At 38.9% G+C, this 72,089-nt stretch overlaps 1 protein-coding gene, 1 non-coding gene and 1 pseudogene across 2 annotated transcripts; 1 reads left to right on the plus strand and 2 right to left on the minus strand.

Annotated features, from left to right (window-relative positions):
- Positions 1–6,546: 6,546 nt before the first annotated feature.
- LOC147003821 (vomeronasal type-2 receptor 26-like) lies at positions 6,547–48,162 on the minus strand. Its single transcript, XM_085839954.1, has 6 exons — positions 47,871–48,162; positions 46,437–46,734; positions 40,631–41,440; positions 31,528–31,752; positions 28,987–29,110; positions 6,547–9,412 (listed from the first exon to the last, which is right to left on the minus strand). The coding sequence occupies exons 1-6, from the start codon at positions 48,083–48,085 to the stop codon at positions 8,520–8,522; spliced, it is 2,565 nt and encodes an 854-aa protein (XP_085696080.1). The 5' UTR covers positions 48,086–48,162; the 3' UTR covers positions 6,547–8,519.
- Positions 26,489–26,620, plus strand: LOC147003822 (small nucleolar RNA SNORA17). Its single transcript, XR_015047716.1, has one exon. It is a non-coding gene; the product is annotated as a small nucleolar RNA SNORA17 (small nucleolar RNA).
- A 6,172-nt stretch (positions 48,163–54,334) lies between the features above and the next one.
- Positions 54,335–55,180, minus strand: LOC147003823 (peroxisomal membrane protein PMP34 pseudogene; annotated as a pseudogene).
- Positions 55,181–72,089: the final 16,909 nt, after the last annotated feature.

Here is a 72,089-nt window from a genome sequence, read left to right on the forward strand (position 1 = left end):
GAACTCACTCCTAGTCACTGCCCATTCTCGGGGCGTAGTATTGGGGTGATGGGCGAGCAACGAATCAGGAACTGTCATGCCACATCAGGTGCTGAAACGTCACACTGCGGGCTATATAAGCAGTGCCATTTTCCGGGTTTGGGGTCTTCCTGAGAAGTAAGCAATAAAGCTTTTGCTGCAGAAGATTCCGGTTGTTCCGAGTGTGTTTCTGCCGGCGGGGACAAAAGCTCGGGATACATGGCGCAGAAGACCCGGGGACTTTATACCATCACACCACCACAAGGGAGATCCCCCGTTCGTGGGGCAGAACCAGAACTGTGGGACATTACAGCTCTGCAAGGTACGTACAGTCTTGAAATTTCTCCAGAGTTAGACGCCCTTTTGATTGTTTGCACGGCGATTGCACTTTCCCTTTCGGTTTCGTTTTGCTTCCACCTCTGGAACTGTTGACTGGTTCCCAGTCGCGGTCAGGCCTGGACAGCGCCTGGACAGTGACCAGTTTCAGTCGTGGTCAGGACTGGACAGCGGCAATATGGGAATTTCTCACTTTGTAGTAGTGGCGTTAAGGTCGGTCCTGAAGCAGTGTGGCCTAAAAATCGCCACTAAGACTATAGAGGGATTTGTCAGGGAGGTAGACCGTGTGGCACCATGGTATGCTTGCTCAGGGTCATTAACTGTTGCCTCTTGGGACAAACTGAAAGGAGATCTAGTTAGGGAACAGCAGAACAGCAAACTTAAAGCAGGGATCATGCCGTTGTGGAAATTGGTGAGATCATGCTTAACAGAAGAGGATTGTCAGCAAATGGTAGAAGCAGGGCAGAAGATTTTGGATGAAATTCAAGACAGTCTACCAGAGACAGAGAGGGGAGAGAGAGTAAAAGTTGGGAGGAAATAAGGTGCACTGAAGTATATAGGCCTTTCCACGGGCCTTGAGCCCGAGGAAAAGAGATATAAAGGAAAGAATGCCTTGGGAGAGATTAGAAAAAGGGATGGAATGGGAGAGAAGAAGAGAGAAAGAGCTGGAGAGGCACATAAGGAAAGGAGCCTCTACCCGCCATTAGATGAGTTAAAGGTACTAGCTGTCAGTAGCTGATCAACTACATACCTTGAATGATTTCCAAAAATTGCTAGGAGATATTAATTGGCTAAGACCATTTTTGAAAATTCCATCAGCAGAATTAACGCCCTTATTTGACATATTAGAGGGAGATACACATATCTCCTCCCACAGAGCACTTACCCCAGCTGCAGGTCAAGCTTTACAAGTGATAGAAAAAGCCTTACAAGATGCTCAATTACAACACATTGATGAGTCAGAGTCATTTGAATTGTGCGTATTAAAAACTGCACAGTTACCAACAGCAGTCTTATGGCAAAATGGACCCTTATTGTGGGTCCATCCTAATGCTTCCCCTGCAAAAATCATTGAGTGGTATCCTAATGCAGTTGCTCAACTTGCACTTAGGAAGATAAAAGCAGCCATTACTCATTTTGGGAGAGAACCTCATATGCTAATTGTGCCTTATACTTCTGCTCAAGTTCAAACCCTGGCAGCAACAACTAACGATTGGGCAGTCTTGGTTGCCTCTTATTCAGGACAAATTGATAATCATTATCCAAAACATCCAATTTTACAGTTCGCCTTAAGCCAAGCCATAGTGTTTCCAGTAATAACAGCCAAACACCCACTTCCAGATGGGGTAGTAGTGTATACAGATGGATCCAAATCTGGCATAGGTGCATATGTAGTAAATGGCCAAGTAACATCTAAACAATATAACAAGACATCACCCTAGGTTGTAGAGTGTTTGGTAGTTCTAGAGGTCCTTGAAACTTTTCCAGGACCACTCAATATTGTATCTGATTCCTTACATGTGGTCAATGCAGTTAATATGCTTGAAGTTGCTGGCTTAATTAAACCCTCTAGCAAGCTTGCTCACATTTTTCAGCAAATTCAGTCAGCCCTGTTACATAGAAGACATCTTGTGTATATTACTCATGTCAGGGCTCATTCTGGCCTTCCTGGCCCCATGTCTCATGGAAATTACTTGGTAAGCAAAGCCACTAGAATCGTGGCTGCTGCTCTGTCCTCGCAGGCAGAGGCTGCAAGGGAGTTTCACAAATGCTTCCATGTGACGGCTGAACCATTACACCGCCATTTCACTTTAACCAGGAAAGAAGCTCGTGACATTGTCACCCAATGTCAAAACTGTTGTCAATTTCTGCCTATTCCTCATGTAGGGGTAAACCCCCGAGGCATCAGGCCATTATAGGTCTGGCAAATGGATGTCACTCATATTTCCTCCTTTGGAAGAAATCAATATTTACATGTTTCCATTGACACCTGCTCTGGTGTTATGTTTGCTACACCTTTAACAGGTGAGAAAGCCTCTCATGTTATACAGCACTGTTTAGAATCATAGAGTGCTTGGGGCAAGCCCACAATTCTTAAAACTGATAATGGGCCAGCATATACCGCTACTAAATTTCAGCAATTTTGTAATCAAATGGATGTCACTCACCTGACTGGCCTTCCTTATAATCCTCAAGGACAAGGCATTGTGGAACGTGCCCATCGTACACTCAAGTCTTATCTTATAAAACAAAAGGGGGTAGTTGATGATACTCTGCCCTCAGTGCCAAGAGTAGCTGTATCTATGGCACTCTTTACACTTAATTTTTTGAATCTTGACGAGCAAGGTCGCTCTGCAGCTGATCGACATAGCTGAGACCTTGATAGACCAAAAGAAATGGTCAAATGGAGGGATGTCTTAACTGGTCTGTGGAAAGGCCCGGATCCTATTTTGATAAGATCCAGGGGAGCTGTTTGTGTTTTTCCACAGAGTGAAGACAACCCATTTTGGCTGCTGGAATGACTCACCCGCAAGATAGTAATCAAGGATGGTGTGGAAGATGCTGACCTCCCGAGGACTGCTCCTGATCCTGACAATGCTGAACTTGTCTCAGGTTCCTAGTATGAGGGGAGAACAGAGATGGGCTATTCTCTCGACTTTCCCTAAACCAATGCCAGATCGCCATGATGCTATAGTTTTTAAAAAATTCTTTACTACTAATAAAACATTAGATTTACCATATCTATCCTATGATCCCACCCGAGCACCATTAGGAGAAAATCGCTCTTTATTAGAACAGGGTTCTTTATGCTTTCAAATTAATGGACCAGGAAAATGTATCAACCTCACAGCTCGAGCTTTGGGGATGTTTAATGAGTACCGAGGAAGTTGGGTAAGCACAACCCAAGATACTTCCAAAGCAGATATAACCTTTACAAATCGGACCTTCTGGCAGGAGGCAATTTGGGTTAATGGTACATTTCTACCACCTAACTTTTCAGACAAAGAATGTCCCCACCAACCAAAAATAGCCCCTCATTGTAGCTTGGAAGATGAAGGGCTGATCCTGCCTTGGTCTGATTGTCAATCCTCCATCACTCGGGCAGATCAGAATAAAACCTTTTCCTTTTCTCCCAACATGATAGATGGCCCAGAGATGGAATTTGTTATGAAAAAGGGACTTTTCATACAGGACTTTAGAATGCATCCCTGCCAGAGAACTCCGGTGGAGTAGGCTTGTGAGGCAGTAATGCCAAAAAGGTGCTCATGAGAAATGAATTCCTAGGACTCTTCTCCTGGAGGTCTGACGAACGTCTACCCTCCAGTCTGGGTCAGTTTTGACAGGTGTAAAGCCTGGAAGCTGTTCTTGAGGATCAGAGTTCCATGGTAATTCCCTTCCCGGAGATTTGGCATTTTCTCCTGAACCCATAATAATCAAATTCCCACGGCATTAGTCTAATGTATAGACTCACGTGCACTCTATTAAGCATTACCTTATAGTAAATGCCTTTTAAGATTGTATTCTAACATTAGCTAAAGCCTTTTCCCATTGTTCTTAGATTCCAGATAGCAGCAAGGAGCTTAACCTATTCAGTAACTAATTAAGCACTGTTATAAAACAATTAATCCAGCTGTCTGCGTAAAAGGAGACTAAAAGTCTCACTGAGATAGAAATCTATACTACAGGTTACATTCCATGTCAGGAGTGAGTTAATATACTGATAAGTAAGAAAGTCTCCAGACTAGATAAAATTTAATAAGGGTCAGTGACACTACATTACTCTTAAAGCCTGTCAAGAGTTAAACCCCCTGGTGCTATAAACTCTAAAGTGTGAAATTCCTGCCTGGCATTAGGCTTTTCCCAGGCAGGGCTTGTTATCCCTAATGTAAACATTTAACTAGTTCCTGCAAATTCTTTTCTGTTGTATCTGGTAAATTTCAGTGTACCTTGTCTTACTTGTGATTTGTAGCTCCTGATAATTCGTTGTAATATAATAGTCTCATGCTTTACCAGAAAATTACATTCAGATTCAACACCTCTCTTGCGTGTTTTTTCTGTCTGTCCCATCCGACTCTTTGCCCATCTGCTCGAGAGACTCTTTCTTACACAGGCACAGGAAAAAGAAGGTCTGCGGCACATCCCTTTCACAAGTGGGTGCTTTGTGGAGTCAAGGGCAGTTGTACAGAACTCAATCCTTTGATCTTTATCCAGGGAGGAGCAGTTGGAAAGGCTTCTTTTACTGGCATCTCAAGATTTGCTCAGTATTGGGGAATACATGCTGCCTCCCTGGACTCTTATGGATATACTAATAACAGTGTAGAGATCACTGGGTTCAATAAAACTTTGGTAAATCAGATTAAGTATCCACCTACCCCAGTCTGTGTTTACCGCCCTTTATTGCTTATTCTTTCAAATGATTAATTTGAAGTCTGTTCCAATGATTCTTGTTGGATTTCTCAATGTTGGGATGTAACAAAGGACACCCGTGCCATGGTGGCACGGATCCCACGTTGGATCCATGTTCCGGTGGAAACACCCTCCACCTTATCCCTGTTTCGACAAAAAAGAGATTTTGGCATTACTGCTGCCGTAATCATTGCAATTTCAGCCAGTGCAGCAGCTGCTACAGCTGCAGGGTATGCTATGGCTAGTATGGTTCAATCAGGCACAAAATTAAATCAGCTTTCAGCAGATCTGACTGATGTCATCACTGTCCAAACTTCTGCTAGTACCAAGTTAAAGGGAGGGCTGATGATTTTGAATCAGCACCTTGACCTGATGCAGGAACAGATAGGCGTTCTATACCAGATGGCCCAGTTGGGTTGTGAAAGAAAACTGGACCCTCTGTGTATTACCAGTGTCCAATATGAAAATTTTACTTATGCAGCTAATCTGTCTAGACAACTTTCTTTGTATCTTGCAGGAAATTGGTCCGAGGAATTCAATGAGACTCTTGAGGCCCTGAGGGTGGCAGTTTTAAAGATCAACTCAACGCAAGTGGACCTATCATTGACAGAGGGCCTCTCCTCCTGGATTTCATCTGCATTTTCTTATTTTAAGGAATGGGTGGGGGTAGGTTTATTTGGTGTTGCCACCTGCTGTGGATTTGTGTTCATGCTCTGGTTAGTTTGCAAGCTCAGAACCCAATAAACAAATGACAAGGTTGTGATAGCTCAAACACTTGCTGCCATTGAGCAAGGGGCCTCCCCCGAAATCTGGCTATCTATGCTCAAAAATTAGTTGACATTGGTGGCTGGCCTCTTTTGTAGAGTTTGCCCTAGGTCATTTAGTAGTTACTGTCACATAGCACTGTGGTATCCAGGGACGGGCAACTTTCCTCATGCGCAGATCAACCTAAGACACGGGGCCCGGTGGCGATAGGGTTACCCTATAACAGGAAAGGCTGTGACATTGGAGGAATGACCTAAGACAGGAGCCACAGCGGATGAGCATAATTACACAGACCTAGTCCAGCCTCAATTTAATAAAATAAAAAGGGGAGATGTGGAGAGCTGTGCCGCGAGCAATCACCATTATAAGATGGTGCTGGCCTCCGCTGTGCCTAATTAGTAAACAAGCCTTGTATGCAGGTGTGAGAGTGAACTCACTCCTAGTCACTGCCCATTCTCGGGGCGTAGTATTGGGGTGATGGGCGAGCAAAGAATCAGGAACTGTCATGCCACATCAGGTGCTGAAACGTCACACTGTGGGCTATATAAGCAGCACCATTTTCCGGGTTTGGGGTCTTCCTGAGAAGTAAGCAATAAAACTTTTGCTGCAGAAGATTCCGGTTGTCCCGTGTGTTTCTGCTGGCGGGGACAAAAGCTCGGGATAGTGGTCCTGACCAAAAAAAAAAAAAAAAAAAAAAAAAAATGTCTTTGCTAAAATAATGCTTATAAATAGAAATTCTAGATAATTTGTATGAATATATACCAGTAAATTAATATAGAGATAGAATTGAGGTGGGCTTTAAAAAGAGAAAAAAGAAAGAAAAGAAACTTTACTTTCAATAGGAAAATGATAAAAGTTCCAAATTATACCATGAAGATTAACATAATTTTACATAGAGAGATTTGATATTAAACCATAGAAAAGACTGAATATAGTTTAATTATATCACTACTTGTAAAAACTCCTAGAGGGGGCTTAAGAAATGCAATAAATCAAAGAAAATATAAAGTATGCCATATCTATACATGACTGAAAACTGATAATTTTAACAATGTATAATTTAAGAATAGAAATTGATATTTATGACAGAGCAAAGATTAACACAAGTCTCACAGTGAGGATTCCCTCTGGAGAACTGCAATGAAAGGAAAATTCTTGAGGAACAACAAAAATGTGTCATTAACTATTGTAAGATTTCCTAAGCAAAATTGCACAAATAGATTATTTATGTAATGAAAAGTTTTTAAAGAGTGCATGACATTATTCCTCCATGTATTTATAAATCATAACTCAATAATAGATTTGTATTGATTTTGAGAGATTACTGGATAATGTATATTCTCCACTAACCACATAGTGTTTTCAGCAGTTTACCCATTTACAAAACACTTGAATGTCTGAGTAAATTAATTACCAACATATATTTGAACCGTGATATAATCTTTTAGATGATCTCCAAATAGGATGTGATATAACTGCCATCCACCTGGAACTTCCCGTGAAGGATTCTATCTGTCTCTCAGTGTTGTGCTTGGCTTTCAACATTGTGGTACACAATTCTTCAAGAGAGAAACCTCCTCTAAAAAACATGGGGTTCTTTCCACTGATGGTGTCAAACTGCTTAGCAGCTTAAAGTGGTAAGACCCTACAAGTGTATAGTTGCAGATACTTTTAAAACAAGTATTTCTATGCCCAACAAGTAATACATTTTGAACAAACTTTATTTTACCCATATCATAGCAGATTCCAATGGAATCTTCTCTACTGTTTTTATGGACAAATAGAAGCAACCCAGCCTAATATTGTATAAGTTTAAATAAAGGAAAGTTAAGCATAATTGAGACTCCAAGTAGCCTAAGAACAACTTAAATGTTTCTTGGACTTACAGTGATACAATATCGCAGTGTACAAACACTCTCTTTAGTTTAAAACAATGGATGATATCAGTACATCTTGTTTTAAAATATAAACAAAACAGCTTTGGTCATGTAGACCTCTCAGAGCATATTCTTAACCATGAATGAGCAATGACTCCTTCAGTTGTCACAAGCTACAATGTAGGATTGCCCTTGGAATGATCTGATCATCATGTTTAAAGCTATTTCTTGGCTCGAGAAAAGCAAATACATGAAAAGTTCCCTGGTCTAGGATGCATGATTTAACAGTTCCCCATTTTCTGTTGAATCCTTGGCCTTAAACCTTATGACTTGGTCCATATTTGCCTTCAGATACACCCCCTGCTTGAGAATAGAATCAAATAAATATAAATGATTTCAGTTTTCACTAGGTGAACATGTAGAAGACAATGTTAAACTCCTAACTCTGCAAGTGAACAGCAAGCACACCATGAAGCCTGGCTGTTTCGGCTGTATCTTCTACCCAATGATGTGCTGGATATCCTCAGGATGAGCAAGACTGTGTTTCCCAATAGGACTCTGCCTAAGCTCTTATCCATGTTGTTCCACCTGAATAGTGAAAAGAGCACAAAACCCTCTGAGACTCTGAAATTTCTATGACATATTTTGTTGTTTGAGAGACTCTTTAAAAGTGAGAAGTAGAAACCATGAGATTTCTGTAGCATAACTCATGGTTGTTTTAAAATTAATTTGTATGACAATAACTGCATATGACTAACAAAGAGGAAGCACATTTTAAAAAAAACCTAATACTTTTATTTACACAGAAATGATTTTCTTTCATTCTCACTCTTAATTGTTTACAGATCTCTTACATTATGTTGAAAATTAGAGATGTGTGATTTAATGAAACATCTAGTAGGCATACCAGAAGTCACCTCTACTTAGCAATTCTAACTTGTGAAGGCTTTCTTTACTGTGTCTGGTCATCTCCAATGACAGCAGGGGCACTTGAATACATATCACTTGACATAGACAAGAGAAATTCATTAACTTCACACTATTCTTTTGAATCTATATTCCTACATAGTTCATTTTAAACAAATCGTAATAAATTCCTTTCCCTTAAGAAGGAAGTCATTTAAAAAACTTCTTTCTAGAATGGCCACCTGACCTCAGTAGGATCACGTAGCATTTGGGAAGAAATATACAGAGCAGTAAGATAGAACTGGAGGCCAGAATTGAAAGAATTTCCACTGCCACCATGGTTTTACCTTTGGAGCTCAAGTAAGTGGGTACAAAAGTAATCCACACAGTGCAGAAAACCAACATGCTGAATGTGATTGTTTTTGCCTCATTGAAGCTGTCTGGTAGCCTTCTGGCCAGAAAAGCAATAAGCAAGCTGAGGCTGGACAGAAAGCCCAAGTACCCCAGAACACAATAGAAAGCAAGGGTGGACCCCTCATTACACCAGAGTATGATTTGGCCAAACTCTGAGTGCATGTCAACATCAGGGAAAGGGGGATATGTTCCCAGCCAGACTGCACAGATGCACACTTGAAGGATGGAACCACAGCAGACTATAGCATATGAAAGTCCTGTCACCATCCACATTTGTAATGTGCTTCCTGGTTTGATGGTTCTGAAGGCCACAACCACAATGAAAGTCTTTGCCAAGATAGCAGACACAGCAACAGAAAATACAACCCCAAAAATCATTTGTCTCAAGACACAAGTGACTGTGCTAGGTTGGCCAATGAATATTAATGAGCAAAAGAAACAGAGCATTAGAGAAACTAAGAGGAGATAGCTGAGATTTCTGTTATTTGCTCTGACAATGGGTGTGTCCCGATAGTGGATAAATAATCCTAAAATCATGGCTGAAAAGGCAGATAAACTAATGGCCAAGGAGACCAAAACAGCTCCCAGAGTATCTTCATGGGACAAAAATATCTTAATTTTAGGGAGACAGTTAGTCTTCTGCTTATTTGGATACTGATCTTCAGGACACTTGATGCATTGGTCCATATCTGAAAGGGAGGCAGATTTGTTTATTACATTCCTCTGGCGAGACCACAGATGGACATTTGTGATGTATATCTTAAGTGGAATCACTGTTGAATTCTGAAAGAAATGTCCCTGGTTATATTCACTGAATAATAATATTATAAAAAAAACAATAGATGAATTAGTTCCTTTTCCTTCATGAGAGAAAAATACAGATACACTTGAATCCATGAAGTATTCAGAAAGTGTGTGGATTTGAAAAATATGAAAGAGTCATTAATATTGAAGTAAAATGAGGGGAAATCAGAAAATATGAAAATTACATTTGATTACATATGAAAGGAAGAGAAAATATACTTTGAAGTGTTTATTTTTTTCCATTTTGTACATTTTCTTCTTTAAAAAATCTTTTTATTCATAAATGAAATTCATAAATGCCTATATGTTGATCAAATGCAGCACCAATTTCTTTGTCCTGTACTTCATTCTCTTTCCCCCTCCAATAATTGTTCCTCCGAACTTTATGCTTTTTTGTTTTTTTTAACCCCACTATGTTCACTGAATCCTGTGTGTGTCCATAAGGATATAGAATCTTCTACCATAACATGGGCAGCCAATCATGACCACATATCTGAAGAATACTGACTCTTTGACTCCATCAGGCATCAACTACCAATAGCGCTTTGTGAGGTCTGGTTCAATATGAGCTTGTCCCCAATCAATTTGGGGATATGGTCTGGCTTGCTTTGTTGCTAGTCTGATGCGTGCTTCTGTGAGTTTCAATGATCAAGTACCCTTTCATGTCTGATAAATACTGCTTCACTACAGATATTCTCTCTCTGGCTCTTACAACCTTTCTACCTTATATTCCACAATGTTGTCTAGAGCTCTTATTTCTGGGAGCTCTTAGTTATTACTATTGAATGCCTAGAAGGTAAAACTTGTCAACATTACTGACACATATGTTTAAGAACAGTGGTATTTTCTTTGTTTCTATGATTTTGATATTACCAAATGATGTATCATTGTCTTAGAAATAATAATTTAGGCAATATATTTTAGAGGTGAATATTTTCTTCTTATGATGAAAAAAAAGTGCGTGTTTGCTTGAATTGCATAAAACTCTTCATTGAATTCTGAATTTTATTGATGAAAAAATAATTTTGCACTTAATTTTCAACATACATTAATTATATACATTTATGTTTTTGAGTTATCTGTACTTTCACAGAAAAATTTAGTAAGTTTCTTCACATAGTGTTACATTTTAAAGAGATGAAAGCAGAGGTAGGTCTTTGAATATTTAAGACAAATGCAATGGAATAGAAAGCCTTATTCACTAATCTTATACTTCATATACTCTGAAGGACACTTGCATGGGACCAAATTTTAATAGGGAATATAATTATAGCAAGTCACTGTAATACATATCTTTAAGTCTCATAATCAGGAGACAGAAATAGGAGGTTTACCAGCCAGTCTGGTCTATATAACACATTCCCAGCCAGCCAGAATTTCACATTGAAGCCTTGCATCAAGAGAAAAGAAAAGAAAAGAAAAAAAGAAGAGAAGAGAAGAGAAGAGAAGAGAAGAGAAGAGAAGAGAAGAGAAGAGAAGAGAAGAGAAGAGAAGAGAAAGAAGAGAAAATGAAGGGAAGGGGAGGGAAGAGGAGGGAAGGGAAGGGAACGGAAGGGACGGGAAAAGATAAAAGAAAGGAAAGAAAACGAAAAGGAACTGATAAAAGAAAAAAGGAAAGCAGAAAAATTTGCATATTTGACTGTGAGTTTCTGTATCAATTTTTTTACTAAAAATACCAGCAAATTATTGTTCAATCTATACTCAAATAATCTATACTCAAATAGTATGTAAGAGCAAAGAGCATTTCCTTTACAGAGAAGTTACATGTAGGGGTATACAATACTTCAGGATGGAAGATAAAAGTGTAGACTCTGCAGGATCCATTTAGAGCCCCTTAGTGTAGAAGTGCCTGACATTTACCTTTCTTTCCCTTTATTGGTTGGCTCTACCTCCAGAGCTATGGATGACTTCATGATTGGTTAAGTAACTGAGGGATTCTGAAGACTTTTACTAATATGGCTCAAGCTAGGTGGTGGGGCAGCTTCTACAGTTCCTGATTGGCTGTTTATGGGATGTGCTCTGGCCAGGTGGTAGGGCAGCTTCCTCATGGTTGCCCATGAAGTTAATTTTTTTTTATCCTGGAACTGACTAGTTTTGGATGATTGAATTTCTGGGAAACAGAAACTTGGGCATAGTCTCCAAAACTGCCAGCCTGTTAGGGAGTCAGCCTGGCTCTGGCTAACTGTGTCCTCTCATTCCAACCTCTGATTTGTAATTGAATAGCATCATTGATCTGTCAATTTTTTCCCCCGAAGTCTTAGTTATTACCTAAGGGGTCAATTGAAACGTAAAAATTATGAATTATTGTCAGAAGTAGAGGCATTTCTGACTAACATCCCATCCTGTAAGATAGTATAATGGATGTCAGTTTTTTAATAATTGATTTTTTTCTGTTATTATGACATTCATTGTTTCCTTTGGAGCTCAGGAAGGATGAAATGCTAGTCAAAGATTGGGCAATGGGCATGGATAAGAAGCATTTGGTGAGGTGACCCAGCTGAAAGGCAAGGATCCATCATGTTGATTGGACTAATAATTAACATCAAGTTTTAATAAGTCAGCATTCAGCAGTTTGCAGTCCTCAGGTGACCCCTGAATGTCAGTGTAACAGTTTGAGGTTGGACAGCCATTGGCTAGATAAATTACAAAGTGTCCCATCAATAGTATGGAGGTGGAGATAACAAGTTTTTGTCACATGGTTATCTTGTCAGCATCCTAGACCAGCAGAGGAGTGGCAGCTATGATCCAGAGGCACTTTGGCCAATTTCAGACCACCGGGACATATTTCTTAGATAAATAAGCCATTAGTCTCTTTCATGGTTCCAACTTTTAAGTAAATTATTTTTTACATCCCCCTTTTTCATCCACATAGGGGTAGATAGTTTTTAAAGCCATGCTGACTTTAGATTATCTCCCTCTCCCCTTGTGGCCTTATATCAGCTTCAAAAAAATTTTTGAGATATTCTCTGTGGTACATATTTATTCTTTATATCACCTGGCTTACCTTAGATAAATTTATGAGCCATCGAATGGCTTCTCAGGAAACCCCCCTCAAAATCTGGTGGTAGAACCAGAGAGAGAGGCTCTCCTTACCTCCATCAGTTAGGTTGAGCCTAGAGACGACTGCAACATTATTAGACTAGACTTGGAATAGCAGTCTGTTTGTTCCCAGAAGCAAATTACATGCAGCAACAATGATTTTTTTCTTTGTCATGAAGAGGAGCTGCAGCAGTTGCTGACCATTGCCTAAGGAGGGCCAGTGAGTTACATGACTGAATCTAAAAGACCTATGAGTATTGAGTGTCTCAATGAAAATGGAGAAGTTTGCATCTTTCAGTTATAAATGCCTGTACTGGCTAGTTTTGTGTCAACTTGACACAGCAGGAGTTATCACAGAGAAAGGAGCTTCAGTTGAGGAAATGCCTCCATGAGATTCAACTGTAAGGCATTTTCTAAATTAGTAATCAAAGGGGAAAGGCCCCTTGTGGGTGGGACCATCTCTGGACTGGTAGTCTTGGTTCTATAAGAGAGCAGGCTGAGCAAGCCAAGGGAAGCAAGCCAGTAAAGAACATCCCTCCATGGTCTCTGCATCAGCTCCTGCTTTCTGACCTGTTTGAGTTCCAGTCCTGACTTCCTTGTGATAAACAGCAGTATGGAATTATAGGCTGAATAAACCTTTTCCTCCCCAACTTGCTTCTTGGTCATGATGTTTGTGCAGGAATAGAAACCCTAAGACAATGCCATTACTAGCAAATGGCAAATATATTATGATCAGTATAGTCTGTGCATTTGCAGGTCTTGCAGTCTGGAGAGATAAGGTTGTAGAGTCAGTGCTCTGGGCAGTACAGGCCCAAGTGTAAGATAGAGTCCAAGTAGAGTCAGAAGACTCAGAGGAGTCAAGGGCTGTTTCTTCCTCTTCCTCTTCCTGTGCTGGTTGATCAGAGATATAAGGAGGAGGACTGAGATCATATTCAGTGGCAGAGGCAGGAATGAAGTAGAGGGATCAGGATAGAGTCTCATGCAGAAGAAGGAGCATGAGAAGCAGTGCAGCTGATGACAAAAAGGTCTTTCAAACAAACAGAGGTCTTTTTGACCAGGAAATGCCATCTGAGGATCTGTGGCCTCTGTCCTTATAGACAGTAACATTTGTTGCCAGGAGTCATCAAAGAGGAGCTAAAAACTAACTGGTAATCTTCCTGAGATGGTTCCACCATGGACTATAAAATTAATGACAGTTATGCTTCTCTAGGCAAGGCCAATGAATCCTACATTCAAGGAAGGATTCTTGGGATTAATATGATACACATACACAGACACACAGACACACAGACACACAGACACACACACACACACACACACACACACACACACTATGTATTAGCCCATTATTTTGAGAAGGTCTCTGCAGAACAAGGAAGATGCACTGCCTTGTAATGATACTATATAGTCAAAGAGATGATTTTTTTAATACTTAATGATGATCCTGTTAGAATTCCTAAAATTATAGTAGTAATTATTAATATCACTATTAATATCACTTATTATAAGACTGTTATTATTTCTTTACTTATGCCAAAACTACAGTGAGAACAACTCCATTCTTCAAGTATCCCAAGTTAGTTGCTTCTGAGCTAGGCATGCATCTGGAACTTAGGAGCACATTCCAAATGATACTAAAACGATAAACCAAAGGGCATAGAAAGGGGAACTAATGGTTTGCTATAGGTACAATAACAGAAGACAAAATATTGACTGGTTTTATCTATATGAAACTTCAGTAATTCCTTAGTCAGAAAAGTTAGGGTTTTAACTTTCTGTGAATATGTAGAGCTACTGAAAGATGATGAATGTATAGCAAGATAAATATGCTTAAGAGATATCCAACTTTCTCTGTTGTAAACTCAGTATTCAATTTTTAATTTGAATTTATGTATAAACTTGTGGTGAACTTTTTACTCGTGATCATGTATTCTGAAAGATGTATAAGTGCAGAGGACAAAAAAGAGAATTAATCCCCATTTCCTTAGAAATTAAAGAAGAATTTTTTAAGAGAAGAACGATTTAGGAGAACTTTATTAGAGAACTTTTATAGAAAACTTTTTAGAGACAACTTAGAAATAAAGATTAAAATAACATTTTAAAAGTTTCTTTCTCAGACTATCCTTCTTTATAAGTGGGCCATTTATTTCTGCAAACGATGGGTAGTTTGCCATGCTGATCACCAAGACCAGACTCTCCCACAACTCTACGAAATGGTTTAGGATAAAGTTCTGTGGGTGCTCTGGACCTGTCTCATCTTAGGAATGAAAGAAAATCTTGTACAAGAAGACAAAAAGCACAGACAGAATACACACAGAGAGACACAAATGACATTTCTGGGAAAATTAAAAACTGAACCAGAGGCTCTTTTTTATGGTCTTCCTTCCTTCACATGTAAAGCCCACAAACCCAGAGATTATTCAGAAATCAAATATGAGGTAGCAAGTTCTTCCTATAGGGAGGTTGGTGAGCATACTCCATAGTGCCTGGCTGGTTAACAAGTACTTATCTACCTACCGCTTCTTTGACTCAAGATTAAACACAGAGACACACAAGACAATAGATAACCAGGCACCAAGACTTACCAATTGGAACAAAAAAGCTCAACTATTTGAGTTAGGGGGTAGAGTAAATCCCAGATGAGCCTCCAAATGTAAGGGTCTATTATTTGCAATGAATAATATTCCAGATTCAAATAGTATGCAACAGTAAATGACATTTACTGTTGGGTGTACTCTAAATCAGGATGGAAGAAACAGGTGTGGACTTTGAAGTATCAATATACAGCCTGTGGGGGTAGAAGAAGGGGACTTTTACATTTGAATGAATGCCTACATCTCCACACATATGGGTGCCTTTGTGGTTGGTTAATGGGAACTTGGGTGAGTTTTTCTGATCAAGAATACTTGGCTGAAGTTATATGGTCAGGCAGCTTCAACAGCTGCTGATTGGATGTCTATGAAGTGGGCTCAGGAGAGGTGGTGGGAAAGCTTACTTATTGCCTCTCAGGGTTATTTTTTTTTCCTGAAATTGATTTGTTTTGTACTTTTCCTGGTCTGGTAAACAGAAATGTTGGCCTAGTCTCCCAAATTACCAGTTTGAAACAGGTCATGGAGTCACACTGGCTCTGGCTAACTCAGTCATCTCATTACTAGAGAATAGATTAATTGTTCTAAAAAGCATATAATGAAGTATTGGTAATCACTGAAAACCTAAAGTGTCATAGAATGTAGCTTGAGGTTCCGGGACTCTGCCCATAGTAGTCTGCACAGGTGAGAGTGTGCACCACAAAACCTGACAGCTTCTGGAACAGGCGAGAGCCAAAGAGCTTCTGAGGCAGTGCCCTTTTTGGGCCCCAGACATCCGGCCACCCACCCGGCAGAGGACAGGTGTCCACCCGGACCAGGAGCCCTTTGCCTCAGGATCAGTGGGGGCCATCTTGGTTCCAGGACTCCACCCAAAGTAGTCTGCACAGGTGAGATTGTGCACCACAGAAGCTGACAGCTTCTGTGACAGGCCAAAGCAACACAGCTTCTGGGAAAGGTCCTGTTTGGGGGCCTTCATCTTCGGCCAGGAGGAGGTCCAAACGCCAGATATCTGTGCACCTTCCCTGTAAGAGAGAGCTTGCCTGCAGAGAGTGCTCTGAACACTGAAACTCAGAGGAGAGAGCCTGTCTCCCAGGTCTGCTGATAGATGGTAACAGAATCACCAGAGGAACAATCTCTAATCAGAGACAACTATAACAACAAACTCCAGAGATTACCAGATGGCGAAAGGTAAACGTAAGAATCTTACTAACAGAAACCAAGACCACTCACCATCATCAGAACCCAGCACTCCCACTTCGCCCAGTCCAGGGCACCTCAACACTCCTGAAAAGCTAGACCCAAATTTAAAAGCAAATCTCATGATTAAAGTAGAGGACACCAAGAAGGACTTTAATAACTAACTTAAAGAAATACAGGAGAACACTGCTAAACAGGTAGAAGACATTAAAGAGGAAGCACAAAAATCCCTTAAAGAATTGCAGGAAAACACAAAAAAACAGGTGATGGAATTGAATAAAACCATCCAAGACCTAAAACGGGAAGATAACACAATAAAGAAAACCCAAAGTGAGGCAACGCTGGAGATTGAAACCCTAGGAAAGAAATCTGGAACCATATATGTGAGCATCAGCAACAGAATACAAGAGATGGAAGAGAAAATCTCAGGTGCAGAAGATTCCATAGAGAACATCGGCACAACAATCAAAGAAAATACAAAATGCAAAAAGATCCTAACTCAAAACATCCAGGAAATCCAGGACACAATAAGAAGACAAACCTATGGATAATAGGAGTTGATGAGAATGAAGATTTTCAACTTAAAGGGCCAGCAAATATCTTCAACAAAATTACAGAAGAAAACTTCCCAAACCTAAAGAAAGAGATGCCCATGAACATACAAGAAGCCTACAGAACTCCAAATAGACTGGAGCAGAAAAGAAATTCCTTCCGACACATAATAATTAGAACAACAAATGCACTAAATAAAGATAGAATATTAAAAGCATTAAGGGAAAAGGGTCAAGAAACATATAAAGGCAGGCCTATCAGAATTACACCAGACTTTTCACCAGAGACTATGAAAGCCAGAAGATCCTGGACAGACATTATACAGACCCTAAGAGAACATAAATGCCAGCCCAGGCTACTATACTCAGCCAAACTCTCAATTACCATAGATGGAGAAACCAAAGTATTCCATGACAACACCAAATTCACACATTATATTTCCACGAATCCAGCCCTTCAAAGGATAATAACAGAAAAAAATCAATACAAGGACAGAAACCACACCCTAGAAAAAGCAAGAAAGTAATCCCTCAACATACCAAAAAGAAGACAGCCACAAAAACAAAATGCAAACTCTAAAAACAAAAATAATAGGAAACAACAATTACTTTTCCTTACTATCTCTTAATATCAATGGAATCAATTCCCCAATAAAAAGACATAGACTAAAAGACTGGCTACACATACAGGAACCAACATTCTGCTGCTTGCAGGAAACCCATCTCAGGGAAAAACACAGACACTACCTCAGAATGAAAGGCTGGAAAACAAATTTCCAAGCAAATCGTCTGAACAAAAAAGCTGGAGTAGCCATTCTAATATCTAATAAAATCGACTTCCAACCCAAAGTCATCAAAAAAAACAAGGAGGGGCACTTCATACTCATCAAAGGTAAAATCTTCAGAGGGACTCTCAATTCTGAATATCTATGTTCCACATACAAGGGCAGCCACATTCAACTTTAGTGAAGCTCACAGCACACATTGCACCTCACACAATAATAGTGGGAGACTTCAACACACCACTTTCACCTAAGGACAGATCACGGAAAAAGTAACTAAACAGGGACACAGTGAAACTAACTGAAGTTATGAAACAAATGGATCTGACAGATATCTACAGAACATTTTATCCTAAAACAAAAGGATATACCTTCTTCTCAGCACCTCATGGTACCTGCTCCAAAATCGACCACATAATTGGTCACAAAACAAGCCTAAACAGATACAAAAATATTGAAATTGTCCCATGCATCCTATCAGATCACCATGGACAAAGGTGGATCTTCAATCACAACATAAATAATAGACACCCAACATTCACATGGAAACTGAACAACACTCTTCTCAATGATACCAAGGAACTCACACAATATGTACTCACTGATAAGTGCATATTAGCCCAGAAACTTAGGATACCCAAGATATAAGATACAATTTATTAACGCATGAAACTCAAGAAGAATGAAGACCAAAGTGTGGACACTTTGCCCCTTCTTAGAATTGGGAACAAAACACCCACTGAATGAGTTACAGAGACAAAATTTGGAGCTGTGACGAAAGGATGGACCATCTAGTGATTACCATATCCAGGGATCCATCCCATAATCAGCTTCCAAACGCTAACACCATTGTATACACTAGCAAGATTTTGCTGAAAGGACCCAGATATAGATGTCTCTTGTGAGACTATGCCGGGGCCTAGGAAACACAGAAGTCATGCTCACAGTCAGCTATTGAATAGATCACAGGGCCCCCAATGGAGGAGCTAGAGAAAGTACCCAAGGAACTAAAGGGAATTGCAACCCTATAGGTGGAACAACAATATGAACTAACCAGTAGCCCAGAGCTCTTGTCTCCAGCTGCATATGTATCAAAAGATGGCCTAGTCGGATATCACTGGAAAGAGAGGACCATAGGACTTGCAAACTTTATATGCCCCAGTACAGGCGAATGCCAGGGCCAAGAAAATGGAGTGGGTGGGTATGGCAGTGGGGGGGGGGGTATGGCGTACTTTTGGGATAGTATTGGAAATGGAAAAGAGGAGAATACCTAATAAAAAACCGTAAAAAAAAAACATAAACAAAAACAAAAAAACATCCAGGAAATCCAGGACACAATGAGAAGACCAAACCTACGGATAATAGGAGTAGATGAGAATGAAGATTTTCAACTCAAAGGACCGGCAAATATCTTCAACAAAATTATAGAAGAAAACTTCCCAAACCTAAAGAAAGAGATGCCCATGAGCATACAAGAAGCCTAAAGAACTCCCAATGGACTGGACCAGAAAAGAAATTCCTCCTGACACATAATAATCAGAACAACAAATGCACTAAATAAAGATAGAATACTAAAAGCAGTAAGGGAAAAAGGTCAAGTAACATATAAAGGCAGGCCTATCAGAATTATAACAGATTTTTCACCAGAATCTATGAAAGCCAGAAGGGCCTGGACAGACATTATACAGACACTAAGAGAGCACAAATTCCTGCCCAGGCTATTATACCCATCCAAACTCTCAATTACCAAAGATGGAGAAACCAAAGTATTCCACGACAAAAACAAATTCACACATTATCTTTCCAGGAATCCAGCTCTTCAAAGGAAAAAAAAAACAAAACAAAACAACAACAACAACAAAAACAACAATACAAGGACTGAAAACACGTCCTAGAAAAATCAAGAGGGTAATCCCTCAACTAACCTAAAAGAAGACAGCAAAAAGAACAGAATGCCAACTTTAACAACAAAAATAATAGGAAACAACAATTACTTTCCTTTAATACCTCTTAATATCAATGGACTCAACTCCCCAATAAAAAGGCATAGAATAACAGACTGGCTAAACAAATAGGACCCAATATTTATCTTACTTACAGAAAACTCATCTCAGAGAAAAAGATAGACACTACCTCAGAATGAAAGCCTGGAAAACAATTTTCCAACAAATGGTAGGAAGAAACAAGCTGGAGTAGCCATTCTAATATCTAATAAAATCGACTTCCAAACCAAAGTCATCAAAAAAGACAAGGAAGGGCACTTCATACACATCAAAGGTAAAATCCTCCAAGAGGAACTATTAATTCTGAATATATATGCTCCAAATCCAAGGGCAGCCACATTCATTGAAGAAACTTTAGTAAAGTTCAAAGCACACATTGCACCTCACACAATAATAGTGGGAGACTTCAACACACCACTTTCAACATTGGACAGATCATAGAAACAGAAACTAAACAGGGACACAGTGAAACTAAAAGAAGTTATCAAACAAATGTATCTAACAGATATCTACAGAACATTTTATCCTAAAAGAAAAGGATATACCTTCTTCTCAGCACCTCATATACCTTCTCCAAAATTGACCACATAATTGGTCACAAAACAAGCCTAAACATATCCAAAAATATTGAAAATTTCCCATGCATCCTATCAGATCACCATGGACTAAGGCTGATCTTCAATATCAAAATAAAAAATAGAAAGCCAAAATTCACATGGAAACTGAACAACACTCTTCTCTATGATAACTTTGTCAAGGAAGGAATATAGAAAGAAATGAAGGACTTTTTGGAGTTTAATGAAAATGAAGCCACAACATACCCAAAATTATGGGACACAATGAAAGCATTTCTAAGAGGAAAACTCATAGCTCTGAGTGCCTCCAAAAAGAAACTAGAGAGAGCATACACTACCATCCTGACAGCACACCTAAAAGCTCTAGAACAAAATGAAGCAAATTCACCCAAGAGGAGTAGATGGCAGGAAATAATCAAACTCAGGGGCGAAATCAACCAAGTGGAAACAAGAACTATTCAAAGAATCAACCGATCAAGAAGCTGGTTCTTTGAGAAAATCAACAAGATAGATAAACCCATAGCCAGACTCACTAGAGGGCACAGGGAAAGCATCCTAATTAAGAAAATCAGAAATGAAAAGGGAGACATAAGAACAGATCCTGAAGAAATCCAAAACACCAGCAGATCCTTCTACAAAAGGCTATACTCAACAAAACTGGAGAACCTGGATGAAATGGACAAGTTTCTAGACAGATACCAGGTACCAAAGTTAAATCAAGATCAGGTTAATGATCTAAACAGTCCTATATCCCCTAAAGAAATAGAAGCAGTCATTAATAGTCTCCCAACCAAAAACGCCCAGGACCAGATGTGTTTAGTGCAGAGTTCTATCAGACCTTCAAAGAAGATCTAATCCCAGTTCTTCAGAAACTATTTCAAAAAATAGAAACAGAAGGTACTCTACCCAACTCATTCTATGAAGCTACAATTGTGATACCTAAACCACAAAAGACCCAACAAATATAAAGAACTTCAGACCAATTACCTTTATGAATATCGATGCAAAAATTCTCAAAAAAGTTCTGGCTAACCGAATCCAAGAACACATCAAAACAATCATCCATCCTGACCAAGTAGGTTTCATCCCAGGGATGCAAGGATGGTTCAATATACGGAAATCCATCAATGTAATCCAGTATATAAACAAACTCAAAGACAAAAACCACATGATCATCTTGTTAGATGTGGAGAAAGCGTTTGACAAAAATCCAACACCCATTCATGATCAAAGTCGTGGAAAGATCAGGAATTCAAGGCCCATACCTAACCATGATAAATGCAATCTACAGCAATCTAGTAGCCAATATCAAAGTAAATGGGGAGAAGCTATAAGTAATCCCACTAAAATCAGGGACTAGACAAAGCTGTCCACTCTCTCCCTACCTATTCAACATTGTATTTGAATTTCTAGCCAGAGCAATTCGACAACAAAAGGAGATCAAGGGGATACAAATTGGAAAGGAAGAAGTCAAAATATCACTTTTTGCAGATGATATGATAGTATATATATATATATAAGTGACCCTACAAATTCCACCAGAGAACTCCTAAGCCTGATAAACAGCTTCAGTGAAGTAGCTGGATATAAAATTAACTCAAAAAGTCAATGGCCTTTCCGTACACAAAGGATAAACAGGCTGAGAAAGAAATTAGGAAAACAACACCCTTCTCAATAGTCACAAAAAATATAAAATATCTTGGCGTGACTCTAAGGAAGTGAAAGATCAGTATGATAAGAACTTCAAGTCTCTGAAGAAGGAAATTAAAGAAGATCTCAGAAGATGGAAAGATCTCCTATGCTCATGGATTGGCAGGATCAATATTGTAAAAATGGCTATCTTGCCTAAAGCCATCTACAGATCCAATGAAATCCCCATCAAAATTCCAACTAAATTCTTCACTGAATTAGAAAGGGCAATCGGCAGATTTATCTGGAATAACAAAAAACCTAGGAGAGCAAAAACTCTTCTTAAGTGTAAAAGAACCTCTGGTGGAATCACCATGCCTGACCTAATGCTGTACTACAGAGTAATTGTGATAAAACTGCATGGTATAGCGACAGACAAGTAGATCAATGGAACAGAATTGAAGACCTTGAAATGAACCCACACATCTATGGTCACTTGATCTTTAACAAGGAAGCTAAAACCATCCAGTGGTAAAAAGACAGCATTTTCACCAAATGGTGCTGGCACAACTGGCGGTTATCATGTAGAAGAATGCGAATTGATCAATTCCTATCTACTTGTACTAAGGTCACATCTAAGTGGATTAAGGAACTCCAAATAAAACCAGAGACACTTAAACTTATAGAAGAGAAAGTAGGGAAAAGCCTCGAAGATATGGGTACAGGGGATATATTCCTGAATAGAACATGAATGGCTTGTGCTGTAATATCTAGAATCGATAAATGGGACCTCATAAAGTTGCAAAGCTTATGCAAGGCAAAAGACACCGTCAATAAGACAAAAAGAACACCAATAGATTGGGAAAGGATCTTTATCTATCCTAAATCAGATAGGGGACTAATATCCAATATATATAAAGAACTCAAGAAGGTGGACTCCAGTAAATCAAATAACCCAATTAAAAAGTGGGGCTCAGAACTGAACAAAGAATTCTTACCTGAGGAATAGTAAATGGCAGAGAAGCGCCTGAAAAAATGTTCAACATCCTTAATCATCAGGGAAATGCAAATCAAAACAGTCCTGAGATTTCATCTCACACCAATCAGAGTGGCTAAGATCAAAAATTCAGGTGACAGCAGATGCTGGCTAGGATGTGGAGAAAGAGGAACACTCCTCCATTGCTGATGGAATTGCAAGCTTCTACAGCCACTCTGGAAATCAGTCTGGTGGTTCCTCTGAAAATTTGACATAGTACTACAGGAGGATCCAGGAATACCTCTCCTGGGCATATATCCAGAAGATGTCCCAACCAGTAAGAAGGACACATGCTCCACTATGTTCATAGCAGCCTTATTTATAATAGCCAGAAGCTGGAAAGAACCCAGATGCCCCTCAACAGAGGAATGGATAAAGAAATTATGGTACATTTACACAATGGAGTACTACTCAGCTATTAAAAAGAATGAATTTATGAAATTCCTAGGCAAATGGATGGACCTGGAGGGCATCATCCTGAATGAGGTAACACAATCACAAAGGAACTCACACAACATGTACTCACTGATAAATGTATATTAGCCCCAAAACTTAGGATACCAATGATATAAGATAAAATTTGCCAAAAGTATGAAACTCAAGAAGAACGAAGACTAAATTGTGGACACTGTGCCCCTTCTTAGAATTGGGAACAAGGCTTTTAGATATGGGCACAGGGGAAAAATTCCTGAATAGAACAGTAATGGCTTGTGCTGTAAAATCGAGAATTGACAAGTGGGACCTCATGAAACTGCAAAGCTTCTGCAAGGCTAAAGACACCATCAATAAGACAAAAAAACCACCAACAGATTGGGAAAGGATCTTCACCTATCCTAAATCAGATAAGGGACTAATATCCAATATATATAAAGAACTCAAGAAGGTGGACTCCAGAAAGTCAAATTACCCCATTAAAAATGGGGCTCAGAACTGAACAAAGAATTCTCACCTGAGGAATACCGAATGGCAGAGAAGCACCTGAAAAAATGTTCAACATCCTTAATCATCAGGGAAATGCAAATCAAAACAACCCTGAGATTCCACCTCACACCAGTCAGAATGGCTAAGATCAAAAATTCAGGTGACAGCAGATGCTGGCGAGGATGTGGAGAAAGAGGAACACTCCTCCATTGTTGGTTGGATTGCAAGCTTGTACAACCACTCTGGAAATCAGTCTGGCGGTTCCTCAGAAAATTGGACATAGTACTACCGGAGGATCCAGGAATACCTCTCCTGGGCATATATCCAGAAGATGTCCCAACCGGTAAAAAGGACACATGCTCCACTATGTTCATAGCAGCCCTATTTATAATAGCCAGAAGCTGGAAAGAACCCAGATGTCCCTCAACAGAGGAATGGATACAGAAATTATGGTACATTTACACAATGGAGTACTACTCAGCTATTAAAAAGAATGAATTTATGAAATTCCTAGCCAAATGGATGGACCTGGAGGGCATCATCTTGAGTGAAGTAACACAATCACAAAAGAACTCACACAATATGTATTCACTGATAAGTGGATATTAGCCCAAAACTTAGGATACCCAAGATATAAGATACAATCTGCTAAACGCATGAAACTCAAGAAGAATGAAGACCAAAGTGTGGACACTGTGCCCCTTCTTAGAATTGGGAACAAAACACCCAGGGAAGGAGTTACAGAGACAAAGTTCGTAGCTGTGATGAAAGGATGGACCATTTAGAGACTGCCGTATCCAGGGATCCATCCCATAATCAGCTTCTAAACGCTGACACCATTGCATACACTAGCAAGATTTTGCTGAAAGGACCCAAATATAGCTGTCTCTTGTGAGACGATGCCGGGGCCTAGCAAACACAGGAGTGGATGTTCACAGTCAGCTATTGGATGTATCACAGGGCTCCCAATGGAGAAGCTAGAGAAAGTACCCAAGGAGCTAAAGGGATCTGCAACCCTATTGTTGGAACAACATGATGAACTAACCAGAACCCCGGAGCTCTTGTCTCTAGCTGCATATGTATCAAAAGATGGCCTAGTCGGCCATCAATGGAAAGAGAGGCCCATTGGACTTGCAAACTTTATATGCCCCAATATAGGGGAATGCCAGGGCCAAAAGAATGGGAATGGGTAGGTAGGGAAGTGGGGGGCACTATGGGGGACTTTTGGGATAGCATTGGAAATGTAATTGAGGAAAATATGTAATAAAAATATTAAAAATTAAAAAAAATTTTTTCAAAGCTAAGATGTTTAAGACACAGGAAAAGGATTTTAAATGTTCTAAAATAAAGTAACAGTCATACTTAAAAAAAAAGAATTGGGAACAAAACACCTATGGAAGGAGTTACAGAGACAAAGTTTCGAGCTGTGACAAAAGGATGGACCATCTAGAGACTGCCATATCCATGGATCCATCCCATAATCAGCCTCCAAACACTTAAACCATTGCATGCACTAGCAAGATTTTGCTGAAAGGACTCAGATATAGCTGTCTCTTGTGAGACTATGCGGGGCCCTAGCAAACACAGAAGTGGATGCTCACAGTCAGCTATTGGATGGATCACAGAGCCCCCAATGAGGAGCTAGAGAAAGTACCCTAGGAGCTAAAGGGATCTGCAACCCTATAGGTGAAACAACATTATGAACCAACCAGAACCCCGGAGGTCTTGACTCTAGCTGCATATGTATCAAAAGATGGCCTAGTCAGCCATCAGTGTAAAGAGAGGCCCATTGGACTTGCCAACTTTATATGCCCCAGTACAGGGGAATGCCAGGGCCAAAAAGTGGGAGTGTGTGGGTGGGAGGGTATGGGGGACTTTTGGGATAGCATTGGAAATTTAAATGTGGAAAATACCTAAGTAAAAATATATATATATAAAATAAAAAAAAAAAACAGAATGTAGCCTGAATGTATATTCAAATGGTGAGCTCTGATTAAATTCAGTCCAAGTAATGAAACATTTCTATGGTGATAATCACACGGTCTGTGAATTACAGTTGCATCTAGAACACATGCCTAACATATTTCAAGGCTTTAGGTTCAATTCACAGCACAAAAATTCACTAAATGCTTGATGGTGACAGAAATATTTTTCTTAGAATTATTTAGTACTGTAGGGTTCTATCACCCAATCAATCTCCTGATTTTCAGTAAATATAAACTTGTTAATTTACAAACTCATTTTGTAAGAGTCAATATATTTAGAAACAGCATAAAAATTATTACTTCAAATTATATAATGTGTTAGTATTGAAGTACAAAGATAATGTTATAATCGGTGGCTGTTAGATTTGAAGGAAAGGAGATTCAGTGTAAACATTAAGTCTTTTGGTGATGGCTTAGACATCACTATGCAGAGAAGAGGGAAAGATTGCCACAAACATATTAGGTAAAACTAAAGGTACTTAAAAGATATGGTATCCCTAGAGAATATTAGTGTGGATATATTTTCTTCAATTTTTATCTATTTAAGTCAGTGTATTACTTTTCCAAAATAAAATAAATATAAATAAATAAAATAAAAATAAATAAAATAAAAATAATAAAGAAGCTGTATTGAATTTGATTCTACAGAGGAAGGACTGCACTTAGAAGGGTTGCAGGGGTGCCTACTGTCTCACATGTACAGCAGTAGGTGGCAGAAAGGAGAGATATTAGGTCTACCCACTGTGTTCTGACCTAGGAAATTTTGAATGATTAACAGCCTAATACTCCCTGGAAAAAGAAAGCCTGAGATGACCACTATTCCAGTGCTGCATAAACCCCAATGTCTCCCAGAATGAGGAATAGCCCAGAGACTAGAAGTCTTTCTAGGCCTGAAGGCCAGAGGCTGGTGTATAATCACAATACTCTATATAGACAGTTCTCAGAAGGGGCCATTCAGACCAAAAGAAGAATTATTCTAATGTAATTCTTTCACCAGCTGCAGCACACAGGAGAATGAACCCTGCACCTCCCATGTTCAGCACAATTGAGCTGACCCTGGTAGTTGGGGACACAAATAAACCAGGCCCAATGTCATATGCATGACAGAGCTGATGAGCCACTTGACTGCCATGCAGTGACATGGGTGAGGGAGAGATGACCTCTTCATTGCCTCTTGTTATCTACAACTGGCAGGAAGGTTGGTCCCAAGGTCATCAGAGCAGGAGAGCTGTCCATACCTCTTACATTCTTCAGAACTCAGGAGACCAGATCCTGAACCTTGCCTGGTCAGCACAGTAGAGCTAGCTCTGGATATGGGGGTTGCAGGAGAGCCAACCTGAAGAACTTGAGTATGGGAGACACAGTGCTACCTTTTATCTTCTGGCTGTTGGTGCTAATCAAGGAGAGATTCTCTCCTACCCTCCCTTGTTCCTTGCGATCTGTGTCAGGCAGAAGAGCTGGCCCTGGGATTGTGAGAATGGGAAAAGTGGCCATGTCCCTCACCACTTGCAGCACTTGGGAGAACAGTCCCCGAACTGCACCTGAGTAGCTAGGTATAGCTGGCCCTGTATGAGGGGTTGTTCGTGAACTGAACCAGAAAGCATAAAGGAAGGAAGGTCTTTATGATCTAGGCCTTTGAATTGGTCCACCCCAACATCTATAGCACTATGAACTTCTGGAGTGAAAGAAGGGGCCACTCCAAAATATCTAAAACTTCAGGATCTCCATGACACAGGATAATAAAAACCGGATATCCAAGAGGAGTCCCAGTAACTATAGAGTAGCAGAATCCAGAGAACTCACAGCAGACCAATAAGTCATTCCAAGGGACATTTGCAAACAAACAACATTGGCAAGCAAAGAAGTGTAGACATAAGGGAATAATAATATCACAGCTTCCACAATGAGGCATGTTTCTCTTAATAGAGTGGAAGGTTGCAAGGGGAAGGTGAATACAAGAGAAGGAGAACATAAGAGGGATAGGAGTGTATTATGTGAAAATCACAAGGTACCAATACAAAGTTAATTTTAACAAACAAAAAATTAAGTACTTGGTAGTGCTCATCTACAAGCCCAGCACTGAAGAAGCAGTGGGCTTGCAAACTACCATGACTTTGCCAACAAAACAAAGCAAAAAAACGCATTATTTTAAAGTCATTGATAAGTAAACATTTCATTCAGGAGAATAAAATCGGCATGATAAAATACCTGCTTTGAAATTGATTTTAGATGTAAGTAAGGACACAAAGCTGGTAGGAACCATTGCTGTTATGCTCTGGGGAGGTTTGCATTATAATTAATTTAAGGAAGATGTGACATCTACACCATCAGTTCAGTGGAAGGAGTATTTCTGCACATCACTCAGAGCCCTGCACATCACTCAGAGCCCTGCACATCACTCATCCTCTGGGATATCTCAGTGCTTAGTTGTACAGTGACCACATGCTAGTTTACCATCTCAGGGAATGCATAATGAGAGTTCCCACAAGATTCAAAGTAATTGCAAAGAAACAGTATTAACTTTCCCTATTTTTAAGGTTGGCAGGAACTGCTAACTGTTTTGGTTATACAGGGACTGTACCTTAGACCATTGTTCATAGTATAGGGTATGCAGGGAGAAATAACTTTAACCATTGCTATTACTACAGCAGTAACATACCCATTCATGAAAAGCAGGGGTACAAAGCAAATAAATTGAATTCAATGCAGATGTGCAGAAGGCAAAACAGGGCCAAATGCAGAAGCACACTCTGGTCATCTTAGTTACCCAGGAAGATAACCCTGAAAAATTGTTGAAGACCATATCTTTGAGACTAATCTGGACAAGATAACCCACCAGCTAATAAAGAAACAACCAAGAGTAACAAAAATGACTGGGTCTTTGCTTGATCATGAAGATAGGGTTTCGCTGAGCCGACTTGGCTGTGCTGGAACTCACTCTGCAGACTTGGCTAGCCTTTAAATTAGAGATCCAAATACTGAGTGCTGAAACTTGAAACCTATGCAACCTTTACCCAGCAAGAACTTGTTTTAAAGTATTGTAAGTTAACTGTCTTCAGGATTTGTGTTACAAGCCCCTGCCCCATTGTGAATCATTCTAATATTCAGAATCATTTCTATAAATTTCCACATTCAGAATCATCTTATAAATACCTGTTTCATTTGCAATCTCTCCATCTGGACATGGAACACAATCAAAACAACAGAATGGTTTCCCTTCAACAGCTGTTTTCCTAAATCCAAGTGGACAGCTTTGACTGCAAACAGATAAAGGAGTCTGTGGAGGAGACATGGGAAGAGGAAAGGCAGTCAATAAATGACATTCAATATTAGCATCCAGAGGGTAGATTTCAGCAGGATTTCTGTGTACTGTAACAACAAAAAACTACCATGTTTTAAGAGTGTGAGCCTTAAAACATGTCTCTTACTACCTGTATTTCTTTCTCCCTTTCTTTCTTTCCTTCCTTTTTTCTTCTTTCTCTCTTTTGAACAATTGATTTTATTTCATTCAGCTGCTATTATTTAAATTACATTTTATATACTATGTTTCATTATATTTAAAACAACTTTGAAACTTTGAATATACTTTGGTCATATCCATTCCCTTCCCTAAGTCTGTACAGATCCTCTCCTCCATCCTACCCATCCAAATCTATATTCTTTCTCAAAGAACAAACCAAAATCCCAATAAAACAACAATCCTTCAAACCTAGAAAAATAAAACACAACAGCGAGAAAAGAAAATCAAAGCAAAAAAAAAAAAAAAAAAAAACAATCAAGCTGTAACCAAATAAAAGTATTTGTATTAATACTGTTGATTCCCTTATTGTGCTACCAAACTCATCCTGAACATGAGACCTGACTTGAACTGGTTAATGTGCCCAGTGTTTCACATTGGAGAAAATTTATTTGGTTTTTTGAGGACCATAATGTTCCACATTACTATGTAAGACCTCTTTTTATCACATCACTGAGATATTCAGGGTGAACAGTTCCAAAAATAAGGGGATGAATGTGCGTAAAGAATTAAAATTCAAATCCAGAAATATCTGTCTAGGATATTTAATTGTACTGTGCATCCAGAGACTGTGTTATTTACTGAAAATAGCTTTTCTAGTTGTGCTCAGCCCTTAGCACATCTTTAATACCAAATAAAGAAGGTAAAACTAGTTAGGAAGCAGTCAGAAAATTGTACATAATATTACCTGAGCACCCAGCTATACAACTCCTGGGCATATAACCAAAAGATTCTCTAGCAGATAACAAAAATAAATGCTCTACTATGTTCATAGCAGCCTTATTTAAGATAGTCAGAAGTTGGAAAGAACCCAGATGTCCTTCAACACCAGAATGGATAAAGAAAATGTGGTACATTTACACAATGGAGTATACTCTGTTGTTTAAAATGATGAATTCATGAAATTTTAGGCCAATGGATGGAACTAGGAAATATCATCCTGTGTAAAATAACTCAATCACAGAAGAACACACATAGTATGTGCTCACTGATAATTGGATATTAGCCCGAAGCTCCGAATACACAAGTACAACTCACAGAACACATGAAACTCAACAAGGAGGAAGACAACAGCGTGGGTGCTTTGGTACTTCTTAGAAAGAGGAACAAAATACTCACAGGAGCAAATATGCAGACAAAGTACAGAGCAGAAACTAAAGGAAAGTCCATCCTGAGAGTGTCACACTTTGGAATTCATCCCATAGACAGTCATCAAACTCTGACACTATTGTGGATGCTAAGAAATGTGTGCTGAAAGGACTCCTGAGAGGCCCTGCCAGAGCCTTACAAATACAGAGGCAGATGCTAGCAGCAAACTATAGGACCAATGGCGGAGTTAGAGGAACAACTGTAGAAGCTGAAGGGGTATGCAACCCCATAGGATGAACCACAATATCAACTAACCAGATTCCTCAGAGCTCAAAGTGACTAAGCCACCAACCAAGGAGTACACCTGGCTCAAGCTGCATATATAACAGATGATGACCTTGTCAGGCATCAATGGGAGGAGAGGTTCTTGGTCCAATGAAGGCTTGATAGATACTCCAGGGTAGAGGTGTAGGGGAACGGAGGGCAGGGGGTTGGGATTGTGTAGGTAGGTGGAGGAACACTCTCATAGATGTATGGGGAGGGGTGAGGGAATAGGGGGTTTCTGGGAGGGGGGGAAACCTGGAATGGGGATAACACTTGAAATGTAAATAAAGAAAAATATGTGTGTGTGTGTGTGTGTGTGTGTGTTTGTGTGTGTGTGTATCAGAAGGAAGCACCCATAGTTGAAAGTAAAATCTAATTGATGGTGCAGATAAAGTGGTGAATCAGAGAAAGATTTGACAGAGTGGATCAAAGATAGGATATAGCCAACACTTGAAAGAATACACAGAATAGGCATAACTTGCTGGGGTCCCACACCAGCAGTCAGGTATTGAGGTGGGACCCAGTGATGGATGAAAGGCAAAGACTAAAGACCCATTGACTGTCTCTTACTTTTCTGGGACTCAGAAGCTGATGGATTCCTGAGTTTAACTCTCTCTTACTATTCTGTGATTAGAAGCTTTGAGTTTTGGGGAATTAAATTTATTTGCTCTTTCTAGGCCAAACCTGATTGCTTCTGACAACTCTCTTATCTGAGGAATTCCACTCTGAGGAGAGCACATGGTACTGAACTCAAAGATACTCACCTCCTCGCCATATTTGCCCCAAGTTATAAGTTTTTCATTTAGTGAAAAATGTTGAACATTGTGAGATTCAAAGACAAACTTGCCAACCTTCACTTGACCTTTTCTACCACTCTGCAGAGACTGGTAGTTAAATATGTCAAACTCGGTTACCAAAATCTCCTTGTTCACAATGTTCTCCTCATTGGTGCTTCTCCCAAGCTGTCCCTTTTGTAAGAATGGATGGAGCTAAAAGAAAAAAATAATGTTCAGAACTTGCACTATAAGTTTATTTATAGTTATATAAACATGGTTACATTAACTGCCCTTTCTTTCTCAAACTGTATGTTCCTGTGCCTTTTGTATTGTTATGTATATCAAACATTTGTCATATGGCTATTTCATGCCAGCACTAGGCCTATATCACACAAACACACTACACACACACACCCACAAGCACACCTACAAAAGCACACCCACGAACACAGACACACAAACACATACATATATTCAGACAAAAACATGGCAAATACAGGAGGTAACATGTTTTCAACCAAATGGGCAATACAGCAGTAAGATAGACGAAGGAGATCAAGGGGTACTAATTAGCAAATAAAAATTCAAGATATTATTATTTGCAGATTCCATGAGAGTATATATAAGTAACCCCTACCTGGGAATTCTTATGTCTGATGAACACTTTCATAGATGTGGCTGTACACAAAATTAACTAAAAAAAAAAAAAAAAAGTAACCTTCCTGTATAAAAATGACAAACAAAACAAAAAAAAAAAAAACAATCAGGAAAAGAAATCTCTTCACAGTAGACACAAAACAATATGAAATATTTAGGGGGAGCCAAATGAATCAAGCAAAAGTCTTGTATGATAAAATTTTAATTTGTGGAATATAGAAACAGAAGAAGATATCTGTAGATGTAAAGATCGCCCATACTTGTGGATCAGTAGAATTAATATAATAAATAGAAAAATAAATTCAAGATGTATCACTATTCCTAATTTTAAATTGTATCACAGTGATATAGTAATAAAAGCCACAAAGTATTTTCATAGAATCATTCATGTTGAGCTATGGAATTGAATTGAAGCGAAGAAGTAAATCCACACACCTCTGGACAACTGATTTTTGATAAAGAAGCCAGAACACACAATGGAAAAACGAAAGAATCTTCAACAAATGGTGCTATTCTAACTCTATATCTTCATGCTTAATAATGTGAATAGCTCTACATTGATCACCCGCATAAAACTCAAGGTAAATTAACAATCACATTAAATAAGACACACTGCTTGAAGGAAGAAAAAGTAGAGAACAGCTTTAAACACGTTGGCACAGAAGACAATTTTCTAAATGGAACACTAATAGTGCAGGCACTTACATCAATAATTAACACGTGCGACTTCATGATATCACAAAGCTTCTGCAAGTCAAAGAACAACTGCCAAAGTCTACATAATGGGAAATGATTTATACCAACTCAACATCTGACAGAGAGTTAATATCCAAAATATATAAAAAACTGAAGAGCATAGGCAGCAACAAACCAAACAATCTAAATGAAAAAATGAGGTACTTATGTAAACAGAGAATTCCCAATAGAGGAATCTCTATTAGCTGAAAAACATGTAAAATAATATTCAATATCATTAGCCATTAGGGAAGCAAAACAAAACTACTTTGGGATTCTGTCTTCCACCTTTTTAGAATGACTAAGCTCAAAGACAGAGCTCATGATGGTGAGGATGTAGAGACAGGAGGGCACTTCTGCATTGATGGAGGGACTGAAAACTTGTACAGCCACTATGTAAATCAATATGCTGGCTCCTCAGAAAACTGGGAATCGATCTACCTCAGGATATAGCTATGCTACTCTTGGGTGTAAACCCAAATGACACTCCATCCTGCCACAAGGACACTAGCTCATCTAAGTTCACAGTGGCTTTCTTTAAAATTGAAACTGGATAAAAACCTAAAAGTTTCTCAACTGAAGAATGGATCAGCAAATTATAAGACATCTACACCATGGTTTACTAATCAGCTCTTAGGTAAACGGGACTGTGATATTTGCAGGCAAATGGATGGAACCAGAAAAGATCCAGAGTAAGTCAACCGAGACCCAGAATGGAGAACATAGCATATAGTTATGTATATGTTGTTATTAGCTGTAAAATAAAGGATAATCATGTTACAATCCACAGACCTAGAAAAGGCTAAGTAACAAGGAGGATTCTGTGGGTAGAAGGTACAGGTCATATGGATCTCCCTGGGAATGGAAAATAGAATAGATTTTGTGGGTGATTAGAGATAGAGGTGTGGACAGAGATGGGAAAAAGAAGGAAGAGTTTGGGAGGGAGGTATGGAGGTAGAAGTTATGGACAGGAAGACACACAGAGAGATGGAATTGTGGGGCATTTAGAGTCAATGTCAAAACCCAGAGGAGTGACACTTCCTGGAACATATGAAAGTGACCTAAGTAAGGACTTAGTAATGGAGAATATGGATCCTGAAATGACCATCTTTTGTAACTAGGCAAGACTCCTTGGACACCAACTCAGCTACAAACCCTTGGATTCACAACCTGTCCTGACTGCAGGATGTGCCAGGACAACAGTGGCTCTAAATCTGTGGAAGTGAACAAGCAATGACTGGTATAACTTGACACTCAAGCCATGAGATGCATACCATGCCAGATACTGCCTGGATGGCCAGGAACATGAAGCTGGGTTGCTTAGAAAACTAAGAGAAAACTAAACACAATAGACCACCACAACACAACTAGTCAAAATCAGATTTCTAAGGCTATTCTGCTATCCTCATAGAGCAGTGCTTAGACCAGAGTTTATCAGAGACTTCATGTAACAATTGATGGGAGCAGATTCAGAGATCCCCAGCCAAATGTTATGCATTGCTTGGGGATCCCATGGAAAATGGAAGGAAGGATTGTAGGAGAAAGAGTGTTCCAGGACACCAGGAGAACACATCTTACAGAATCAAAGAAGAAAGGTTTATAGTGGCTAAAAGAGACTGAATGGAAAAGTACAGAGCCTGTACATATCTGCACTGGGTCATTTGCATATATGCTATGGTTGTTTAGCTTGCTGTGGTGTGGGACTCCTAACAGTAGAGGAGTGTGTATATCTGACTCTTCTTTTGCCTCCTTGTGGTATCCTTTTCCTCATGCTGGGTGGCCATATTCAGCCTTGATATTAGGGTATGTGCCCAACTCACTGTATCTTGTTATGCCATGTTGATATCCCTGGGATTCCTCCATTTTCTAGATGGAGGACTGAGGAACAGGGAATCAAGGTTGAGCAGGGATGGGAATGGGAATGGTGGGGATGGAGAGTTGGAGTTCAGCAGTTGGAATGTATTGTATGAGAGAAGAATATTTTTCTAAAATAATAAAATAAATGAATGAGTGAATGAATGAACTGAATAAAAATCTAGTCACTAGATTAAAAATGAACAACTGAACACTCACTTATACCTGCTGGGAAATGGAAAACCGGTTTTCTCCCACAGAGTGACACTCATTCATCTGCTCTTCTTAAATAAAACAAAATAATTTAATAAAACAAAACTATGGCATGGAAGTCAGACAACAGAAAGGAAAGTGCCTCCTCTTTTATACTGTTCTCTGAACTATGTGGGAAGGGTTATTATTTTATTATTTTTTAAAAATAATATTCTTCTCTCATATCAACCACTCCAGGGCAAGTCTCATGTTCAGGAGCAAATGACCAACATAATGTACTCCATTGTTTTTGTGTACGTATATTTTAATTTGTTTACAGTGTGACATTTTATTTTATCATGTTTTGGGGGAAATGTGATTTTATTTTCTTCTCCTGGTTTTGGGTAGTTGGTTGTAATGAGTTTTGGTCTGTTTTTGTTTTTTGTTTGTTTGTTTGTTTTGTTTTGTTTTTTGAGAAAGAAAATATGGTTGGGAGGAGGCAGGGAGATGGATGAACTTGGGGAAGAAAAGAATATAAGCAAAATATAGTTTCATTAAAAAATGTTTTGAATAATACAATATTAGCCTTATGGAATACAAGTCAGTGGATGAATCCCATATAATAAGTCGGTGGATGATTACAAAAAAACAGTATCTTCTGGACACTGCAAAGCAGCTGCACATACAAGTTCAGTTTTGATAACATGTATGAGACTTCAAAAGCACAAGCCAGTCTAAAGTATATGAGCATTGAGTCCCACCCATACCTCAGATGCCACTGGCAATTGTAAGCTATTGGAACGGACAGTCAATTTTCTCTAAAAGTATGACCATGCACCAGTAGAAGGCAACATATCCAAAATTATTAGTATAGAAAGAATTGACCTAGAAGGGTTTTAAGAGTGTAGGATGCAAATCTGTGTGTAGAAAGGGAAAGTTGGAGGGAAGGAGAATTAATCAGATCAAACCACACTGTAAGAAAATTTGAGAATTCTCAAAGACACACACACACACTCACACACACACTCACACACAGAACTCAAACAGTGGAAATATATATAGTGATTTGAATAATCAATGCTCCAACATGATTAAGGTGTTTGAATACTTAGTCCCTGTCAGAAGTGATGTTTTGAGAGGTGATGGAATTTTTAGACCATGGAGCATTGCTGAAGGAAGAAGGCCACTGGACTGGGCTTTGAGACTATGTAGCCTCATCCCACATACTTTCTCTGGTTCTTTTTTTTTTTTTTTAATATTTTTATTACATATTTTCCTCAATTACGTTTCCAATGCTATCCCAAAAGTCCCCCATAGCGCCCCCCCCACTTCCCTATCCACCCATTCCCATTCTTTTGGCCCTGGCATTCCCCTATATTGGGGCATATAAAGTTTGCAAGTCCAATGGGCCTCTCTTTCCATTGATGGCTGACTAGGCCATCTTTCGATACATATGCAGCTAGAGACAAGAGCTCCGGGGTTCTGGTTAGTACATCATGTTGTTCCAACAATAGGGTTGCAGATCCCTTTAGCTCCTTGGGTACTTACTCTAGCTTCTCCATTGGGAGCCCTGTGATACATCCAATAGCTGACTGTGAACATCCACTCCTGTGTTTGCTAGGCCCCAGCATCGTCTCACAAGAGACAGCTATATTTGGGTCCTTTCAGCAAAATCTTGCTAGTGTATGCAATGGTGTCAGCGTTTAGAAGTTGATTATGGGATGGATCCCTGGGTACGGCAGTCTCTAAATGGTCCATCCTTTCATCACCGCTACGAACTTTGTCTCTGTAACTCCTTCCCTGGGTGTTTTGTTCCCAATTCTGCTTTCTCTGGTTCTTACATGTGGTTGAAGATATGATCTCTCTGCTTCTTATTCTACCTTTCTGCTGCTACGCCTCCCCACCATTAAGGACTCTCCCTCTGGAACCTAAACCAAAATAAACTCCTTCTTCCATAACTCAGTTTTGGTTACTTCTTTACCCCAATAGAAAATCCATATATTAACAGATATTGCCTAATATGTAGAAAAGAGAATGCTTACACACTGCTAGAGGGGATGTGAATTAGGCCAGCCACTCTAGAATTCAGAGGGATATTAAAAAAAAACAAAAAAAAACCAAAAAAAAAACAAAAAAAAAAACAAAAAAAAAACGAAAAGGTCCTACCCTAGGATCCAGCTCCATCACTTCTTGATGTTTACTTGAAGGGCTTTTAGGTCAGTGTATCAGAAGTACTTGATGTTAGGGCTTACTGCAGCAATAATGAGTTCATGACTCAGCTTAGGAATGTCAGGTGGCTTGACGAAAACTGTCCCACATAGATTAAGGTGTTGAACACTTTTCACCTAGTACGTTGTCAGTGTTTCAGGAGATTTCAGAGATGTAGCCTTGCAGGAGAATACACATCACTGGGAATGGGCTTTGAGAGAATAGAGACTTTTCAGTTGGTTCTCTTTGTTTTGTCTTCTGATTGAAATATGATCTCCTGCTCCTGTCACCATACCCAATGCTTCCTGCTGTGCTTCCTTTCCACAAGGAAACCCTTACCTCTAGAACTGTAAGCCAAACTATTTCTCCTATGAGTGTACTTGGTCATAGTGTTTTGTCACAGCAGCAGGAAAATAATTAATATAGTGTCTAACAGTTAATGAATGCTTAAAGAAAATTTGGAATACACATGTTAGAAATATATCTATCTATAAAGACTAATGGTGTTATGCCATTTATGAGAAAATTGTTGTGTGAAAATGATCATATTAAGGAAATATGTGACTCGTGTAGTCACATATTGTAGGGTTTTTTCACTCATTTGTAGTGTTTAGTTTATAACAAAAACATCCACATACATGGACAATATAAGCACCTGTATGCACACATGCATACACATGCCCACACAATTGTGTATGACTGTACACATACATGCACATGCCCAAAAGTACACACACACACGCACACACACACACACACACACACACACACACGGACATAAAAAATAAGACATGGGAGTAAAGACAGAACTGTGTAAAGCATCAAATATGACTAACACAAGTGTGTATTAGTTACTGATCTATTGCTGTGATAAAACACTGTGAGCCAAGCAACTCACAGAAGGAAGAGTTTATTTGGGCCTATGGTTTCAGGGGGACCAGAGTCTATCATGGTGAGGAACATGACAGCAAGCACATGAGATGGCATAGGAAGCTGATGTTCCCATCCTTGTCTGCAAGACAAGAGGGTGGCCCTGAAGTAAGGTGAAGATAAATAAATGCCAAATCCCTTCTGCATCGATATATTTAGAGCAAGAACTCTCCATCATCCAAATTTCTCTAGAAAAAATGCCTCAGGAACCTATTGTTCAAATACAGAGCCTGGGGGTACATTTCTCGTTCAAACCACCACACCTCTGCAGGGAGTAGAAAGTGGAGTGAGGGAATTGAGGGGAAGCATAGTCAAATTAGTATTTATATATACACTTGTATGTAATTATCCTCATGAAACCCAGCACCATGTAAATAAATATATGCCAGTAGAAATAATAAAACAATATTCCTAATTATTTTTCTAATTAGGAAAATATTTAACCAAGTAGGTACAATATATCTATGATAAAACCTATAAGACACTGATGAAAGAGATTGAAAAGACATAGAAAGGAAACAATATCAAGGATTAGAAGAGCTAATGCTGTTTAAAATAGTTCATTCTACAAAAGTTTCACAGATTAGGGCAGTCTCTATGAAAATCTGAATGTTTTTCTCAAGGCCTAAAATCCTCACAGGACATGCCTTTTGCAAACTTGATCAAGAAGAAAAAATTTAAAGCATTGCATTTCCAATTCCAAATGGTTTTATAAAATTGCAACAGTACAGCATGACATATAATGTACACACATCACAGAGGAGCTGGACAGAAATCCAGAAACCAAATGAACACATGCAACAACATAAACATGCAAAGGGTGAAATGAAGTCTCTTCTACAAAGGCTCTTGTGAAAACAGGGTGCAAAACTGCAGTTGGATTTTTGTCTGTTTCATACACCAAAATATATAATAACACAGCTAAACCTCAGAATGAAAAAACTCCTATAGTAAAGCAGAGAGGGAAGTCCTATGATGGCATTGATCTTGCTGATCATTTTTTTCAAACAGGATATAAAAAACAGTCAGTGAAAACTAAGATAAAATTTCCTATCAAGAAAGCATCTATACAACAAAGAAAACAACCAACAGTGTAAAAGGACAATTCATGGAATGGAAGAAGATATTTGCAAGCAAGACACCTAATGAAGGGATATTATCCCAAATTATAAGTAATTAATGAAATGATTTAGTCAAAAAGTTAAAAAAAGAAAAAAAAAAGGCCAGTTACATTGTTTTATCAAGAAAGAGATACATGTGCCCATAAAGTGTGGAAAGACATTTAACATCACTGAACCAAGAGAAAGGGGAATTCAGCTCACGATAAGCTATACCACTTTCTATGTGTTAGCATGCCTGATGTCGAATTAAAGAAACACAAAAGATTTATGTGATCTGAAGAGATAATCCCTTAGTCCAGCAATAATCCATAGTCCTGTGTCAAAAACTCTAATCAAATTCAAAGGATCCTACCTACAAAAAGAAGTCATGAGAATGAGAGAGTGCTGCTTAGGAAAAAGCCTCCAAGAGGGGATGGAGGAGTAGGGAATGCAATGGGGTAGAGGTAGAAAATGCCCACAATTCATTAATTAGGTGATTGAAAGTACCAAACAGGCTGGGCGGTGGTGGCACATGCCTTTAGTCCCAGCACTTGGGAGGCAGAGGCAGGCGGATTTCTGAGTTTGAGGCCAGCCTGATCTACAGAGTGAGCTCCAGGACAGCCAAAGTACACAGAGAAACCCTGTCTCGAAAAAACAAAAACAAAAACAAAAAAAGTACCAAACAATGAGCAAATTTAAACAATCTCAAAAACTAAAGTGTTGACAAGGATGAAGAGGAAGGAACTTTGGTACATCATTAGAAACTCAGCAGGTTTGTAAAGGTAAGCAAGAACAGAGGGTAAACATTTGGGAAGATGATGAGTCATAATAAGTGCCACTCCATTCAATCCATAATCATTTTAGAGAATTTTTTTTCTGTTTCAAATGGGATTGGGATCTGATTTTAAAGATGAGATCTGAATATACAGTAAAGGCTGTCTTCAGACTCATGAAGCCACACACACTGGAGAATAGTCATTGATAACAATGTCTGCCTTTATAGAGCTATGTGTTCTTTCTAGGATTTGTTTATCTAAATAAAACAAACTGTTGGCATCAAATGTCCTGAAATACCTCAAAATAAATATCTCAGATTTATACTTCTCCAAAGCATTTGAGTTGTACTCTATAGTTTCTTCACAAAAACAATAAAACCAATAATAAAGAGATGTGACAATGTAAGGGCCTGAAAATTATGGTTTGAATGTGCTTAAATTAGGAAGACAATTGTTTTTCAGCACCATGCTTATATTGTTTTCTGACAGAAATGTTAGTTCAACTTTAGACACTGTAATGTGTTTTTCCTGAATTATATCACTAATTAGAAAGGAACTATGAAAGTTCATGAAATAAAATACAGAACTTGCAAGTCAAGTTGCAACAACCTAGGAAAACACAAGACCAGCTATTGCTACCTTCCAAGGGAGAGGAGCCCGGAGTACACTTTTATCCATTGAGCCTCCTTCCACTCTGAGTGACAGCTCCTCATGGAGTGCCTGGGCAATGGCATATACAGCAGAATGGACTTTGGAGCTATAGGGTGACGTACTCATATCCCAAACATGCAGAGGTCGTGTGCTCAGGCTGCCATTTGGCTCACATTGACTTAGTTCCCTGGCTTCATACTGATTGAAATGTGGACATTCAAATAAGATTGCCCATATATTCTGAATAAAGATATCATGAGGGTATTTTCTAGGTTGAACATTTCTGAGAAAATCTTTAAATCCCAGAATTTGATCCATGCAATCAGAAAATGATAATGCTCCACCAAAGTATACATAACTTTTATGTTGCTGAGAAAGAAATGTGGTGATATCCCAATCAGAAGTTGTAATCCAGACATTACGAAAAGTAGTATAGAAAATGATGTGATCTACAAGCATCAGAAGAGAATATGTGTCACCAAATGCAATGATAACACGTGTCAGTGTGAATCTTTCCATAAAAAGCTTCTTGTTTACTCTATCCTCAGCATTAATTTCTTGAACCTTTTCTGCAAATGCAACACAAAGTCCATGGTTCATCATCTCCTCTGTGATGTCCCTAAGGAAGAGTTCTCCCCGCATATCATCTGGGACCACCAGGCCAACCCAGACCCAAGTGAAGTATAGCAGCAGTTGAATAATTCCATGATACAGAGCCGTGTTGTGCACAGGAAACTGGTAAGGAGACTGGAGCTGGACTCTGGTCCCAAGACTCTGATCAAAAGGAGCATAGCTGATCTAAGCAGAAAGAAAGTTATTACTTAAGACATGACTATTAGAATGAATTGGTTTACCTCTTCTGTTAATGCACTCTAGGAGAAATTAAAGAGTTAAATCACTTTGCTAAGAAATAACTCATGTTACCTATAATTCATCATTTATTTTTTAGTCCTTTCATGAAGTGTATCTTTTTTTCACGTTTATTAAATGTATTATTCAAGGTCACAGTATGTTTATCCCGTTCTCTCGGTTCTAGTTTAACTACCAGTCAAACTAGAGCATTTGCAAATCTGTCACTTTCCATAACAAAATTATCTTCCTCTTGATATGGAACTGAAGAAAAATGTACACTAAAGACCTTTTATTTGAAGTCACAAATCCATTACTAATTATCCAGTAAAGAAGAATCTAAGAAGCAAGTTAAAACCCACTAGTGAAGTCTGTATTTCCCTACACATTCCTTTGTTTTTGGCATTCTGTCATGCTTAATACAAGCTTGCTTAAGAGAGAAGACTATCTACCTCAATGACTGTTGTAAAGTTACTATTTAACAGTAGCCTCTGCTCACTCCCATCACGTTGCTGTCCTTATTACCAGAAAAACTTTAAATGAGATGACTACACTGTCATTCCTATGCACTTTAGGATATCTCCTCTGGGGTTTGGAGTGAACTAGAACATTAATTTGCCAAACAACTGATCAATTATTAAAATTCACTTCACTTATTGGCAAGAAACAATCCATTTCTTTAAAATGTGCTCCTAAATGAGTTCCGGGATTTTTTTTTTCGTTGTTTGGCCAATACTACTGGTCTGCCTTATAGAAACTTCTATGTATTTCTACACTAGTGATATTAGAATATCCCAGTGTCCCATGGCTCTAATTGAGACTTGAAACACCTTTCCACACAAATTCCCTCAGTAATCTCCTAAAACCAAATGCCCACTAAAACATGGCATAATCCACAACTCACACCCTGGCTCCATTCACTGACTTCTCACCAGGTATCTGAATTGGAATGTTAAGTGAACATTTCACTTATTGAATCCATAATCATGGTGACTGAATATAGACACTCAATGCATGTTAATTGACTGGGAGAGAGGGGTAGATAGGGAGACAGAGGAGAAATAATAGGAAAGAAGAAATCAGAAAATGAAGCAAACATGAGTACACTGAGGAAGGAAACAGTAGCATAAAGAAATACTCAATTCTTAGTAAGTGCACAAAATAAGCAATATAAATAGGTGTTAAAATTGATGCAGTTTTTTTATATTATTAAACATTATTAATGGGCTCATGAGGCCCATGAAACTAGTTTACAATTATGTTTACTTAAAATATTCCAAAATCTGAGTGAACTACTCTTAAACCATAATTTTAGAAAATATGTTTTTGAAATGTGAGAAAAGTGCATCCAAAAGATAAGGCAAGAGTCTGTGGTAGAAAGACCTGTTGTCCTGCTGACCGGACAAGCCCAGGCTCCTTTCAGGTCTCCAATTCAGGTGTTGCTCTCAGGAAGACAGCTGCTCCTCCAGGGAGATGAGCTGACCAAACAGAAGAGCTTTAGCTTGTCACTCTCCATGACTGAGAGGCCTGTAGTAGACTGCCATCTCAGGAGAGAACTGATCATCTAACACTGACCTACTGTGAGGGACTGAGAATGGGAAGTAACAGCACCTCACAGAGCCTGCAGGCAGAAGAACAGGCCTGGATGTGTCTGCCTCAGGTCACTCGTGTGAAACTGGCAGTTCACAATGGCAACAAACTGAATAGTTAGGTAGAAGGAGGCTTGGATCAGGCAGTTTATGGAGGGAGGATTTTATTTACTGTCTTGCTGACTAGGAGCTGACCTCAGAATCAGACTATACCTGTGTAGTTTGATAGTCCAAACCTAAGGGAACTGAAGAGTAATCTATAATGCTATACATGCATGAAGATACCATGATAAATCCACTTTTTACACTAACTTTAAAAATTACATGTAATATGAATGTATGTATGTATGTATATCATGGGGCTGGATAGAATGCACTATGTGTTGCAAGTGCATGATCTGCAAGCATAAGGGCCTGTATTAGTATCATCAGCCTCTCCATAGCAAATCAGAGCTGCCTACCTTTGCTTGTACCCCAAAGAGCATAGTTGAGACAGGTAAATCCTAAGAGCTTGCTGACTAGTCAGCCCAGAATCTCAAGCTTCTCATTAAGTGAAAGACCCTGATTCAAAACAGCAGTGTAGATAGAGATGGAGGAAGACTATCTGGTCTCCATGTGTGAGTCTGCTGACATAGCTACCTGCACAGTCCTGGGAAACAATAGTAACACATACCTGACACACATCATACACACAGGTGTCACATACTATACACACATACATGCACACACACACATACATGTACACACAAACAGAGAGAGAGAAAGAGAGAGAGAGAGAACTAGAAAGGGAACCACTGGAATGGTAAAGAAAATCCTAAGGCAGGGGAAAGTAATAAAACACTGATTTAAAAGCTGAAAGAAGTTTGTTCAGAGAGCAGAACAGCAAGATGGGAGAGTGTAAGCAGCATCAGGATGTAGACAATGAGAACAAAATGCATGTGATTGGGCCATAATGAAACCCATGCATCATATGCAGATAAAAAATAACTACGGATCAAAGTTCAATTCCCAGCAACTGTGCAAGGTGGTTCATAACCACTTACTTCTCTTTGCCCAATCTCTCTCATCTCTCTCTCTCTCTCTCTCTCTCTCTCTCTCTCTCTCTCTCTCTCTCTCTCTCTCTCTCTCTCTCTCTTTCTCTGTCTGTCTGTCTCTCTTTCTAATATTAAAATGTATTTACATAAAGGGATTATGTTGCTAAACAATAAGAATACAAGTAAAATAAAAAGAAATATCCAAGCCAACAGACTTCCAACTAGAACACAGAGACCACAGAAACATGAACTCCCAAAGGAGTGTGACATCCCAAATATCACCAAATATCATTCCTCCTTAACTACTGAATACAGGGACACTGACATGGATAAAACGAAAAATTCAAAATTTACTAGTAATATTACAAAAAGGGTGCTAGAGAGTATTCACTATTGTCATTCATTTTTTTTAATCCTAGGAAAATCAATACAGTAAGAAAACACACACAGAGATGGGGTAAGAAGAAGGTAAATTATTCCTGTTTATATGATATGTTTATGTTGGAACGTTTTCTCATGGGCTCCTCATGGAATTTTAAGTATGAAACTCTCAAACCTTATATACGCATTCATCAAATAGGGAACACAGAATAGATATCCAAACTAGTAGCTTTCTACAGGTCAATAATGAACTTGTAGAGATACAAATAATGGAAGTAATACGATGTGAAACAAAAATAAAGCACCTAGGAATAAACCTAGACAAAGAGGTGGAAGACTTTTAAGGCTTTGAAGATGAAGTTAAAAATTGGATGAATGTGGACGAAAACAGATTGGCCAAATTAATATTACAAAATATGCCAAAATTGTATATCATTACGGGTAATTCTCATCAAACTTCCTATGACTCTTCTCACAAAATAGCAAAGGCAATTCTAAAGTTCATATGGAAACACAAAGACCCCAACTGGGCAAAGCCATCCTAAATAGAGAGGTTACTGGTACATGTTTTCCAACACAGATCTCAAATTATACTGCTTAGCTATGGTAACATAGCAACATGGTGTTTACACAAGATAAACCTTTTGACAAACTAAACAGAAGACCAATAAATAACCTCACAGAGCTAAAGTTAAAAGCATATTTTGGAGAAAAGACAATTGCTCCCACAAATTGCAAGGGAAATTGAATATCTAAACACATGTCAAAAAATTAAGGTGGGTGGTTATCTATCTCTCTGCCTTGTGCAAAAAATCAATTCAAAGCAGCTCATGGCAGGGAAACAGAATGTAGGGCTGTTAGGTGAGAGTCTGGAAACCAGTGAGAGGCAGGTTGGAGGCTCTGTGACAAAAATGAGCCAAGTTCAATTATATACACATTTCTTATAAGTAAATGAAATCATTATAAATGCCATTAACAAGCATATGTCCAAAGCCAAATATTTAAAAGAAGAAATAAAATTCATTCATAAAAACACATAAAAATAAACTTCTGGTCAGGCATGGGGATACATGCCTTTAATCCCAGCCCTGGTTAAGCAAAGGAAGGAGGATTTCTGTAAGGGGATCTTGGACCACATAGGAAATTCAAGAAAGTCAAGACTGCACGTTGAGAACTAGTCTAGAAAGCAAAGAAACAGGCAAAAATTAAAAATAAAATTGCAGCCTAATGCACTTGACAAAGATTTTTTAATTACTTCATGAATATAGCGAAAACCAGAAAGTACCAATAACAGTTATTGACAAATCAATATTTCTAAAGAGCCCTTTTTATGTTTTTTACTAAGTAAGATGCATTTGTGTAAAAACTTCTACTACTCTAGGATTGTTTATAAGAAGTCATTACTGATCAACAGAAAGAATTTTAAAGACAAAAATTGACACATTCATATCAAAAAAGAAAATTTACAAACACTGCCAACAATCAGCCAGAGTAAGTCTGACCCGTGCTCTTTGGAAAGGGAAATGTTATGTGGCAATATGAGCTGATACCACAGTGAAAGAATCAGGAAAATGTCCATGGTTGTTACACTGAAGACATATTAGTAGAATTACTGTATTCCTCATGCTTTGTGATGCTCTAAATCTGGATACAAAAGAAAGTTAGTATTAACAATGGTACAAGGCAAAGGACATTTTCTTGAAGTGGTTAGAATACAGGTTGTCATTATTTTATAATTTTTCAAATTTACAGGTTTTAAACTAAATTTGTTATACAAGCATGATTTCATCTTGTGAGTAAATTATTCTTTAGAGTTAAAATGATAACTAAACAGTAAATTTTAATTAGTTCCAAACATCATCAATAAACAATAGCTGAAATAACTAACATTTTTTACTATGTTACTATGTTTAACCTAAGAAATGATTATTATTTGTGTACCTGTGGGACATTGTAGAGACTTAGAACTCGGGAGATCTGTGTTGATATTCCTGTTGAAATGCCTCCTATCACTGCAACCAGCTTATCAGTCTTCTCAGGCCTGCAGGTGTAGTTAGGTATTGGGGGGCTCTCTCCTGAGAGCAAAGCCATAGAAGTTTCCATGGTCTTCATCTCAAGAAAGTCAACATTGAATAGATAGAACCCCAGTGACATATTGAATAGAATATTTGGGTTCTTGTTGATTTTCTCTATAGCAAAAACCATAGCTAACATGTGCTGATAATGTTTGGTAAGATCCCTAGGAGGAAAAATTGGAAACATCATTTTTGTGTTCTTTTTTAATATTAATTTTTAATAAAACATAATCACATCAGTTAATTCCCTCTACTTTCTCCCTGGAGTCCCTCTCATGCTCCCTCTCAATTCTGAATTTTTATTTTTAACAATCTAATAGACAATAATTGAAGAAATAAACAGGATATTCTATATTAAAGATGTAGAAGAATTTGTCTTAAAAATGAAAATTCATAGTACAACTTATTATCAAATTCACAATTTTTGTTTTGAAATTTTTTGAGACAGAGTCTCACTATTCAGCCCAGGCTGGACTGAAACACACTATGTAGACTAGGTTAACCACAGACTCATAGAGATCTATCTGCCTCTGCTTCTCAAGTTCTGGGATTTAAGTTTTGCACCACTGCACGCTTTGAAATGTACAAATTTAACTTTTTACTGTGTGTTTTGTGTCTGAGAAATTAAAATGGAAGAAATAAATGGAAGAAATAAAATAAGAAATTAAAATGTTGAAAATAGCCAACATTGAAACAGTTTTTCATGTGGACTTTGAAAATATGATAAACCTTGAGGAAATACACAGTGCTTAATCAACCATAGTAATTAAAAAAATAATTTCAAGAAAATTTAAACAGGAAAAATAATGTGTTCTCACTATGATACACTAAATAATCACAAAGAAAAATTATTTACAATTGCAAAGTGCTTTCAAAATCTTCTCACATATTTAAGAGTATAAAGCATGAGTAGAGGAGCGACAAACATAGAGCCAGTCAGCTGTGTAGGTATTGGCATTTGGTGGCTACTGGGGAACAAGGTGTCAGTTTCTTTCTAGAAGTTTTAGCTTGTGTAGACTCTAGATGATGGCCTATACTCCTGTAGTACTGGCATGCCTGAATAAACTCCATAGAGTAAAAAGTGAGAGTGAGACAGAATCCATGAAGTTGAGAAAGAGATACAGAAAGAAACAGAGACAGATAGACAGACATGCAAGGAGACAGAGAGAATGAACTTGAGAGAGAGGAGACAATGGACAGTGGAAAGGATTCAATAGAGGAGGGTTTGATCAACATATATTGTATATATGTATGGAATAATGAAGCAATATTTTTTTAATGAGAGAAGCCAAACACTTACATGTAAACATATTCTGGTATATTAGACGCATTTTTAAAGCTAAATTTATTTCTGAAGGGTTTATCCATCACTCTAAGGGAGAAGAATCCTCCAATCACAAAATCCCCATCTTGATAGTAGCCAAGAGAAGCAGGTATACTTAAGTAGAAACAAGTAATTTGTTCCTGGAATACAATGAGAACAACCCACAGAGAGAAAGCAATGAGTAATTTCATACTAACATCGATAAATAATTGATAAAACCCAGAAATCAGTTGAGATACTTGAAGTAATTGGTCCAGATAGCACAGCAACAAACTGATAAATCATGTGGCTGTCTGGTCAGTGTAGATCACTTTTATAAAGCACTGTTGTGTCCTGATACATGCTCACCAGTATCCAAACACTCCCTCAGTTCCTGGGAATATAATCTGCTTTGCACCTACTTAGCCCTACATTGTGTGCCCTTCACAGAATCACTGTGAGTCTCCAAGGGCTCAGGAACCTCTCACTTGGCACCAGGGAATCCTGATTCTCAGCAACAAAACATACAATTAAGAAAAAGTGTGAAGTCCTCTAAAACACCTGTGGGGTATGTACACTCTGTGAGCTGGGAGTTTTCAAGGTCCCGAGGTAAAGAGAGACTAACCAGTGGAAACATTATTAAGTCATGAAGGGTCATATGAAGGAGACATCAAAGGGCTCCGTGATTGTGAGGGGAAGGGCTACACTCTTAATAATTTAACATCAGTGTCATTTGATACTACTTCTGTAAGACCAAGCAAAAGTCTTGCGTTTGAAGACTTTATAGGATCTAAAGTCTTTAGAGGATCTATTTTTTCTTTTTATTATTATTATTATTATTATTATTATTATTATTATTATTATTATTATTTGTTATGTATTTTCTTCATTTACATTTCCAATGCTATCCCAAAAGTCCCCCATACCGCCCCTCCCCTACCCACCCACTCCCATTTCTTGGCCCTAGCATTCCCCTGTACTGAGGCATATAAAGTTTGTAAGACCAATGGGCCTCTCTTTCCACTGATGGCTGACTAGGCCATCTTCTGATTCATTTGCAGCTAGAGACATGAGCTCTGGGGGGTACTGGTTAGTTCATATTGTTGTTCCACCTATAGGGTTGCAGATACCTTTAGCTCCTTGGGGACTTTCTCTAGCTCCTCCATTGGGGGCCCTGCGATCCATCCAATAGCGGACTGTGAGCATCCATTTCTGTGTTTGCTAGGCCCAAGAATAGCCTCACAAGAGACAGCTATATCAGGGTCCTTTCAGCAAAATCTTGCTAGTGTATGCAATGGTGTCAGCGATTGGAGCCTGATTACGGCAGGATCCCCGGGTATGGCAGTCTCTAGATGGTCCATCCTTTCGTCTCAGCTCCAAACTTTGTCTCTGTAACTCCTTCCATGGGTGTTTTGTTCTCAATTCTAAGAAGGGGAAAAGTGTCCATACTGTTCTTCGTTCTTCTTGAGTTTCATGTGTTTCGCAAATTGTATCTTATATCTTGGGTATTCTAAGTTTCTGGGCTAGTATCCACTTATCAGTGAGTACATATTGTGTGAGTACTTTTGTGATTGGGTTACCTCACTCAGGATGATGCCCTCCAGGTCCATCCATTAGCCTAGGAATTTCATAAATTCATTCCTTTTAATAGCTGAGTAGTACTCTATTGTGTAATGTACCACATTTTCTGTATCCATTCCTCTGTTGAGGGGCATCTGGGTTCTTTCCAGCTTCTGGCTATTATAAATAGGGCTGCTATGAACATAGTGGAGCATGTGTCCTTCTTACCGGTTGGGACATCTTCTGGATATATGCCCAGGAGAGGTATTGCTGGATCCTCCGGTAGTACTATGTCCAATTTTCTGAGGAACCGCCAGACTGATTTCCAGAGTGGTTGTACAAGCTTGCAATTCCACCAGCAATGGAGGAGTGTTCCTCTTTCTCCACATCCTAGCCAGCATTCGCTGTCACCTGAATTTTTGATCTTAGCCACTCTGAATGGTGTGAGATGGAATCTCAGGAGTGTTTTGATTTGCATTTCCCTGATGATTAAGGATGTTCGACATTTTTTCAGGTGCTTCTCAGCCATTCAGTATTCCTCAGGTGAGAATTCTTTGTTTAGTTCTCAGCCCCATTTTTTAATGGGGTTATCTGATTTTCTGGATCTTCAGTTCTTTATATATATTAGATATTAGTTCCCTATATGATTTAGGATAGGTAAAGATCCTTTCCCAGTCTGTTGGTGGCCTTTTTGTCTTATTGACAGTGTCCTTTGCCTTACAGAAGCTTTGCAATTTTATGAGGTGCCATTTGTCGATTCTTGATCTTACAGCACAAGCCATTGCTGGTCTATTCAGGAATTTTTCCCCTGTGACCATATCTTCGAGACATTTCCCCACTTTCTCCTCTATAAGTTTCACTGTCTCTGGTTATATGTGGAGTTCCTTGATCCACTTAGATTTAAACTTAGTACAAGGAGATAGGAATGGATCAATTCAAATTCTTCTACATGTTAACAGGCCTCAACAGATACAAAAATATTGAAATTGTCCCATGCATCCTATCAGATCACCATCCACTAAGGCTGATCTTCAATAACAATACAAATGAATGAAAGCCAACATTCACATGAAAACTGAACGACACTCTTCTCAGTGATACATTGGTCAAGGAAGGAATAAAGAAAGAAATTAAAGAGTTTTTAGAATTTAACGAAAATGAAGACACAACACACCCAATCTTATGGGACACAATAAAAGCATTTCTAAGAGGGAAACTCATAGCTCTGAGTACCTCCAAAAAGAAACTAGAGAGAGCACACACTAGCAGCTTGACAACACATCTAAAAGCTCTAGAACAAAAGGAAGCAAATTCACCCAAGAGGAGTAGACAGCAGGAAATAATCAAACACAGGGGTGAAATCAACCAAGTATAAACAAGAAGAACTATTCAAAGAATCAACCAAATGAGGAATTGGTTCTTTGAGAAAATCAACAAGATAGATAAACCCTTAGCTAGACTCACTAGAGGGCACAGGGAAAGCATCCTAATTAACAAAATCAGAAATGAAAAGGGAGACATAACAACAGATCCTGAAGAAATCCAAAATACCATCAGATCCTTCTACAAAAGGCTATACTGAACAAAACTGGAAAACATGGATGAAATGAACAAATTTCTAGACAGATACCAGGTACCAAAGTTAAATCAGGATCAAGTTAATGATCTAAACAGTCCCATATCCCATAAAGAAATAGAAGCAGTAATTAATAGTCTCCCAACCAAAAAAAAAAAAAAAAAAAAAAAAAAAAGCCCTGGATCAGATGGGTTTAGTGCAGAATTCTATCAGACCTTCAACAAAGATCTAATTCCAATTCTGCACAAAATATTCCCCAAAATAGAAGCAGAAGGTATTCTACCCAATTTATTCTATGAAGTCATTTTACCCCACATATTCTTAATCCATTCCTGAGCTGAGGGATATTTAGGTTGTTTCCCATTTTGGCTATCATGAATAAAGCTTCTATGGACATAATTGAGAAAGTATCCTTGTGGTATTGTGGAGCATCATTTGGGTATATATCCAGGAATTGTATTTGGGTCCTAAGGTAGATATATATATATTTTTATTTTGCACATTTTTATTAGATATTTTCTTTTTTGGATTTTTTTATTGGGTATTTATTTCATTCACATTTCCAATGCTATCCTAAAAGTCCCCCACAAGCTTCCCTACCCACTCCCCCACCCACCTACTCCCACTTCTTGGCCCTGGAGTTACCCTGTACTGAGGCATATAAAGTTTGCATGACCAATGGGCCTCTCTTTCCACTGATGGCCGACTAGGCCATCTTCTGATTCATATGAAGCTAGAGACACAAGCTCTGGGGGTGTACTGGTTAGTTCATATTGTTGTTCCACAAGAAATCCAAAACACCATCAGATCCTTCTACAAAAGGCTATACTCAACAAAACTGGAGAACCTGGATGAAATGGACAAGTTTCTAGACAGATACCAGGTACCAAAGTTAAATCAAGATCAGGTTAATGATCTAAACAGTCCTATATCCCCTAAAGAAATAGAAGCAGTCATTAATAATCTCCCAACCAAAAAAGCCCAGGACCAGATGGGTTTAGTGCAGAGTTCTATCAGACCTTCAAAGAAGATCTAATCCCAGTTCTTCACAAACTATTCCACAAAATAGAAACAGAAGGTACTCTACCCAACTCATTCTATGAAGCCACAATTACTCTGATACCTAAACCACAAAAAGACCCAACAAAGATAGAGAACTTCAGACCAATTTCCCTTATGAATATTGATGCAAAAATCCTCAATAAAGTTCTGGCTAACCAAATCCAAGAACACATCAAAACAATCATCCATCCTGACCAAGTAGGTTTCATCCCAGGGATGCAGGGATGGTTCAATATACGGAAATCCATCAACGTAAACCAGTATATAAACAAACTCAAAGACAAAAACCACATGATCATCTTGTTAGATGCAGAGAAAGCATTTAACAAAATCCTACACCCATTCACGATAAAAGTCTTGGAAAGATATTTTCTTTATATACATTTCAAGTTTCAAATGCTATCCCGAAAGTTCCCTATACCCTCCCCCCACCCTGTTCTCCTACCCACCCACTCCTGCTTTTTGGCCCTGGCATTCCCCTGTATTGGGGCATATAAAGTTTCAAGACCAAGGGGCCTCTCTTCTCAATGATGGCCGACTAGGCCATCTTCTGCTACATATGCATGTAGAGACACAAGCTCTGGGGAACTGGTTAGTTCATAATGTTGTTCCACCTATTTGGTTGCAGACCCCTTCAGCTCCTTGGGTACTTTCTCTAGCTCCTCCATTGGGGGCCCTGAGTTCCATCCATAAGATGACTGTGAGCATCCACTTCTGTATTTGCCAGGCACTGGCATAGCCTCACAAGAGACAGCTTTATCAGGGTCCTAAGGTAGATCTATTACATTTCACCTTTCTTGTATTTTTTGAGACAAATTTTATGACTTCTCAATTTTGAAGAAGGTTCCATAATGTCGTGAGAAGCAAGTATATTTTTTGCATTTGCATAAAATTTTCTGCAGATATACATAAGGACCATCTGAGTCATAACACCTGTTGGCTTCATTATTTCTCTGTGTAGTTTTTGTGTAGATGACATTTCCATTGGTGAGAGTGGGGAGTTGAAGTCTCTAACTAATAATTTTGAGGGTGGATTGTGGGCTAAGCTTTAGTAATGTTTCCTTTAAGAATGTTGTATTCTTGAATTTGGGGCATAGTTTTTCAGAATGTACACTTTATCTTTGTGGATTTTTTCTTTGAGGAATATGAAGTGACATTACACATCAATCTTGATTAATTTTGGTTGAAATTCTATTCTTTTCGATATTAGACCAGTTACACCAGTTTGCTTCTTATGTCCATTTGCTTGCGAAATCTCTTCCAAGATCTTTACTTGGAAAAAATATTTATTTTGATGCCGAGATATGTTTTTGTATGCAGCAGAATGATGGGTTCTGTTTTCATATCCATTCTGTAAGTTTTCTCTCTTTATTGGGAAAATGAGTTCATTGAGGTTGAAAGATATTAATGAGTAATGATTATTAATCATTGGATTGCTGTTGGTGGTGGCGGTGTATGTGTTAGTGTGTGGGTGCATGAATGTGTGTGCACTTGTTCTTTTTGTTTGTTTGTTTGTTTATTTGTTTTCTGTATGTGTGCTGACAATTTATTGAGGCTTATGTGATTGGAGCTTGCATGAATGGAATACAACATCAAGGCTTTTTTTTGTAATAAAAAACAATTCGAAATAAATATGTATTAAAAAACTATGTCAAACACCAATGAATAATTGATATTTACAAATTTTAAGAAAATCATTTAAGTTAATAATTTTCATTTCCCCTACAAAATAAAAAGCTCTCCTAAAGAAAAAGGGTCAGACGGGAACAAAGTCATGCCCATGGCACAGTCATGATGTTATTCTCAGAGGAACTCTCTACCAAGATTAAGACAGAAAAGCATCTGAGGACAATTATGGTACTGAATCGTCTGGAACCTGGGAGAGAATTTAGCAAAAGAAAACAAGTGGCAAAGTTGAGAAAAGCCTTCAATGGAAAGTCCACTCCCCTTGAGAAAAATGAACACCCACAAACTAACATTTTCAGGGTTTCAATATTTTCATATCAGTCTAACCTCTACCCCCAAATCCAACCAAACACCATAAAAACACCCCCCCCCAAAAAAAACATAAAGGCGACAGGCTTAGCTGGCTATAGTCCCTGTTTAGCCTTTGAAGCCTTTGCAGCCAATGACTGGAATGTCTGTGGTGTGGATGGGACCAGTGGGAAAGGAGAACTGTGCCTTTTCTCTCTGTGCAGCACCTGCGCCTCCACACTATCCTGTGGGTGGGCCTCAGTGCTTATGTGTGTGCTCTTCAGTCCCATTAAGGTGAAGGTAGCACTGTCAGTTTCTCGTACACAAGGAACATGAGGGTGGCTGTGAGCACTGTCTGCAGCAGCTTGGCTTCCAGGCCTTTGTAGAGTCCTTTTATTCCAAAGTACTTGACTCGCTGGTGAAGAAGAGAGAGAACATTCCGAAGACTTCCCAGGGTCCTGTTTTCTGGGTTCAGTCTATGACGTCCAAACCTCAGAATTGACTGGACCGTCTGCATGGGATAGGTGACTGTAGTGGCAATCACTTTGGCTATTGCACCAATGATGAACACATCCAGAAAAGAGAGCTCCATCTGCTTCTTTAGAAGCTGCCATTTTAAGCCTTCATAGAACATGAATTGGATGGCAGGGTTGAAGACCAACAGCAAGGAGGGGAAGGTGCCATTCCACAGAGCCATGATCCCTTCATCTCGAATAATCTGGTGGAATGCACTGATAATGCCTTTGCAGTTAGTTGGTATAATGTCTTCATTCCGAAATTTTGCCCCCTGCAACTTCAGTCTGGTGTTTACCACACAGAGCGCAGTCGTCAGCAGCACATTCACCACTCCTGCTACAAACCCAACCACGAGATCTTTTCCTGTAGAAGAACGCTGACCTTTGACCCACACTGCTTTGAGGCTATTAAAAGTGTAAAAATAGACAAAATTGGAGCAGGAGAGACTGGAAATAACTGGAAACCATCCTCGGTATGGTGCCAAGAGGCCTTCTTCCTTAATTATCTCCAGGAGCACTGCATGTATCCTTTTTTACTTTCTTTTCTCATCGACATGAAGCCAAAGTCTAGCAGTATCCACGGCGTGTACCAGACTTTCATAGGACAGCACAGAGGCCATGTTGCCACACTTTTCACTCAGGCGCCTCAATGTGTGTGGGTTCGTGAAAGGACCGTCGTGTGCACTCCTTCTTTTGGCTTTGTTGGTGTTGATTCATTTATAACCTATAGTTTCTTTCATGTCATTGGGTTGGAGTTTTCCTTCTAATGCTTTTTGTATATTTGTTTGTTTTGTTTTGTGTTGTGTTGTGTTGTGTTGTGTTGTTTTTTCGAGATAGGGTATCTCTGTTTTGCCATGGTTGTCCTGGAACTCACTCTGTATAACAGGCTGGACTTTAACTCAGAAATTTGCCTGCCTCTGCCTCCTAAGTGTTGGGATTACAGGTGTGTGCCAGTGCCTGGACATTTTTTCCCTTTACATCATACTTTTATTTTATGTTTTCTAAACATTTAAAAATTACTACCAATACATTCATGGAAGCAGTTGCACCTGGACCTGGGCGTGAAGACTGTCTACTGGATCCCAGCCCACTAAGCCCACACCCAGAGACAACATGATCTCCAAGACTTCTGACACATCCAGGACCACAGTTGAGGCCCCAACAACCTCCCTTATACCTGTTCTTAATGGGACACCCTGGGACCCAGCGAACACAGGAACTCCAGCCCACCCAGAGGTTTCCTTAGTGTTTGCACCTACACCCAGGAGCAGAGCCTGTTTTCTACATCCCCAACTTCTCAGCCCACACCCAGTGTTAGCTTGATTCAAAGAAGTTCTGACACAACCAGGGTCACAGCATCACAAGCTTGCTGGAGGGACAGGCTACAGGCAGAGACATCAAGGCCAGTTAACACCAGAGATAAACAGATGGGGAGAGACAAGCCTAATACCACAAGCAACAGAAACCAATTCTACTTGTAAACATCAGAACCCAGTTCTCCAAACACAGCAAGGTCTAGATACTCTAACACACCTTAAAAGAAAGATTCAGATCAAAATACCTTCTCATGAAAATGATAGAGGACTTGAAGAAGGAGATAAGTAACTCACTTAAAGTAACACGGGAGAACACAGATAAACAAGTAGGATTCCTAAGAGAAATACATAAACCTCTAAAGACAAAATCAAACAGTTGATGTAATTGTATAAAACCATCCAGAATCTTAAAAAAAAATAGAAAAATTAAAGGAAACACAAAGGAAGATAACCCTGGTGATCAAAACCCTAGGAAAGTGAGCAGGAGTCAAAGATGCAAGGATCTCCAACAAAATACAAGAAATAGAAGAAAGAATCTCACGTCTAAAAGATATCATAAAAGACATTGACAAAACGGATAAAGAAAATACAAAAAGCAAAAGGCTCCTAATTCAAAACATTCAAGATGTCCAGAACACACTATAAAGACCAAACCAAAGAATTAAAGATATAGAAGAGGGACTCAGCCAAATTTAGGAACTTAGTCTGCACAAGTGAGAATGCACCACAGAAGCTGACAGCTTCTGGGACAGGTGGGAGCCACAGAGCCGCTGAGGCAGCACCCTTTTCAGGCCACAGACATCCGGCCACCCTCCCGGCCAGAGGACGGGTGTCCACCTGGCTCGGAAGCCCTCTGTGTCAGGAGCAGTGGGCGCCATCTTGGTTCCGGGACTCAGCCGAACTTAAGAACTTAGTCTGCACAGGTGAGAGTGTGCACCACAGAAGCTGACAGCTTCTGGGACAGGCGGGAGCCACAGAGCCTCTGAGGCAGCACCCTTTTTGGGCCACAGACATATGGCCACCCTCCAGGCCAGAGAACAGGTATCCACCTGGCTCGGAAGCCCTCTGTCTCAGGAGCAGCAGAAGCCATCTTGGTTCCTGGACTCCACCGAACTTAGGAATGTAGTCTGCACAGGTGAGAGTGTGCTCAACAGAAGCTGACAGCTTCTGTGACCTGCCAAAGCAACACAGCTTCTAAGAAAGGTCCTATTTTGGGCCTTCTTCTTCGGACAGGAGGAGGTCCAAATGCAAGATATCTGTGCACCTTCCCTGTAAGAGGAGAGCTTGCCAGCAGAGAGTGCTCTCACCACTGAAACTCAGAGGAGAGAGCCTGTCTCCCAGGTCTGCTGATAGACGGTAACAGAAACACCAGAAGAACAATCTCTAAACAGAGTCAACTATAACAACTAACTCCAGAGATTACCAGATGGCGAAAGGTAAACGTAAGAATCTTACTAACAAGAACCAATACCACTCACCATCATCAGAACCCAGCACTCCCACTTCGCCCAGCCCAGGGAAGCCCAACACACCCGAAAAACTAGACCCGGATTTAAAAGCATATCTCATGATGATGATAGAGGACATCAAGAAGGACTTTAATAACTCACTTAAAGAAATACAGGTGACACTCGCCAGCTACCCACAACACCCGCCACAGGATCTTAAGACTTCTGGTGAGTGGAACACAGCTTCTGCTCCAATCCAATTGTGCGCGGGACCTGAGACTGCATTAGTTAGGGAAGCAGAAAACCGGCCTGAGTAGGACCACAGGCCTCTTCCGCTTACCGCCAGCTACCCACGACCCCCGCCACAGGATTTTGAGACTGCTGGTTAGTGGAACACAGCTTCTGCTCCAATCTTTAAACAGTGACAACGACAACAACTAACCCCAGAGATTACCAGATGGCGAAAGGTAAACGTAATAATCTTACTAACAGAAACCAAGACCACTCACCATCATCAGAACCCAGCACTCCCACTTCGCCCAGTCCAGGGCACCCCAACACACCGGAAAATCTAGACACGGTTCTAAAAGCATATCTCCTGATGATGGTAGAGGACTTCAAGAAGGACTTTAATAACACACTTAAAGAAATACAAAGGAACACTGGTAAACAGGTAGAAGACAATAAAGAGGAAGCACAAAAATCCGTTAAAGAATTGCAGAGAACACTGCTAAAGAGTTACAAATCCTTAAAGAAAAACAGGATAACATAATCAAACAGGTAGAAGTCCTTAATGAAAAACAGGAAAACACATCCAAACAGATGATGGAAATGAACAAAACCATACTAGACCTAAAAAGGGAAGTAGACACAATAAAGAAAACCCAAAATGAGGCAACACTGGAGATAGAAACCTAGGAAAGAAATCTGGAACCATAGATACCAGCATCAGCAACAGAATACATGAGATGGAAGAGAGAATCTCAGGTGCAGAAGATTCCATAGAGAACATCGGCACAACAATCAAGGAAAATGTAAAATGCAAAAAGATCCTAACTCAAAACATCCAAGAAATACAGGACACAATGAGAAGACCAAACCTACGGATAATAGGAGTGGATGAGAATGAAGATTTTCAACTCAAAGGACCAGCAAACATCTTCAACAAAATTATAGAAGAAAACTTCCCAAATCTAAAGAAAGAGATGCCCATGAACATACAAGAAGCCTACAGAACTCCAAATAGACTGGACCAGAAAAGAAATACCTCCCGACACATAATAATCAGAACAACAAATGCTCTAAATAAAGATAGAATACTAAAAGCAGTAAGAGAAAAAGGCCAAGTAACATACAAAGGCAAGCCTATCAGAATTACACCAGATTTTTTCACCAGAGACTATGAAAGCCAGAAGATCCTGGACGGATGTTATACAGACACTAAAAGAACACAAATTCCAGCCCAGGCTACTATACCCAGCCAAACTCTCAATTAACATAGATGGAGAAACCAAAGTATTCCACGACAAAACCAAATTCACACATTATCTCTCCACGAATCCAGCCCTTCAAAGGATAATAACAGAAAAAAACCAATACAAGGACAGGAACCACGCCCTAGAAACAACAAGAAGGTAATCCCTCAACAAACCTAAAAGAAGACAGCCACAAGAACAAAATGCCAACTTTAACAACAAAAATAACAGGAAACAACAATTACTTTTCCTTAATATCTCTTAATATCAATGGACTCAACTCCCCGAAAAAAAGACATAGACTAACAAACTGGCTACACAAACAAGACCCAACATTTTGCTGCTTACAGGAAACTCATCTCAGAGAAAAAGATAGACACTACCTCAGAATGAAAGGCTAGAAAACAATTTTCCAAGCAAATGGTATGAAGAATCAAGCTGGAGTAGCCATTCTAATATCTGATAGGATTGACTTCCAACCCAAAGTCATCAAAAAAGACAGGGAGGGACACATCATACTCATCAAAGGTAAAATCCTCCAAGAGGAACTATCAATCCTGAATATCTATGCTCCAAATACAAAGGCAGCCACATTCATTAAAGAAACTTTAGTAAATCTCAAAGCACACATTGCACCTCATACAATAATAGTGGGAGACTTCAACACACCACTTTCACCAATGGACAGATCATGGAAACAGAAACTAAACAGGGACACAGAGAAACTAAGAGAAATTATGAATCAAATGGATCTGGCAGATATCTACAGAACATTCTATCCTAAAACAAAAGGATATACCTTCTTCTCAGCACCTCATGGTACCTTCTCCAAAATTGACCACATAATTGGTCACAAAACAGGCCTCAACAGATACAAAAATATTGAAATTGTCCCATGCATCCTATCAGATCACCATGGACTAAGGCTGATCTTCAATAACAAAATAAATAATAGAAAGCCAACCTTCACGTGGAAACTGAACAAAACTCTTCTCAATGATACCTTGGTCAAGGAAGGAATAAAGAAAGAAATTAAATAGTTTTTAGAGTTCAATGAAAATGAAGCCACAACATACCCAAACTTATGGGACGCAATGAAAGCATTTCTAAGAGGAAAACTCATAGCTCTGAGTGCCTCCAAAAGGAAACTACAGAGAGCACACATTAGCAGCTTGACAACATACCTAAAAGCACTAGAACAAAAGGAAGCAAATTCACCCAAGAGGAGTAGACGGCAGGAAATAATCAAACTCAGGGGCGAAATCAACCAAGTGGAAACAAGAAGAACTATTCAAAGAATCAACCAATCATGGAGCTGGTTCTTTGAGAAAATCAACAAGATAGATAAACCCTTAGCCAGACTCACTAGAGGGCACAGGGAAAGCATCCTAATTAACAAAATCAGAAATGAAAAGGGAGACATAACAACAGATCCTGAAGACATCTAAAACACCATCAGATCCTTCTACCAAAGGCTATACTCAACAAAACTGGAGAACCTGGATGAAATGGAGAAGTTCCTAGACAGATACCAAGTACCAAAGTTGAATCAAGATCAGGTTAATGATCTAAACAGCCCTATATGCCCCAAAGAAATAGAAGCAGTCATTAATAGTCTCCCAACTAAAAAAAGCCCAGGACCAGATGGGTTTAGTGCAGAGTTCTATCAGACCTTCAAAGAAGATCTAATCCCAGTTTTTCACAAACTATTCCACAAAATAGAAACAGAAGGTACTCTACCCAACTCATTCTATGAACCCACAATTACTCTGATACCTAAACCACAAAAAGACCTAACAAAGATAGAAAACTTCAGACCAATATCCCTTTTGAATATTGTTGCAAAAATCCTCAATAAAGTTCTTGCTAACCAAATCCAAGAACACATCAAAACAATCATCCATCCTGACCAAGTAGGTTTCATCCCAGGGATGCAGGGATGGTTCAATATATGGAAATCCATCAACGTAATCCAGTATATAAACAAACTCAAAGACAAAAACCACATGGTCATCTCGTTAGATGTGGAAAAAGCATTTGACAAGATCCAACATCCATTCATGAAAAAAGTCTTGGAAAGATCAAGAATTCAAGGCCCATACCTAAACATGATAAAAGCAATCTACAGCAAACTAGTAGCCAACATCAAAGTAAATGGTGAGAAGCTTGAAGCAATCCCTCTAAAATCAGGGACTAGACAAGGCTGTCCACTTTCTCCATACCTATTCAACATTGTACTTGAAGTCCTAGCCAGAGCAATTCGACAACAAAAGGAGATCAAAGGGATACAAATTGGAAAAGATGAAGTCAAAATATCACTTTTTTGCAGATGATATGATAGTATATATAAGTGACCCTAAAAATTCCACCAGAGAACTCCAAAGCCTGATAAACAGCTTCGGTGAAGTAGCTGGATACAAAATTAACTCAAACAAATCAATGGCCTTTCTCTACACAAAGAATAAACAGGCTGAGAAAGACATTAGGGAAACATCACCCTTCTCAATAGTCACAAACAATATAAAATATCTTGGCGTGACTCTAACTAAGGAAGTGAAAGATCTGTATAATAAAAACTTCAATCATCTCAGAAGATGGAAAGATCTCCCATGCTCATGGATTGGCAGGATCAACATTGTAAAAATGGCAATCTTGCCAAAAGTAATCTACAGATTCAATGCAATCCCCATCAAAATTCCAAATCAATTCTTCAACGAATTAGAAAGTGCAATCTGCAAATTCATCTGGAATAACAAAAAACCTAGGATAGCAAAAACTCTTCTCAAGGATAAAAGAACCTCTGGTGGAATCACCATGCCGGACCTAAAGCTCTACTACAGAGCAATTGTGATAAAAAACTGCATGGTACTGGTATAGTGACAGACAAATAGACCAATGGAATAGAATTGAAGACACAGAAATGAACCCACACACCTACGGTCACTTGATCTTCGACAAGGGAGCTAAAACCATCCAGTGGAAGAAAGACAGCATTTTCAACAAATGGTGCTGGCACAACTGGTTGTTAACATGTAGAAGAATGCGAATCGATCCATTCCTATCTCCTTGTACTAAGGTCAAGTCTAAGTGGATCAAAGAACTTCACATAAAACCAGAGACACTGAAACTTATAGAGGAGAAAGTGGGGAAAAGCCTGGAAGATATGGGCACAGGGGAAAAATTCCTGAATAGAACAGTAATGGCTTGTGCTGTAAGATCGAGAATTGACAAGTGGGACCTCATGAAACTACAAAGCTTCTGCAAGGCTAAAGACACCATCAATAAGACAAAAAAACCACCAACAGATTGGGAAAGGATCTTCACCTATCCTAAATCAGATAAGGGACTAATATCCAATATACATAAAACACTCAAGAAGGTGGACTCCAGAAAGTCAAATAACCCCATTAAAAAATGGGGCTCAGAACTGAACAAAGAATTCTCACCTGAGGAATACGGAATGGCAGAGAAGCACCTGAAAAAATGTTCAACATCCTTAATCATCAGGGAAATGCAAATTAAAACAACCCAGAGAATCCACCTCACACCAGTCAGAATGGCTAAGATCAAAAATTCAGGTGACAGCAGATGCTGGCAAGGATGTGGAGAAAGAGTAACATTCCTCCATTGTTGGTGGGATTGCAAGCTTGTACAACCACTCTGGAAATCAGTCTGGCGGTTCCTCAGAAAATTGGACATAGTACTACCGGAGGATCCAACAATACCTCTCCTGGGCATATATCCAGAAGATGTCTCAACCGGTAAAAATGACACATGCTCCACTATGTTCATAGCAGCCCTATTTATAATAGCCAGAAGCTGGAAAGAACCCAGATGTCCCTCAACAGAGGAATGGATACAGAAATTATGGTACATTTACACAATGGAGTACTACTCAGCTATTAAAAAGAATGAATTTATGAAATTCATAGCCAAATGGATGGACCTGGAGGGCATCATCTTGAGTGAAGTAACACAATCACAAAAGAACTCACACAATATGTATTCACTGATAAGTGGATATTAGCCCGAAACTTAGGATACCCAAGATATAAGATACAATTTGCTAAATGCATGAAACTCAAGAAGAATGAAGACCAAAGTGTGGACACTGTGCCTATTCTTAGAATTGGGAACAAAACACCCAGGGAAGGAGTTACAGAGACAAAGTTCGTAGCTGTGATGAAAGGATGGACCATTTAGAGACTGCCGTATCCAGGGATCCATCCCATAAGCAGCTTCTAAACGCTGACACCATTGCATACACTAGCAAGATTTTGCTGAAAGGACCCAAATATAGCTGTCTCTTATGAGATGATGCCGGGGCCTAGCAAACACAGGAGTGGATGTTCACAGTCAGCTATTGGATGTATCACAGGGCTCCCAATGGAGAAGCTAGAGAAAGTACCCAAGGAGCTAAAGGGATCTGCAACCCTATTGTTGGAACAACATGATGTACTAACCAGAACCGCGGAGCTCTTGTATCTAGCTGAATATGTATCGAAAGATGGCCTAGTCGGCCATCAATGGAAAGAGAGGCCCATTGGACTTGCAAACTTTATATGCCCCAATATAGGGGAATGCCAGGGCCAAAAGAATGGGAATGGGTGGGTAGGGAAGTGGGGGGCGCTATGGGGGACTTTTGGGATAGCATTGGAAATGTAATTGAGGAAAATATGTAATAAAAATATTAAAAATTAAATAAAAAATATTTTAAAAAAAAGAAAAAAAAAAGAAATACAGGAGAACACTGCTAAAGAGTTACAAGTCCTTAAAGAAAAACAGGAAAACACAAACAAACAGGTAGAAGTCCTTAAAGAAAAACAGGAAAAAACATCCAAACAGGTGATGGAAATGAACAAAACCATACTAGACCTAAAAAGGGAAGTAGAAACAATAAAGAAAACCCAAAGTGAGGCAACGCTGGAGATAGAAACACTAGGAAAGAAATCTGGAACCATATATGTGAACATCAGCAACAGAATACAAGAGATGGAAGAGAGAATCTCAGGTGCAGAAGATTCCATAGAGAACATCGGCACAACAATCAAAGAAAATACAAAATGCAAAAACATCCTAACTCAAAACATCCAGGAAATTGAAAACACAATGAGAAGACCAAACCTACGGATAATAGGAGTGGATGAGAATGAAGATTTTCAACTCAAAGGACCAGCAAATATCTTCAACAAAATTATAGAAGAAAACTTCCCAAATCTAAATAAAGCGATGCCCATGAACATACAAGAAGCCTACAGAACTCCAAATAGACTGGACCAGAAAAGAAATACCTCCCGACACATAATAATCAGAACAGCAAATGCACTAAATAAAGATAGAATACTAAAAGCAGTAAAGCAAAAAGGTCAAGAACCATATAAAGGCAGGCCTATCTTAATTACACCAGATTTTTCACCAGAGACTATGAAAGCCAGAAGAGCCTGGACAGATGTTATACAGACACTAAGAGAACACAAATTCCAGCCCAGGCTACTATACCCAGCCAAACTCTCAATTACCATAGATGGAGAAACCAAAGTATTCCACGACAAAACCAAATTCACACATTACCTTTCCACGAATTCAGCTCTTCAAAGGATAATAACAGAAAAAAAACAACACAAGGACGGGAACCACGCCCTAGAAACAACAAGAAGGTAATCCCTCAACAAACCTAAAAGAAGACAACCAGAAGAACAGAATGACAACTTTAACAACAAAAATAACAGGAACCAACAATTACTTTTCCTTAATATCTCTTAATATCAATGGACTCAATTCCCCAATAAAAAGACATAGACTAACATACTGGCTACACAAACAAGACCCAACATTTTGCTGCTTACAGGAAACTCATCTCAGAGAAAAAGATAGACACTACCTCAGAATGAAAGGCTGGAAAACAATTTTCCAAGCAAATGGTATGAAGAAACAAGCTGGGGTAGCCATCCTAATATATAATAAAATCAACTTCCAACCCAACGTCATCAAAAAAGACAAGGGGGGGGGCACTTCATGCTTATCAAAGGTAAAATCCTCCAAGAGGAACTATCAATTCTGAATATCTATGCTCCAAATACAATGGCAGCCACATTCATTAAAGAAACTTTAGTAAAGCTCAAAGCACACATTGCACCTCACACAATAGTAGTGGGAGACTTCAACACACCATTTTCACCAACGGACAGATCATGGAAACAGAAACTAAACAGGGACACAGTGAAACTAACATAAGTTATGAAACAAATGGATCTGACAGTTATCTACAGAACATTTTATCCTAAAACAAAAGGATATACCTTCTTCTCAGCAACTCATGGTACCTTCTCCAAAATTGACCACATAATAGGTCACAAAAAAGGCCTCAACAGATACAAAAATATTGAAATTGTCCCATGCACCCTATCAGATCACCATGGACTAAGCCTGATCTTCAATAACAAAATAAATAATAGAAAGCCAACCTTCACGTGGAAACTGAACAACACTCTTCTCAATGATACCTTGGTCAAGGAAGGAATAAAGAAAGAAATTAAGTAGTTTTTAGAGTTCAATGAAAATGAAGCCAGAACATACCCAAACTTATGGGACACAATGAAAGCATTTCTAAGAGGAAAACTCATAGCTCTGAGTACCTCCAAAAAGAAACGAGAGTGAGCACACACTAGCAGCTTGACAACACACCTAAAAGCTCTAGAACAAAAGGAAGCAATTTCACCCAAGAGGAGTAGACGGCAGGAAATAATCAAACTCAGGGGTGAAATCAACCAAGTGGAAACAAGAAGAACTATTCAAAGAATCAACCAATCATGGAGCTGGTTCTTTGAGAAAATCAACAAGATAGACAAACCCTTAGCCAGACTCACTAGAAGGCACAGAGAAAGCATCCTAATTAACAAAATCAGAAATGAAAAGGGAGACATAACAACAGATCCTGAAGAAATCCAAAACGCCATCAGATCCTTCTACAAAAGGCTATACTCAACAAAACTGGAGAATCTGGATGAAATGGAGAAGTTTCTAGACAGATACCAGGTACCAAAGTTGAATCAAGATCAGGTTAATGATCTAAACAGCCCTATATCCCCCAAAGAAATAGAAGCAGTCATTAATAGTCTCCCAACCAAAAAAAGCCCCGGATCAGATGGGTTTAGTGCAGAGTTCTATCAGACCTTCAAAGAAGATCTAATCCCAGTTCTTCACAAACTATTCCACAAAATAGAAACAGAAGGTACTCTACCCAACTCATTCTATGAAGCCACTATTACTCTGATACCTAAACCACAAAAAGACCCCACAAAGATAGAGAATTGCAAACCAATATCCCTTATAAATATAGATGCAAAAATCCTCAATAACATTCTTGCTAACCAAATCAAAGAACACATCAAAACAATCATCCATCCTGACCAAGTAGGTTTCATCCCAGGGATGCAGGGATGGTTCAATATACGGAAATCCATCAACGTAATCCAGTATATAAACAAACTCAAAGACAAAAACCACATGATCATCTCGTTAGATGCTAAGAAAGCATTTGACAAAATCCAATACCCTTCATGATAAAAGTCTTGGAAAGATCAGGAATTCAAGGCCCATACCTAAACATGATAAAAGCAATCTACAGCAAACCGGTAGCCAGCATCAAAGTAAATGGTGAGAAGCTTGAAGCAATCCCACTAAAATCAGGGACTAGACAAGGCTGTCCACTCTCTTCCTACCTATTCAACATTTTATTTGAAGTCCTAGCCAGAGCAATTAGACAACAAAAGGAGATCAAGGGGATACAAATTGGAAAGGAAGAAGTCAACATATCACTTTTTGCAGATGATATAATAGTATATATGTGACCCTAAAAATTCCACCAGAGAACTCCTAAGCCTGATAAACAGCTTCAGTGAAGTAGCTGGATATAAAATTAACTCAAACAAGTCAATGGCCTTTCTCTACACAAAGGACAAACAGGCTGAGAAAGAAATTAGGGAAACAACATCCTTCTCAATAGTCACAAATAATAAAAAATACCTAGGTGTGACTCTAACTAAGGAAGTGAAAGATCTGTATGACAAGAACTTCATGTCTCTGAAGAAAGAAATTAAAGAAGATCTCAGGAGATGGAAAGATCTCCCATGCTCATGGATTGGCAGGATCAATATAGTTAAAATGGCTATCTTGCCAAAAGCAATCTATAGATTCAATGCAATCCCCATCAAAATTCCAACTCAATTCTTCAAGGAGTTAGAAAGAGCAATCTGCAAATTCATCTGGAATAACAAAAAACCTAGGATAGCAAAAACTCTTCTCAAGGATAAAAGAACCTCTAGTGGATTCACCATGCCCGACCTAAAGCTGTAGTACAGAGCAATTGTGATAAAACTGCATGGTACTGGTATAACGACAGACAAGTACACCAATGGAACAGAATTGAAGATCCAGAAATGAACCCACACACCTATGGTCACTTGATCTTTGACAAGGGAGCAAAAAACATCCAGTGGAAAAAGGACAGCATTTTCAACAAATGGTGCTGGCACAACTGGCGGTTATCATGTAGAAGATTACGATTTGATCCATTTCTATCTCCTTGTACTAAGGTCAAATGTAAGTGGATTAAGGAACTCCACATAAAACCAGAGACACTAAAACTTATAGAGGAGAAAGTAGGTAAAAGCCTAGAATATATGGGTACAGGGGGAAAAATTCCTGAATAGAACAGCAATGGCTTGTGCTGTAAGATCGAGAGTCGATAAATGGGACCTCATAAAATTGCAAAGCTTCTGCAAGGCAAAAGACACCGTCAATAAGACAAAAAGACCACCAACAGATTGGGAAAGTATCTTTACCTATCCCAAATCGGATAGGGGACTAATATCCAATATATATTAAGAACTCAAGAAGGTGGACTCCAGAAAATCAAATAACCCCATTAAAAATGGGGCTCAGACCTGAACAAAAAATTCTCACCAGAGGAATACCGAATGGCAGAGAAGCGCCTGATAAAATGTTCAACATCCTTAATCATCAGGGAAATGCAAATCAAAACAACCCTGAGATTCTACCTCACACCAGTCAGAATGGCTAAGATCAAAATTTCAGGTGACAGCAGATGCTGGCTAGGATGTGGAGAAAGAGGAACACTCCTCCATTGTTGGTGGGATTGCAAGCTTGTACAACCACTCTGGAAATCAGTCTGGCAGTTCCTCAGAAAATTAGACATAGTACTACCGGAGGATCCAGCAATACCTCTCCTGGGCATATATCCAGAAGATGTCCCAACCGGTAAGAAGGACACATGCTCCACTATGTTCATAGCAGCCTTATTTATAATAGCCAGAAGCTGGAAGTCCCAACCGGTAAGAAGGACACATGCTCCACTATGTTCATAGCAGCCTTATTTATAATATCCAGAAGCTGGAAAGAACCCAGATGCCCCTCAACAGAGGAATGGATACAGAAAATGTGGTACATTTACACAATGGAGTACTACTCAGCCATTAAAAAAATGAATTTATGAAATTCCTAGCCAAATGGATGGACCTCGAGGGCATCATCTTGAGTGAAGTAACACAATCACAAAAGAACTCACACAATATGTATTCACTGATAAGTGGATATTAGCCCAAAACTTAGCATACACAAGATATAAGATACAATTTGCTAAACGCATGAAACTCAAGAAGAATGAAGACCAAAATGTGGACAATATGCCCCTTCTTAGAATTGGGAACAAATCACCCATGGAAGGAGTTACAGAGACAAAATTTGGAGCTGTGACGAAAGGATGGACCATCTAGTGATTGCCATATCCAGAGATCCATCCCATTATCAGCTTCCAAACGCTGACACCATTGCATACACTAGCAAGATTTTGCTGAAAGGACCCAGATATAGCTGTCTCTTGTGAGACTATGCCGGGGCCTAGCAAACACAGAAGTGGATGCTCACAGTCAGCTATTGGATGGATCACAGGGCCCCCAATTGAGGAGCTAGAGAAAGCACCCAAGGAACTAAATGGAACTGCAACCCTGTAGGTGGAACAACAATATGAACTAACCAGTACCCCGGAGCTCTTGTCTCTAGCTGCATATGTATCAAAAGATGGCCCGATAGGCCATCACTTGAAAGAGAGGCCCATTGGACTTGCAAACTTTATATGCCCCAGTACAGGGGAACTCCAGGGCCAAAAAGGAGGAGTGGGTGGGGGTGGGTATGGGGGACTTTTGGTATAGCATTGGAAATGTAAATGAGCTAAATACCTAATAAAAGTGAGAAAAAAAGGTATAGAAGAGAAAGAAGATTCCCACTCAAAGGGCCATAAACATCTTCAACAAAATTATAAAAGTAAACTTACCTAACCTAAAAAGAGAGATGCCTATAAACATATAACAAGCTTACAGAACACCAAACATATTGGACCAGAAAATAAATTCCTCATGTAACATAATAATCAAAACACCAAATGCACAGATCAAAGAAATAATATTAAAAGAAATGTCAAGTTATGTATAAAGGTAGAACTATCACAATCACACCAGACTTCTCAATAGTAACTCAAAAAGCCAGTAGATCTTGGGCAGATATCATACAGACACTAAGAGGACTAAAATGCCAGCCTCAGGTATTATACTCAGCAAAAGAATCAATTACCATAGATGGTGAAACCAAAAGATTCCATGACAAAACTAATTAAAACAATACCTTACCACTAATCTAGCTCTACAGATGTTAATAGAAAGAAAACTCTGACAAAAGGTGGAAAACATCACCAAACAAAAAACAAGAAATGAATCATCTTACAACAAACCCAAGAGAAGAGAACCACACAAACATAATTCTACCTCTAACAACAAAAATAACAGGTAGCAACAAGTATTGGTCCATAATATCTCTCAAAATCAATGGACTAAACTCCCCAGTAAAAAGACAGGCTAACAAACTGAATGTATAAAATGACCTAGCATTTCGCTGCATGCAGAAAACACATAATTGACAAAGACAGACATGACACTAACTCAAAGGAGAAGGATGGGAAATAATTTTCTAAGCAAATGGCACACCCCCAAAAGAAACCTTTCCAGAGTAGGCATTTTAATATCCAATAAAATACTTGCTCAAGCAAAAGCTCTTGAGCATGATGGAGAAGGACACTTCTTATTTATCAAAGGAAAATTCTATCAAGAACTCTCAATTCTTGAACATCTATTCCCTAAATGTGAGGGCACCCGCATTTGTAAAAGAAATATTACTGAAGCTCAAAGCATACATTGAACATCAAACAATAATAGTAGAAGACTTCAATACCCTACTCTCACCAATGGACAGATCGAGAAAATAGAAAATAACCAGAGACAGAGTGAACCTAAAAGAAGTTATGAACTAAATGGATTTAACAGATATCTACAGAACATTTCACACCATATATATATATATATATATATATATATATATATATATATATATATATATATAAAACCTTCTCAGCACCTCATGATAACTTTTTCAAAATTGACCAAATAAACAGATGAAAACAATCTTCAGCAGATACAAACACATTTGACTAAACCTATGCACTATATCAGGACACCATGGGCTAAAGCTGGTGTTCAATAGCAACAAAAACAAGAGGAAACCCACATATACACGGAACGTGAACAACTCTCTACTCAAGGATAACTTAGGAAAAATAAAGAAAGAAATTACAGACATTTTAGAATTTAATTAAAATGAAGAAACAACATACCCAAACTTATGGGTCACAATGAAAGCAGTGCTACGAGGAAAACTCATAGCTCTGAGTGCCTCCATAAAAAATTGGAGAGATCATACACTGGCAGATTAAGTACACATCTGAAAGATCTAAACAAAAAGATGCAAATCTACTCCCAAAAGGAGTAGATGGCAGTAAATAATCAAACTTAAGGCTGAATTCCACCAAGTAAAAACAAAGAGAATTATACAAAGAATCAACCAAACTAGGAGCTGGGTCTGTGAGAAAATCAACAAGATAGATAAACCCTTACCTAAATGTACTAGAGGGCACAGAGACAGAAAACAGATTAATAAAATCAGAAATGAAAAGACAGACATTATATCAGAAACTGAGGAAATTCAAAAGATCATCACATCCCATTGCAAGAGTCTATACTCATTAAAACTGGAAATAATGTTAAAGTTTATTCTTAAAGAAAATGGTGTCCTGTTGTGGAAGACACTACATAGGATCACACAAGTTGTGCATGACTTTATATATTTTCAGTCATCATGGTCTAAGAAAATGCTGTCTGTTTCTCTCTCCCTCTCTCCCTTTTCCCTTCTTCCCTCCTCCACTGCAATTCTTTCCCTTTACTGTATGTAATGCTGCTCTAACTGGAAGTCCACACATTGAAGAATGAAAATTAATCCATTCTTATCTCTCTGTACAAAGCACATGTCCAAGGGGATCAAGGACCTCTACATAAACCAGAATCTAATAGAAGAGAAAGTGGTAAAAATTTCAAACACAAGGACACAGGGGGAAAGGTCCTGGACAGAACACCAATGGTTTATGCTCTAAAATCATGAATAGACAACAAGAATCTAATAAAATTGCAAATTTTCTGTAAGGCAAAGGACACTGTCAAAAGGACAAAACAGCCACCAACAGATTAGGAAGATTTTTACCAATTGTACATCCAATAGGGAGGTAATATCCACTATATAGATAATCTCAAGAATTTAGAATCCCAAAAACCAAATAGTTCTATTAAATAATTGGGAACAAAGCTAAACAGAGAATTCTCAAATGGGGAAACTTGAATTGTGGAGAAGTACGTTAAGATGCACTCAAGATCTTTAGTCATCAAGGAAATGCAAATCAAAATAACCCTGAGATTCCAACTCACACAAGTCACAATGAATAAGATCAAAAACTCAGGTGACAGCAGATAGTGGCGAGGAGGTGGAGAATGAAGAGAATACTCCTCCACTGCTGATGGGATTACAAGGTGGTACAACAACTCTAGAAATCAGTCTTGCTATTCCTCAGAAAATTGGACATAGTACTACCTAAGGACCCAGATATGCCACTTCTGGGTATATACCCGGAAGATGCTTCAACACGTAATTAGGATACCTGCTTCACTATATTCATAGCAGCCATATTTATAATAGCCAGAGCTGTAAATAACCCAGATGTCCCTCAACAGAGGAATGGATACAGAAAATGTGCTACATTTACACAATGTAATAGTACTCAGTTATTAAAAACAATGACTTTATGAAACTTGCAGGCAAATGTGTGGAACTTGAAAA

Source organism: Mus caroli, unplaced genomic scaffold (genome assembly GCF_978045245.1).
Source record: "Mus caroli unplaced genomic scaffold, Mus_caroli_1 scaffold_7, whole genome shotgun sequence".
Classification (NCBI taxonomy): domain Eukaryota; kingdom Metazoa; phylum Chordata; class Mammalia; order Rodentia; family Muridae; genus Mus; species Mus caroli.

Excerpts from the sequence above, each read along its gene's own strand:
- LOC147003821 (XM_085839954.1), bottom strand. The coding sequence starts at position 48,085 with ATGAAATTACTCATTGCTTTCTCTCTGTGGGTTGTTCTCATTGTATTC. Across the intron at positions 46,735-47,870 it reads ATACCAGAATATGTTTACAT|GGATCTTACCAAACATTATC; the intron begins GTAAGTGTTTGG and ends TTTTCCTCCTAG. Across the intron at positions 41,441-46,436 it reads GTCTCTACAATGTCCCACAG|ATCAGCTATGCTCCTTTTGA; the intron begins GTACACAAATAA and ends CTTTCTGCTTAG.